Source organism: Anthonomus grandis, unplaced genomic scaffold, assembly GCF_022605725.1.
Source record: "Anthonomus grandis grandis unplaced genomic scaffold, icAntGran1.3 ctg00000121.1___fragment_1, whole genome shotgun sequence".
In the NCBI taxonomy this organism is placed as follows: Eukaryota; Metazoa; Arthropoda; class Insecta; order Coleoptera; family Curculionidae; genus Anthonomus; species Anthonomus grandis.
Window position 1 is genome coordinate 241,543 of NW_026088435.1, and position 72,089 is coordinate 313,631.

The 72,089-nt window shown below is 33.1% G+C and overlaps 4 protein-coding genes across 8 annotated transcripts; 2 read left to right on the plus strand and 2 right to left on the minus strand.

Annotated features, from left to right (window-relative positions):
* Nucleotides 1–4,820: 4,820 nt before the first annotated feature.
* LOC126749483 (mediator of RNA polymerase II transcription subunit 25-like) lies at nucleotides 4,821–15,510 on the minus strand. 2 transcript variants are annotated; one of them, XM_050459175.1, is made up of 16 exons: nucleotides 15,275–15,510; nucleotides 15,052–15,222; nucleotides 14,781–15,000; nucleotides 14,588–14,733; nucleotides 14,299–14,534; nucleotides 13,729–13,818; nucleotides 13,486–13,668; nucleotides 13,281–13,420; nucleotides 10,233–10,399; nucleotides 10,017–10,179; nucleotides 9,720–9,899; nucleotides 9,482–9,665; nucleotides 9,206–9,412; nucleotides 6,750–7,009; nucleotides 5,130–5,246; nucleotides 4,821–5,052 (listed from the first exon to the last, which is right to left on the minus strand). In XM_050459175.1, the coding sequence occupies exons 1-16, from the start codon at nucleotides 15,394–15,396 to the stop codon at nucleotides 4,897–4,899; spliced, it is 2,742 nt and encodes a 913-aa protein (XP_050315132.1). In that variant the 5' UTR covers nucleotides 15,397–15,510; the 3' UTR covers nucleotides 4,821–4,896. The 2 variants fall into 2 exon arrangements, with proteins under 2 accessions (XP_050315132.1, XP_050315131.1); XM_050459174.1 differs by having other exon boundaries at nucleotides 9,203–9,412.
* Nucleotides 15,511–15,651: 141 nt separating this feature from the next.
* LOC126749484 (uncharacterized) lies at nucleotides 15,652–24,661 on the plus strand. 2 transcript variants are annotated; one of them, XM_050459176.1, is made up of 7 exons: nucleotides 15,652–15,832; nucleotides 15,910–16,031; nucleotides 16,795–17,271; nucleotides 17,323–17,723; nucleotides 18,181–18,385; nucleotides 18,441–18,941; nucleotides 23,912–24,661. In XM_050459176.1, the coding sequence occupies exons 1-7, from the start codon at nucleotides 15,790–15,792 to the stop codon at nucleotides 24,035–24,037; spliced, it is 1,875 nt and encodes a 624-aa protein (XP_050315133.1). In that variant the 5' UTR covers nucleotides 15,652–15,789; the 3' UTR covers nucleotides 24,038–24,661. The 2 variants fall into 2 exon arrangements, with proteins under 2 accessions (XP_050315133.1, XP_050315134.1); XM_050459177.1 differs by lacking the exons at nucleotides 15,652–15,832; nucleotides 15,910–16,031 and adding an exon at nucleotides 16,280–16,423.
* A 5,346-nt stretch (nucleotides 24,662–30,007) lies between these two features.
* Nucleotides 30,008–34,889, minus strand: LOC126749491 (prostaglandin reductase 1-like). Its single transcript, XM_050459185.1, has 6 exons — nucleotides 34,723–34,889; nucleotides 34,566–34,668; nucleotides 34,336–34,518; nucleotides 30,909–31,027; nucleotides 30,586–30,846; nucleotides 30,008–30,256 (listed from the first exon to the last, which is right to left on the minus strand). Exons 1-6 carry the CDS (start codon nucleotides 34,826–34,828, stop codon nucleotides 30,027–30,029), a joined length of 1,002 nt encoding a protein of 333 aa, XP_050315142.1. The 5' UTR covers nucleotides 34,829–34,889; the 3' UTR covers nucleotides 30,008–30,026.
* A 5,568-nt stretch (nucleotides 34,890–40,457) lies between these two features.
* LOC126749504 (lipid storage droplets surface-binding protein 1-like) lies at nucleotides 40,458–50,979 on the plus strand. 3 transcript variants are annotated; one of them, XM_050459202.1, is made up of 6 exons: nucleotides 40,458–40,616; nucleotides 47,933–48,082; nucleotides 48,140–48,337; nucleotides 48,449–48,628; nucleotides 48,691–48,788; nucleotides 50,679–50,979. In XM_050459202.1, the coding sequence occupies exons 2-6, from the start codon at nucleotides 47,936–47,938 to the stop codon at nucleotides 50,683–50,685; spliced, it is 630 nt and encodes a 209-aa protein (XP_050315159.1). In that variant the 5' UTR covers nucleotides 40,458–40,616; nucleotides 47,933–47,935; the 3' UTR covers nucleotides 50,686–50,979. The 3 variants fall into 3 exon arrangements, with proteins under 3 accessions (XP_050315159.1, XP_050315157.1, XP_050315158.1); XM_050459200.1 differs by having other exon boundaries at nucleotides 48,691–48,784; XM_050459201.1 differs by having other exon boundaries at nucleotides 48,461–48,628; nucleotides 48,691–48,784.
* The last annotated feature ends 21,110 nt before the right edge of the window (nucleotides 50,980–72,089 follow it).

Genomic DNA, 72,089 nt, shown 5'->3' on the forward strand with positions numbered 1-72,089 from the left:
TTGGAATTAACCGAAATAATCTCTCTCCCTTGGCTGTGAATTATTTGTCCCTGTTTGTCTACTTTCTTAGGTGACATCTAAAAAAAAATTAGAAAGTAAAAAAATTAATATACACATGCACACTCTAGGCTGTACATATATACCTACAAGTTAAATACCTATTATTTTGTCACTTAAAATCAAAGTATATTTTAAATAATATAATTTTTAACAGTAATTAATTTTCATTTATTTTTTTAAATTATTAGACAATTGAATATTTTAAACCAATTTTACTTACCTTTTAGAATAAAAATCGGATAGTCTAACGAAAAAAACTATCGTCTATTTCACTATTATACTTAAAAAAAACAGATTTTAAATGCCTTATAACACGATTAACTCACTTCCCGTACGAGACGACACTGAGTAGGCCTTCAGGCTACGTCATAGGCTTTAAATCCCCGGCAGGTACAAAGAAACGAAGTACGGCGGCTGCTTTGTTCTTGCGGTTTCTTTAATAAGAAGCGAGAGAAAATATATTGCGGTCGTCTTTTCTCTCTGCCACCGGATTTTCTATCGATTTTGTGTTGAAAAATGGGTTTGTGCGCATATTGAGCAGCCGGTTCTTTATAAACTTTTCTACCTATAGAACCGTAATTTAAGACTGGCACACTCGTTAGTTGATGAATTATTAACTTTAATGCATCAATAAATAAATTTGAGGAATCGATAGTTTCTGGCAAAAACCACAATTTGTGTTATCTTGTTTGTCAATTGTTATGTTTCAAGTGATTTTCAAAAAACTTCATAATTTCTTAACATAAAATTCAAAGACTGTCACCGTCCCTTAAATAAATATAAATTTCATTTCAACTGCCTGGAATTGAAAAAAAAATCTTTTAATTGCTTGGAAATTGTATATCATAATTCCCAAGTACCAGCAGAAATTAAAAAAACGTATTCAACTACCTGAAAGAAACATGTTTGGCCTATAATACACACAAATTGATTTCAACTATTTGAAACTTCCACCTGGAAGAAATGTAACTTAAATTATCTGGAAGAATCACACTGGACTACGATATTGTGGAATAACCACGAATTAATCTCGACTCCCTGAAAGAAATAAAAAATGGCTGCAACTACCCGGAAGAAACATATTTGACTTATACACAAATTAATTTCAACTATTTGGAAGTTTCATCTGGACGAAATATAATTTGTATAATATAATAATAATAATAATAAAGCGCTTTTATTTAGCAAATACATAGTTTTGCCTTCGAAGGCGAAGATTAGCTAAAAGCTACTCTTAACCTTCTTAAATTACACAAAATAAACAAACATAAATCAGTAGAAAATAAAACAATATTCATTTAACAGAAATAAGAAAATCTTTTGATTTACCTAAATGATTCCTGTAGAAACAGGTTCTTGAAATGTTTTTTAAAAACATACAGGCCATAAAATCAGGCCTAAAGACGTTCACAAATTTGACTGCGTTGTAAGTGAATGATCGTTCAAAGAGAGCCATTGAGTGATGGGGCATAGTCAGAGTGTTATGCCTAATATTTCGAGCATGTACATGATTTCTAGGTATAAGTTTCTCAAATAAATATATCGGAGCTTTGGACTTATAAAGGCGATATACTAAGGTGCAGTACAAAAACTTATATAGATAAGCTATTTTTAACCACCCCAAATCATACATGCCTTGGGACACATGATCAAACTTTCCTAGGTCAAAGATAAGTCTACAGCAGGTATTTTGCACACGTTGTAACCGATATTGTGTCTGCTGGTCCAAGCACGGAAAGAAAACTATCAGACAATATTGGATAATTGACATAACAAAAGTTTCGGCAAGTTTTTTCCTAGTCTTGAAGTTTAATATTGACTTATTAGCATAAAGCATACGCAAACGCAAATAGCTCTTTTGAAGAATAGTACTAACATGCTCTCTGAATCTAAGAGAGGCATCTAACGTGAGACCTAAAACTTTTATACTCTCAGAAAAAGTAATTAATGTATTATTTAATTTAATTTTTATAGTTGAAGTTATAATTCTACGAGACTTTTTATTAGTAAATAGCAACATCTTCGTTTTATTAGGATTTATGATTAAGTTATGTTCCTTTGAGTAATTCGATATTAGGCCGAGTTCAGTGCTTATATTGTTGCCTATCTCTTCATATTCATTGGAATCAAAGTAGTGAATCAGCTGTGTGTCGTCAGCATATTGGTAAATTTCAGGTGTACTGACAATATTAGGCAAGTCTGACGTGTAAATTAAAAATAAACGTGGACCAAGTATTGACCCTTGCGGCACTGATACCACATGCTTAGGATCCGAAAAGCTATCCTGCAGTCGCACCTTTTGAGTTCGATTCCAGAGATAACTTTTCAAAAAAGATAAGACAATGTTATTACACCTTTGAAAAATTTAGCTTAGCAACAAATAAATCGTGATCTATAACATCAAAGCCTTTTGAGTAATCAAGGGCCACCATAACAGCTGAAAGTTTCTTGTCAAGAGCTCGTATTATATTGTCGGTGATGTTTAAAAGGGCGCTTGCTGTGCTATGGCTGGCTCTAAATCCGGATTGTTGAGAGGGAATGATATTATTATTAATGAAGTAATCAATAAGCTGTAAATAAACCACCCGTTCTAGAACCTTGGATATAACATTTAATAAGCTTATGGGGCGTAAGTCTTGCAAGCACTGAGGATTTAATATTTTAGGAAAAGGCAAAACAATTGATTCCCGCCAAGCTCTTGGAAAATAGCCTGTTAGCAAGCAACTATTTATAATATTGGTAATGTGACTTAAAATATTCGGTAAGCACAGCTGTAGCATTTGTTTAGTGACATTGTCTGAGCCCGCAGCATTGGATTTAATATTTTGTATTGTTTTAAAAACAGTGTCTTGATCTACCAGAGAAAACTGAAAAATGTTATTTGTATATTTTTGATTGGTATAAAAGCTAATTCTGTCAAGACAGTTATCAGACTTATTGAAAATGCTTATAAAGTAATCATTTATTAAATTGGGGTTATTTAAAATAGATGGTAGATCATTATTGTCTGTTGCAGTTTTAATGTTTAAGTTGTACAAACCACGCCAAATTTTTTTACCAGATTTTTCACTTTGTAAGCTATTTAGATATGCAGTCTTTTCTTTTCTAATAGAGGCAAGTGCAAAATTTCTGCACTCCTTATAACGATTCCAATTTTGTGGACTTTTGTGTTGTTTGTACTTAGTTAATGCATTGTTTTTTTCTTTTATAATTAACTTGAGATTATCAGTTAGCCAAGGTGCAGCCTTTTTACTGATTCTAACATATTTATAAGGTGCATGAATGTTAAATAAAATATTAATATTTTGTTCTTAAAAGTGTACTTTTGCATTTATATCATTTAAATGAAAAATATGGTCCCAATTTATTTGAGTTAAATCCGTTTTAAATTCATCTAAGTCAAAACTTTTTAAATCGCGTATTTTAATAACTTTTTGTTTAACTTTTTTAATGAGAATGTTTAATGTACAGAAAGGCATTTTATTGTGGCATTTAATATACAAAATGATTTCGATGCTTTAAAGTCAAACAAATTGATTTTAACTTTAGGTGTTTCTCTAAAGGAAATAAACAGTTACTTTACATTTGACTTCGATTCAACTCCTTGAAAGAAAGTAAGAAATGGCCTGGAATAAACGCAAATTGATTTTAATCGCTAGCTACTTATCCAAAGAAGAGCTTGATAAAGGTGTAAATCTGGAAAATTGTATAAAAATGACGACGTATGAAGATCTTACCTTAAATTGCACTAAAGCCGTTAAATTTGAAAGTTTTTTATTTAAATTGAAAAGAAATAAGCGAAATAGACGTTCCAGAAGTAAAACTTCTAGGTCAAGTCCGGGAAGTACCAACCCAGTATCAGGTTAATTTGTCTGTCTTAGAAAATGTACTTTGGTCGAATATCAAAGTTTCTATTTTTTCTAAGATTGAAAAACTAATGAGCTTTCAGTTGGGTAGTCAGTTGTCAAATAAAAGATAAATACGTGATTTAAAGACTCGCACATGTCCCAATCAATAAATCAGCTTTTATGCATCAATAAAAAAAATCTAAGGAATCAATAGTTTTTGAGAAAAATCTAGAATAGTGAAATAGAATTTAATTAGAATATTCAAAACATTTTATAATTTCTTTACTATAGAGGGGAGAGAGTTGATTCAAAGACTGACACGTGGTTCACTCAATACATTCACTTTTTTGCATCAATAAAAAAAATCTTAAAAAATCCTAAAAATATTACAATTGAAAAGCAATGAGGTAAAACCAAACAAATTCATCATATAAAAGTCTGAGATATTTATAAAAAAACGTGCCAATAGAACATCTATGAACTTATCAAAATAAATTATATTGTACGTAAAAGGTTTGATATTATATACTTGGAATACAATATTTTGGTCCTTATTAGTTAATTAACATAAGAATTATTGCTTATTAAACTGTTGAATTATCTGATTTTGCTTTAGATTTATTTATAAAAAAAATAATGAAAGAAAAATATATGTTCACATGCTTAATTTTTACTACAAAAAAGAAATAAGTGAAAAAAAGGATTTTTTAAAATTACATTCCTTCATGAAGAGGTAAAATAAAAACCAAATAATTATTATTATTACGGCTACACGGTTATTCCTTATTTTCTTGATATCCATGATAAACTCAATTTTGTTAAAAAGTGGATTTATCCGAGTTTCACTGATTGCTCCTTAATTTGTGTTTTTTTTGCCAATATTTGTTTCAAGTGATTTTCAAAAAACTCATCATTTCATTACTAATTTATTAAGACATATATAACAATACTCTTACCCTATACACGGAATATCATAAAATAAACAGCACTACATCATATTAAAATCGAAATTGGACACATCGTCGAATTGATTGGGCTGCCCCCCTTGGGAGTTCGGCATCGACTGTTGGCCCATTTGTCCTCTACCATTATTCCCCAATTGTTGTTGCATACTGTTTAGTATTTGTTGCCTATACTGCGGTTGCTAAAAACAATCAATCAAATCAAGAATTGCCTTAAGAAGCACCACCGGTAAGAAGAGGGTGTTTTAGGATTACTCACTTGTTGTAGAAGATGTCTTAGTCCGGGATTGTTGGTCATTACTGGTCTGATCATTCGTTGTTGTTGCGGATTGTTTGGTTGGGGCACTTGTGGGTTACCTTGGGCCGCCATTCGTTGCTGTGGGTAATTATAAATGTTAAATATGGTCCCACAGATTGTGTTTAAACGTTTTTTTTAACTTTTGCTCACACTTAAATAAATAAATAATAAAGACTTTATTTTTGACTAGGCGAATTTCAGCAATGCTACTTTTAACCGAGTACATAAATGATCAGTATACATAATAGATAATGTTTGGAATACAAAAATATAAAAGATTACCACTGTATCTAAATTCACAATCTTAATAATTATAAAGAAAAACAGAAAAAAAATATATAGGTAAATCCAAAATAATGAAATCATAAAAAATTAAATTATGAATTTAACGAACTAAACCATAAATTATTACAAATAACAATAATCCATGCATACAAAACAGTAATGGGCAAAAAATTCAATGTAATATCTATTTAAAAGACACAAGAAATAAGCAATAAGATGGAAAAAAAATGATGTAAAAAAAGCTTTGTTATTAATCTAATAAAGTGTCTGTACTTTTTTTTAAAAGCTTGTCTTTGCAAACCTATCAAGCTGGATGGTATTTTATTTAAAAATTTGCTGGCCCGGTAGCTAAAACAACCTCTGAAAAGGCCTGTTTGGTGTTTTGGTATTTCCAGTCGATTTCTGTACCGTGTATTTAAGTTGTGTACAGACGTTCTATATGATAGTTTGTCTATTAAATACTGAGGTGTTTGCGTTGTTATGAGATTATTTAGAAAGAAAGCAAAATGCAACTTTTGTCGTTTTTCGATATTAAGCCACTGTAGTTCTTTTATTTTGTGACTTATGTGATCCCTGATTCTTAAATTGAAAATTAATCGTGCACCATAATTCTGTATCTTTTGCAATTTAAACTTTGTCGCACAATCAATGAAAGGTCCGTAAACATAGTTGCCATAATTGGTATGAGAGAGCACCAGTGATTCACAAAGTATTTTTTTAAGTGCAAAATTGATAAAATGTTTTGCTTTTATAAAGATTTCTCAGCATAGTACGCTTTCTGGCATATTTTAGCAACATACGATTTAAATCTCAAATTGCTATGATGCCCAAGTTTTTGTACTCAGTAACCACCGGTACTCCCTCGCCCATCATTTTTACGTTTACGTTGGACAATACATAATCCCTCTTGTTACCAAAAAACATCACCACTGACTTCTTTGGATTCAATTTTAGACCATTTTTATTTAAATAAGCATGAATTTGATCTAAGCATTGGTTAAAGAAAACTGAATCAGACTATCATCAGCAAATTGCTTTAATTTACACTTGTTGGTTATACACCGGTGCATGTCCATCGTATAGATTACAAAGAGCAGCGGGCCCAATATGAACCTTGCGGCACCACACCACTTAAAACAGGCAGCACACTCGAAAACTTCCGGTTAATAATCACTCGCTGAGATCTTTGTGTTAAATAACCTCTTAAAAGTTTTATGGTTTGATCGTTAAATCCATAATACTGTAACTTGGCACACATAAGTTCTGGATCCAGCGTGTCAAAGGCCTTACACTTACCTCTAAAATCTTCGCATACTGCATTTCCGTATGCTGAGCGGCCTGTAACGCCTCTTGCAAGTGTGAGGTCTTCATATGACTGATCCTCTCCAGCTGGGTTTTGTATTGTTGCTCCTGCTGCTGGGCCGCCTCCAAAGTCTGCTTTAACTTGTTGATTTTTTCCAGGTTTTGCTGTCTTTCGACTTGCAGTTGATTTTCGAACGGAGCCCTCTGTACCGGCTGTCCCATCATTCCCGGTTGCATGTTCGGTTGATTTTGACCTAAAACAACCAGACAATTTGGGCAGAGGCCTTTTTTTTTTTGGTCGAATTTCCGGATCAAACTGGAACATCATCAGGACTAAAGATGGTAAAAAGGGCAAAAATATCTTAATTTGCAAGGGTGACTTTGTAGATCTAATAAAATGCGAGAAAAGATTTGTATAACGTGTATATAATTTCCATCAACTAATAGCAAAGTGCTTTCGGCTAATAAATAGCCCTCCTACCTAAAGGGTGTAAAGGATATAAGTAAACTTAAGAATTTCACTAAAATTATCCGACTTACAGGTCAAAATTTTACAGAAAATAAAACCCTCTCCCTAAAGGAGCCAAAACGTAATATATCATGACAAAACACACTATTTAAATAAAGATACGTCACAATTTAAAATTAGCAAAACTTATATAATTTAAAAGTTCAAACATAGACAACAATAACCATCAGTTAAAAAACTATATATACAGAGACAGAACGGTTAATAAAATTATGTGTTTAAAACGTAATAAAAGTGAGTCGTGTAACCATAACCAGAAATAATAAATATTTGAAATGGTAAAAATACTCCTTAGAAAGTAAGGACCAAATTAAGCTTTTTATCATATTGTGGAAACCACTGATTTTTAGTCGTTTTAACCTTGTCTGGGACACTAGATCTGTAAGATGTATTGACGGAACACCTTAATTTGTGTAAGTAATTTTAATACCTTTTGAAATTTAACAATTTAAATCTATATCTTATAAGTTTCCTTGGTTCTTTTATAGTATCCCTGATGATGTATAGTTATATGTCCGAAACATGTAGGATTAATATTTTAAATAAATTTAGTGGAGAATGACCGAAGTATCTTTAGTTACCCATTGATCTATTAACTCCATTGCAAGAATGGACTACTTCTTCAGCTTTTCGGTATTAGTTTTTTCGAGGTATTTTTTGATTTTCAGCCCTTTTTACAATTTTTTTAGGACTGATGACGTTCCGGCTTGGAGCGAAACTCGTGTAGTTGAATAAACTGATTCCTTGAGACCAAATAGATGAGGAATTTTTGTCGTGCAGGTCTTATAGAAGGTATATAAAATAATTGTTTGATATTATTCCAACTCTTACAAAAATCGCAATATTTTGAATACTCATTTAACGGTTTGGTTGATTTTAGTTTCGTATGAAAGCGAATGAGTTTTTTTATCGAGTTAACTTACCTTGTAAATAAAACAGTTGCCAAGTTATTGAGTAGTTTTTCAATGGATTAAGGAAATCTAGATATTGTCAAAGGCTTTACAAAACTCCAAATATCTTGAAAACACCCCATAAGGATTTGATTGTTTTTGGTATTACATGAAAGCCAATGAGTTGGTTGACAAAAAAGGTCCTTACGAGTTTTCTTGCAAATGCAAGTCTCGAAGTTAGTAAGTAGTTTTTTGAAAAATTGAAGAAATCTTGATGCCGTCAAAAGCTTAACAAAAATCTAAATATCCTAATAATCCCTATAACGATTTGATTGATTTTAGTTTGATATAAAAGCCAATGAGTTTCTTTACCAAAAAGGTCTTTAGAAGTTTCCTTGCAAATACAACAGTTTCCAAGTTATTGAGTAATTTTTCAATAGATTTAACAAATTTCGACACTTTCAAAGGCTTTGCAAAAATCTATCTATATTTTGCAAAACCCCTGTAACGATTTGATTGTTTGTTGAAGTTTTATATGAGAGCCAATGAGTTTCTTTACCAAAAAGGTCCTTAAAAATTTCCATGCAAATACAACAGTTTCCAGGTTATTGAGTAGTTTTTCAATTAATTGAAAAAATCTTGATATTGTTAAAGGTTTTACAAAAATCCAAATATCTTGAAAACCACTGTAACAATTTTATTGGTTTTAGTTTCATATGAAAGCCGATGAGTTTTTTTACCAAAAAGTTGCTTACAAGTTTCTTTGTAAATACAACAGTTTTCAAGTTATTGAGTAGTTTTTCAATAAATTGAAAAAATTCTTAATATTGTCAAAGGCTTTACAAAAATCTAAATATCTTGAAAACCCTTATAACAATTTAATTAATTCTTGTTTCATATAAAAACAGATAAGTTTGTTTACCAAAAACACCCTTACAAGCTTCCTTATAAATACAACCGTATTGGAGTTATTGGGTAGTTTGGATCAATTGGATTGAAAACAAATAAATTGCTACTCTTGGTACTACTACCTTGTTGTCCCACATTTTGCCCCATCATGCCGCCCGGTTGTCCGATGGGATTCCCCGGCTGCCCGATTTGTCCCATCGTATTACCCGGTTGACCTGGTTGCCCGATATTGCCACCCGGTTGATTAAGAGACTGACCGGACTGGTTGATGGTTTGTCCCGGTTGTCCCATGGCGGCACTCGGAGGGCCTAAACTGGAACCCGGTTGACCTGAAAAGCATTTTTAGGTTACGGTGTTGCACCAAGAAGACTATAGTCTCTTGTACGGAGCTTTTGTACCTTGGGGATTTAAATTTTGCGTGATCTGTCCGCCCCCCATTGACATCGTATTGGTTTGCGATATCATCATGCCTTGCTGGGCGTTTTGCTGTGACGTCACCGGATTATTCCCGGCGGTGCCCATCGTTCCCATGGGCAGTTGTGATCCCGGTTGACCGGGGTTCATCGGTTGACCATTTCCGCCCTGAAAATTCGAGTTAAATACCTTGAAAATGACTTAAAGTGATTTGTTACTCGCCTGTCTCATTTGGGTGGATTTTTGTTGCTGGATCACTTTACGTAGACGATCGACGAACGCCCCTTGATCGTTCGGTATGAAGCCCAAATACGCTTTTTTGTCGTTGGTGTAAAGCAGGATTAAGACTTTTATGTCGCAGGCTGCTGGGTTTGGGTTACTAGTGAAATGGACACAACCAGCCTATGAATCAAAAGCAATTGGGAAATTTTGAATCGATTCTAATGAAATCTTGACTGCAAAAATCATGTTCTAGTAATTGCAATGCGTCCTTATTAAATAAGTCTAGTGAGGACTTACAAATCCGGAGTTCATGACCCTCGTCAACGATTCCAAGGCTTCACACTGCGAGGGATGAAACAGCACCGATTTCGAATTTTTTAAGTAAGAACCGCCAATGTTGCCGATCAGCTGTTTGGGCATCAGTTGCATTATCAGTTTCTGTGGCCAACCGTCTGCTTTCCTAATAAATCAAAGAATAAAAACCCGCCTTTAACCTTACAATTTTTAACATACATCTCAGGTTCACCATCTTTACAAGTAGAAGAAACCTGACAGGGTACGTGTTTGGTGACTTTCTGCTGATCAGTGGGGTTTTTCGGCTTTTCGATCCATTCCAACACTCCGTGCCATATGGTGTGTCTCTCTCGCGCTCCCATTTGTTGCGAGGGCGGCTGCGTACTCTGTAAATCATATAAAAAAAAAATATATATATATATATAAATTTCCCAGGCTTTTTGGAGAGTTTTTATCAAGTGCTTGAGTTTACAGTATACAAAACATTTTGTAAAGAATGTTCTTCTGAATACCATGCCTTTTGTTTAATGAGAATATGACCACTAGTTTTTGAGATATTGGAGTTTTGGATAATGAAGAATCATTTTTTTCGGTACTGTCACCAAAAAGTGCCGATTTCTCGGACTAATTATATCATGAGGAACATTTGCAAAGAATATTCTTCTAAATATTATGCTTTTTGTTTCATGAGAATATTCAAACTAGTTTGTGAGATATTGGATCTTGTCACTGTAGGGGTCACCTTAAAGATCAAACCTAGTTTATACCATAAAGAACATTTGCAAGGATTGAGTTGTGATAAATTTATTGCGTAATTTTTTAAGCAACTGACCTTAGTACATCTAATCTCAACTGCCTAGAAGAAATAAACCATGATTTTGTTCTCCCAAGCGATCAACAGCTCATGTAACATCTTCCAGTGTTCATCGTTTTTTTCCAGGAAAAGAATTAACTTAATTTAAATGCTTTGTGCTCTCAATAGTTGACGAATCATTGACACATCACGACACAAGGCCATTCCATAATCTTTGATACCATCTATTGTACATAATATTATTATCAAAGTGTACATGTTGATTTAACTAATATTGTGATACATGTTTTGATCTATTGCATTGCCTATAAACTGGTATAACTTTTCTCACTATAACATCGATCTGTCATGAGTAATTACTGACATACCAATTCGTGAGCTGTATTTTTGGAAAATGTCTAATAAGTGCTACAAATGTACTTTTAAAAAAGATAAGGCAGGTCAAATGTTGTTTAGGTCGAGTATATCCTAGTTGGACCAGAAGAATGATGCATGTGTGCCCAGAATGCATATTTGACATTAGGAACACTCCATTTTTCTTATGGAGATGAAGATACTAAGGGAGACCACCATAGCTTAATTGAAAACGCAGATATCAAATATCATCAACAATTCTGATCATGCAGACAAAATAATTGACGTGAAAAAAGAGCTAAAAGATCTACAGCAAAAACAACATTTAAAACCCAAAAATTCAGGTGCAGTGGTTAAAGCAATCAAAGACACTAATAAGGAACTTATCCACTCAAGTGCAATTTTTAGTGTCAAAATCTCAAAGGTTAAAAAAGTACTGTTATGGAAAAACACTTTAACAATGACTCCGCAAGAAAGTACTTCCTCTGCTGGTGGAATATAAGCAGGCGTAAAAAACCAACTTTAAAAATTTCCAACAAAAATATTAGAGAATCTATGTTGGATATACATGTCAAATTTGTATGTTAACACTAAACCTAAAGACGTAGTGGGAGTATTAGGTCTAAAGCATGCGGATATCTACCAATGTTAAAAAATTGCTTCAAAGTTTAAGAAGCTTCACAGAGCAGCATTTAGGTTAGGAATTCCAGAAGATCAAATGGAGAAAAAACAATTATTTTAGGGCCTCAATAGAAATTCTACTAGAATTCCTCAACAAGATGCGAGGCAATAATTCCTGAAAGTCAAATTACGTAAAACCAACTAAAAAGCTCTTTAAAGATCACACATATCAACCCCTGGTCGATCTGCAACATTCTGCTGTTCTCATCTGTACAGGCGATTGATTTTTTAAAGCCCAACTATTTAGAGTGTTTATTTTTTTGTAACATTTTCTTGAGCCTATTAATAATAATCATACCCTTATAGATGATATATTGGTAAATAGTAAACAAGTGTTATTAGATTTTAGTACGGTTTTTCCGTGAACACCGATTGATATTGTCCATGAAGCAATTTCTTGCACAATTAAGTGTGGTACGCCTAAGCTGCCTGAAGCCATCAATCATGAATAGAAGTTTTATTAAACAACTTTAATTAATTTACTGGCATTCTTTGTATGTATGTGGAGAGTTGAACTCTAAGATGGACATTTTTCATGATAATATAATATGTTTATATGATCGGTTAGTTATTTTAAAAGAACCAGAGTATACTTGGTTAACATATAAAAAACAATGACTTCATTAAAACATAAGGCATTTCACAGGTTTAAGACTCTCAAAATCCCAAGAGAATCCTACTAAACTAACTGTCTCTTTTGCTATTAAATTAGAAAAGAAATACAATTTTTCTATGCAAATTAATGATTGCAAAGGACCCAGTAAAAGTAAATACTTGCGACATTTTTTGCGGGAAAATAGTTAATAAAAATATAAATTCAATAGCATTCAATTTCCAATAAAATAAATAATCATTTAATTGACAATATACCTATACTTGATATTACAGGGTTGTTACATCATTTTCTTAGCCAAAACTGGTCGCTGAAGGTATTAAAAGCAATACCCTGAGAGTTGATGGAATATCTTGCCTTAATGTTTCAAGGCATTAGTCAATATTAAAAATGTTTCCTTGGAAACTAGCATTGTTCCACATATGCCGCATCAAAGATGTCGAAAAAAGTAGTTAGGCGCCAAATGACAGGCTTTCTATAGGACAAAAATGTAATTCCCGTCCAAACCACAATTATTTACTCACGTTCTAATATTGATTTTTCTACTTTACACATTTGATGACATCAAAGTGGAATGCTCTTATGAAGAATGTTGATTTGATCTATTTTTGGTTTGACCTATTGTCAAACATATTTAATGAAATCTTGAATAATTTTAAAAGGTTTAAACGTGTACATGTTTACAAAAATTACTTTCATTTCATTTATCATTGTAGTTAAAAAAAATTTGTCACTTTTTACCTTTATAGACAAGATTTGTACCGTTTATAATAAGAGATAATAAACTTTATTTTACTTGACTCACCTGAGCTTGGGAAGTAATCACCGGATTGTTCTGGGACACTTGGGGCATCGAGGTGGGCAACTGGCCCGGGTTTTGGGCCATCGAGGGCTGAATGTTCTGTTGCGGATTTAAAATTTTATTGATCGGCGAGTTTGCGTTTACTAAAACAACAAATACAAACATTTCTTTTAAAATATATCGCAAATTTTCCAGTGCTTCCTCTTACTTTGCCCAAATTGATTGACATTGACCCCACCGGTAGATATGGAGGGTGGCTGATTCAGTTGCGCTATAAGGGCACTACCCCCGCTTGTTGTGTTCACTTGGGGTTGATTGGGATTCACTTGAGGCATGTAGGGTCGCGGCTGTTGGGTTGGGGGCGGCATTTGCCAACCGGGTCTTACACCAGCTAAATTATTCATATTTTTTTTTATTTTTATAAATTTTAAGAATATATTCTTTGTCTTACCTGTAGCGGCATGGTAACCGGGTGGAGCAGGCATTGGGAGACCCATGGGGCCCATAGGACCCATCTGGTTTGGCTGCATGATTCTTCCCACTAATTTAAAATGTGATAATTCAAAAACTAGTACATTTTTATGATAGTTTACGTTAAAAATTAAAGCAGTTCATAAGGAATTATTTGATGTATTAAGGATTCTTGTAGGTCAAGAACTTAATACATCAAACTAACATACATCAAGTTTAACTCAAGTTAGACTTAAGGTTATGAGGTTGAACCCAAGTTAGGATAAAATTTGACTAATTTAGATACTTTCGAGAAATTTTTGTGCATATTGTTTTAGTAGATTCCCTAAAGACCAACTTTATAAATAAAACATCATTTTATGTGAAAGATTGACTTACTTTGATTAGCACTTAATTTCACAAAAATTGAACTTCATCTAATTCCAAAACCCCTAGAGGAATTTCCAGGATATTTTCACTAAAACCTGAACCACTTCTTGATGAACAATTTCATATATTAAGAATTCTTGTATCTCAATAACTTCCCGAGTTTTTCAAAAGTTTTTCTTACCTTGTGGATGATTTGGTGACCTGTAAGCGGGACTCTGACCCATGCCACTGGAAACTGTAGGAGAGTTATTTCCGATCATATTCGGATTCTGTGGTGTTCCTAGTTGGGTATTAGCATGTATGGGACTGTCATTGCCTGGCAGTGGACTGGGCATTGATGCCACAGGCATACAGGACACCGGCTGTGCCTGATTATTAACACTTCCCGGAGGTGGGCTCACTGGTCTTTCTTTTAGACTTTTAGGTGTAAATTGAGTATATAGATATGTAAACATTGATTATTCACTCACCTGTAACCTTTCAATAATACTAAATGTCTTGGGTCTTTCGCATAGTTTTTAGTTTGTGAAGATGACAAATCCCCACCGGCTTTCTCAAATAGTTTGTATAAAGGAGGGATTTTTCTTGGTGATATCACTGTCAGATTAATACCTTTCTAAAATAGATGTTTAAACCCTGGAAATAACCTGCTATGCCACTTACCTCCAATAAAACCGAAGCCAACTGCTCACAATTCTTGCCAGAGTAAGTCTGGCATTCCAATACAGGCATCATATAGGGAGGAGAGTTGCAAATTAAAATCAAATGTTTTTGTACCACAATATTTGGGTCCCTTTTTGGCTGCAGCTCCTCAAAGCAGCACAAAGCTGTCGCTAATCCTTCCGCTATGTTACCATGAGACTCACCTTTGCCACCAATAAGCCTAAAAAACCTATTTACAACACCCTTGAAAAGATATACACATTAGATTTACTCTAATCTGTCAATCGATGCTAAAACTTTAGATGGGCTAGTAAATGGTCCAAAAGTGTCTGTAGCCAAATTGGGTAAACAGTCAGCGGCTTGATAAGTAACAATGCCATAAAAAGAGCTCGAGTTCTCTGAGGCTAGAACTGTGTCATCTATGCTACCTTGGTTAAAATACCTAGGACATTAAACAGTTTTTAAGATATAATGGTACTTATAATGGTTCTTACTCTAAGGAAGGAATAATATAGTTTGTTTTTATGTCGGAAATGTAGGCCCCATTTACTGCGGTGGCTTCGATAAGGAAGACCACGTCGGCTTGCAGGCAATGCTCCGGAGGACACACGACCATTTTAAACGTTTATAAAGAAGAAATACGCTATTAATTATAGTTCTTAGTAGTTTAATTAGATGATGAAATGGACATTTTATTGTTTTTGTTTCTTTTTTCAAGTTTGTTTTTTTAGGTTAGTTTTTTTACTGTCAGAGTTGACGGATGACAGCAAGTGTCAAAACGTTGAGTGACCGGTTGCATAGTCGAACGCTCCCCATGACTGTCAACCAGACAGATGTTTGTTGCGCAACAACGGACCATGGACGTCACAAATTTTTTAACGGTCGGTTGAAAAATACGCGGTTTTTGCACCAATTTTTTAGTTAGTTGTTACTTTTTAAGTTTTATTAATTTAAACAAAAAAAAACTTTGTTAATTGTGTTATTTTAATTGTTTACTGTTTTATAAAATATGTCCTTTAGCAAAGCGAAGATTATAAGATTTAACGACACACGTAAGTATTACCCGTCAGGGTTCCTTTGTTGTCTACTTCTAGGATCTGAATTTTTATTAATTTTTCTAATTATGCAGCCAACAGCGGTCTTACTAAAAGCAAACCGTTGGAAAAGGTCAGGAAACCTGAAAATCGTAGCTGCAGCCCCACAAACTCTGAGAATGGCTCAGTTAAAAGTGTCCCAAGCAACTTTAAGACTGTAAGTGGGTTTCAGAATAATTTGATAAGTAGTATGGCTTAATTTATACTTAGCTATATAAATAAGTTAATTTATACGGTTCTCTCCTTAAATCTCCTTTAAAAACCCTATTTTCTAGTCCTAACAGAGTGTTATAGTACTACCACTTGTCGAAGAAACATAACCTCATTTGTAGCAAAACCTTTTATGATTGTTTTTTTTTTTCTTAGTTTATTCTATATTTTATACATAAGATTTAACCTTCAATTTGTAAACAAGATGTATTCTATACTAATAAATAAATTTGAATTTGAATTCATATTCTTGATTATATTCAAGTTGTTACAAGTGATAATTGCTAAATTTTGGTATAAAATGGCTCAGTGAAAAGTGTCTCAAGCAACTTTAAGACTGTAAGTGGGTTTCAGAATAATTTGATAAGTAGTATGGCTTAATTTATACTTAGCTATATAAATAAGTTAATTTATACGGTTCTCTCCTTAAATCTCCTTTAAAAACCTTATTTTCTAGTCCTAACAGAGTGTTATAGTACTACCCCTTGTCGATGAAACATAACCTCATTTCTAACAACAACCTTTATGTTTAACTTTTCCTTTGTTTATTCTATATTTCCTTATAAACTTTACAAGTTTAATATTGTTGTTTAATGTACTTAGCGCAGTTTATGAGGTTATGTTTTTTCAAACGGTAATACTGGTAGCAATTTCCCAAATATCACATACCAGAAAACGATATGCCAATAATGCTTTCCACCCCATTTTAGCCAACTTTACCAAAGAAAACCAAAACGGCCACATCAGCCACAAAAACTATAACCCCAAAAGACTTATTCAATAACGATCTCAAAGCTTTAAAAGAAAAAACTGCGGAATGTGAAAACAAGACTGTATACATTCATAAACTGTCCGAGGAGCTGGACCAGTTGAAACTTGAAATTGACAGTTTAAAAAAGGACAAGGAGACACTGGCCAGGGAGCATCAAAACGAGATGCAAAACTTAGAGTGTGAAATGCTAGAGTTAATGTCCAAATTGCAAAAACTCTCCGAAGAGTCTATAATAAAGGAAAAAGAAGCTGAGGAGATATTGCGGAAGGAAGTGGAAGGTCTAAAGAAGTCTCACGAGTATAAAGTTGGCCAGGTGGTGTTGGACTATGAAATTAAGCTGAAGGACTTGAAAGAAGCCAATGAGGGGGACGTAAAAGAGAAATTGGAAAAACTCGAACAACATTGGAAAGAAAAAGTTAGTATTTTTGCAATATTTATTAAACATATTAATTTATTATTGTTGCAGCTGGAGAATAAGGAAGCAGAATCAGCGGCCATCCTAAAAGAATGCCAAGAGATCAGCGAATACAGCATAATCCAATGTGAACTGGAAAAAAAAGAAATTCAAAAGTTATTAGACAAAGAAAAAATGTCCGGTGAGGCCTTAAAAATAAAATATGATAAATTATTGGAGAGTAAACAGGAGCTGGAGGCCAGTTGGGAGACCAAGGAACAAGAGCTGAACAGTAAAATTGACAAACTGACCGGTATCATTAAGGAAAAGGACGAAGTATTGGCAAAACTGCAGGTGGAAGTGAAAGCCTATCAAGTGACCATCAGTAGTTCGCAAGTCACTATTGAAGTGCTGAAAAGGAGGTTGATTGATTCTGATAGGGATGTGGAGCAATTGAAACTGGAACTTTCTAAGTAAGTGTGAAGAGTATCTTTATAATGTATATTTAATTTAGTGTATTGCATCTGTGGCAATCTGCCAGAAAAACAAGGAATGACTTAGAAAGGCATAAAAGTGCCTGGAAGATTAATCCAAAGGCCTAAAAACTTTAATTCCCTTGAAGAGACTTTAATTATTCATTTATTAATTTGAAGGCAAATTGACTCCAAGTTTAAGACTTTTGAAGACATTTTGACCCCAAAATCCTGGAAGGTTAATTTAATTTCTTTGAGTATTTGGAAATGCCATAAAATGTCTGGTAGAAGCTTGAAATGCTCTGGATGCCTGTAATGAAATTCAATTTTACTCCAGAAACTTGGAACATATTAAAAATAACTATAAATTCGTGGTAGAAGGTTAAAATGGCTTCAAATAAATGCCCGGACAAAATCAAGTAGTGCCTGGAATAAAAATGCATTTTTTCCCTTCTAGGTGTGAAACTAAACTTTTAGACTACGAGAGTAAACACTTCCACTTAACCGAGCAGCTAAAAGAGTCCCAACAATGCATCGAAGACCTGGAACTCCAATATAATTCCAGTTGTGTCCTAAACCAGGGCTCTATCAACAAAATTAAAGAAAAATTCACTGACCAAGTGGATCATCTTAAGGAGCAAGTGAGAGACTATTCTAAAAAGGTCTTTATTGATTTTTTTTTTTAGTTAATTTCATTATGATAAAAACAAATTACAGATTGACGCCGAGGCGTGCCTAAAGAACGACATAATGCAGCAACTGAACGACAATATAGAAACGATGAAGAAAATCAACAGTGAACTGCAGAAAGCGGAAGAAACCCTGGATATCTTGAGCGAGGAGAACGACTTGTTAAAAGAAGAAGTGGAGGCCAAAGAAAAAATCATCGGGGAACTAAAACAAACGATAACGGAAAGGGAGGAAGTCAACAAGGAATTAAACGATAAATTTCTGTTTTACAAAGACGTTTTGGAGGAGTACGAACAAGAAGCTTCGGAAAGTTCACAAACCCGGAAGAAGTACATAGAAATCAGTGGCAAGTATGACTCTTTGCTGCAGGATTTCGAAACGGTGGAAATGGAAAATAGACGGTACAAGAGCGAGATGGAGAGCCTGACGAAGAAGCTGGAGCATCTGCTGACTGTCCAGGACCAATTCGAGAAGGTTAAGAAGGACAAAGATATTTTGGAGAGTGAGAATTTATTTTATAAAACGAAGGTAAATATTAACGCAGGTCAATATAGCTTTTCATTTTATGAGGTGTTTTTAGATGTTGTTTCGCTTTTTACTTATTGCTTTCTAGTACTTCTAGCCGTGTTTTAATTATATATATAGCTAGCTATAATTATATTATAGCTCGCTTGTAATGGTATCTTTTAATTCATTTATTAACTCTTTGTAATTCACATTCTTAGTTCTCTCTGCTGTTGTAAGTTTCTGTATATGTTTTTTCATGATTGAAGTTTACCCTCTATGGTTGGCATCTTTGTGGGTGCTGAATCCACAATTTTCTTAAGTTCCTGAAAGTTATTAGTAAGAATAGCGTTTGTACATCAAAGCAGAGATACCAAAGTACTGTAAAAGAACTCGTACCTATATGCATTTAGGTTTTGCATTAAATCTGCATTTCTTTGATTGCATTAGAAAAAAGGGACATTTGTTGACTACTTGATGTTCACAATAATGATTATGGTTCAACTATAACTCGAAAAATTTAGTTCATATTCCAGGCACTCGGGCTCCACAATGTTCCCTAGACAAATATTGTTTTTATTCCAGGCAGTTGATCCGAATCATGCTTCAAATAATTTGAATTCTCCGCCAAAATTTCGAGACATAAATTTAAACTTCCCGCCGAATCGCGATCAAGCAACGCCACCTTTTCAAACTTTCAAAGGCGATTCATCAGTTTGGGGCTTTTGCAGTGAGGGGGGCAAGGACGGGTATTGAGATAATTATAGGAGGGATTTTTCGAAAAACTACACCACAGGATAAAATTCAAATTTCGCTGCTTTTGTCTGATTTAAATCTCCCGCCATCACTACTCAATGCCGTTAAGCGTCATTTTTTTCAAAATTCAAATTTTCCGCGAAATCGATCACTTGACATTGCCGGCACTATTCCCATAAAAATCAATATAGTGCCACGTTCACACAGCACGTTTTTTACCTTTAAAAGAAACTCCTTTTATATTGATTGAGTGGTAAAAAGATAGAGGTAATGATTAAAGGGCGAATTTATTGAAAAACTATGCCAGAGAAAATTGTTATTATACGTGGTAACTCAATTTGTTAATTAATTTCCAATAATGCTTAATTTAGTAGAATAAAATTCAAATTTCCCACGTTGAAATTGACATTTTGAGTTGATTGTTTGTTAAAATTATTTTTATTTTCAACTAAGCGCTTCCTTATTTCATTAGACACTTTTTCTATTAACTTAATTTAAATTTACCGCAAAATCATCAAACTGAAATTCAAATTGCCCGCCAATTCGCGCAATCGACAGTTACGGTAAACGACAAAATAAAGGTACGTTCACACGCTGTTTTACGCTTGATGCAAAAATGCAAACAAGAAGACTCGCCACTTTCGCGTCATCCTTCACCCAGTCAACACGTGGCCGTTCATTTTCCTTTCCTATCCTTCAGATTCCTTTCCTAAACCCTTTCCTACCCACCCCTTGCCGGTTTCTATAACGTGCATTTAAGTATTAAATTTTTTGTGAAAGTTATCGATTCGGGAAACATGGTACATACCCGACGGTTTTCGTGCTGGCAGATTGCCTAGTAGCAGAGCCAATAACCTAGCAAGCAAGCAAGGAGACTCGGCGACTCGCCACTGTAGGGCCTTAACAATAAGTAGCATAAGGATGGGTACATGTTGTAAACGATTGAGAATCTTATGAGAAGCCGGCGTTTTTCTATTTTTCAATGTACTTACGAAAAATTCTTATTATAGTAGAATAAAATTCAAATTTGGCGCCATTTGAGACATTTAAATCTCCCGCCACTACTACGCATTTCCGTTTTTCATACAGCCTGTAATTATTGCTGCTAACGAAATGTTTAAATCTCGTTGCGCCTATTAGTATCGTTGTTAAACACAGTTGTTTGCTACAGCCACTACGTTAAGCTACGTTTACATCATAAACCTTACATTTTGAGATTAATATCTATAACTAAAAATATAAGTAGGGTCAGTGTAAACGGAACGTCTCCTTTTGTTGTATATTGAAATAAATGCGAGGGGAATAATTAGCAAAGGTATAAATTGCCATTTAGCTAGTGCCTTATATTGACAAATTTCAATAGTTTATATTTAGACGATATAATTATAAGCAATTAATTTCGAATTTCCCGCCCAAAGGGACAAATCGCACTTTAGTTCCCGCCAAGCAGGTTAGCACCTTAAGGCTGAACCACACTAAGATTAAGTGAGCACCCTAACGTCACTATACTTTTTGTCACTTAATTATGTTAAATAAAGGACTTTTTCGATGTTTTATACTTTTCTAAATGAATATTGAAATTCGGGATGCTGAAATAGGTGTTCAATGAATTTATTTGAAGAATCTGTGTGCCAGTTTTCAAGTCTCCAGGTTACTCAGGTTCAGAGCGTTTGTCCCTGGGCATAAATTTCTTCCTCAGAAAATATCTTGCAACTTTCAATGCTGATTTCTCAGTTATTTTTAATTTTTGGAAAAAACGCTGAAATAGGTAGTAAAAATAGATAAATCTTCCAATATCTCATGATATACTGCAAGAATATCAATGATTTCTTCAATTATAGTTAAGGAAACATTCAAGGAATCCCACGATTTAAAAATCGTACCACTTTGATCATCAGATGCTTAGATATTGGCTGCTATAGGTGCTTGGCACAATAGATCAATGATTTTATTGAGTGCAAGCACTCTTATGATAAACCTCCCAATATTTCTTCATCTCATGCAAAAATTTCAACGATTTCTTCAATTATAATTAAGGAATCTTGAAAAGGATGACACAATTTTGATGATCAGGTATATTGATTTACAAAAGATAAATCATTTTATATTCAGTACAGGCACTCTTGTGATTTGGACATTTCTTATATATACTCAACACAATCAAACGTGTCTGGCAAATCCGTCAATATCTTGATACCTGAAGACCAAAATCAGGTTATATATTCTTAAATCTTGAGATCCATTTGATGTATGCTTCAACTAGATCGAAAGAATCATTGCAGTAGAACTTACAATATTGGAAGTTTTATTATAGGAGCTCCTGTACTTAACACAATCAATCATCTTTGGCAAATTTGCTTAAGTAAACTCAACTGCCTGGAAGAACTATAGGAACTTTCGTCCAGGCAGTTGAGTTAAATCTGATACTCTGTAAAACTTCTTCAAATATACTCAACAACTAGGAATAAATAAAGATTTACTTCCAGGCAGTTGAGCTGGATCTTCTTGATCAAGAATCACCCCATTTTGATCATCAAGTGCTTGGATAAAGGCTGATTTACAACAGATGAATGATTTTATGGAGTACAAGCACTCCTGTGATAAATCTTTCAATATCTCATGATATACTGCAAGAATATCAATGATTTCTTCAGTTATAGTTAGGGAAACATTCAAGGAATCCCATGATTCAAAAATCATACCTCTTTGATCATCAGATGCTTCACAATAGATCAATGATTTTATTGAGTGCAAGCACTCTTATGATAAACCTTCCAATATTTCTTCATCTAATTCAAGAATTTCAACGATTTCTTCAATTCTAATTGAAGAATCTTGAAAAGGATGACACAATTTTGATGATCAGGTATATTAATTTACAAGAGATAAATCATTTTATATTCAGTACAGGCACTCTTGCGATTTGGACATTTCTTATATATACTCAACACAATCAAACGTGTCTGGCAAATCCGTCAATATCTTGATACCTGAAGACCAAAATCAGGTTATATATTCTTAAATCTTGAGGTCCATTTGATGTATGCTTCAACTATGATCGAAGGAATTATTGCAGTAGAATTTACAATCTTGGAAGTTTTATTATAGGAGCTCCTGTACTTAACACAATCAATCATCTTTGGCAAATTTGCTTAAGGAAACTCAACTGCCTGGAAGAACTATAGGAACTTTCGTCCAGGCAGTTGAGTTAGTGCTGATACTCTGTTTATCCTATAAAACCTCTTCAAATATACTCAAGTACTTGGAATAAATAAAGATTTATTTCCAGGCAGTTGAGCTGGATCTTCTTGATCAAGAATCACACCATTTTGATCATCAAGTGCTTAGATAAAGGCTGATTTACAAGAGATGAATGATTTTATCAAGTACAAGTACTCCCGTGATAAATCTTCCAATATCTCATGATATACTGCAAGAATATCAATGATTTCTTCAATTATAGTTAAGGAAACATTCAAGGAATCCTACGATACAAAAATCGTACCACTTTGATCATCAGATGCTTCGATATTGGCTGCTTTACAAAAGATCTATGATTTTATTGAGTGCAAGCACTCTTATGATAAACCTCCCAATATCCTCATCTAATGCAAGAATTTCAACGATTTCTTCAATTATAATTGAAGAATCTTGAAAAGGATGACACCATTTTGATTATCAGGTACCTATATATTGATTTACAAGGGAAATTCGGTACAGGTACTCTTGTGATTTGAACATTTCTTACTTATACTCAACACAATCAAACATGTCTGGCAAATCTGTCAATATCTTGATACCTGAAGACCAAAATCAGGTTATATATTCTTAAATCTTGAGATCCATTTGATGTATGCTTCAACTATGATCGAAGGAATCATTGCAGTAGAACTTACAATATTGGAATCTAATCAATTTAATTGAAGAATCTGTGTGCCAATTTTCAAGTCTCCAGGTCACTTAGATCCAGAGATATGATCATTTTGTCCCTGGGAATAAATTTTTTTTTTTCAGAAAATATCTTCAACTTCCGAGACTGATTTCTTTATAATGGCTACACAAATGAATCAAATAATAGAACTTTTTTAGAATGAAAATAGCCGAAACGTTGCAACACTGCTCCTCTGCAACGTTGCTAAATTACAATTCAATCAGTAGTATATACCTTGAAAAACTTCCTTTGTTAAATAGTGTAATCTAGGATTGTAACAAGACCCTTATTAAATTAATTTTTTCAGTTGGAAGAACAAAAACTGAAGAAACACTACAAACTGGCGGCGAAAGACAAGGAAAACATCGGCAGTCCGAACCGTTCTGTTGTAGAGAGCCCTAATAGAGGCTCCCCATTCCGTGAGCGAAACTAACCCCACTTTTTATATTTTCACTTTAATTAGTACTAATATTTAAGCTGCGGTAAGTATAGGAAAGAAAATTAACCTCAAAAGGCCCAAAGACGGTCTCGATTTATATTTTGTGTTTGTACCAAAAGGCTGAGTAGTTTGTGTTCAGTACCAATATAGTTTTATCAATGTTTATTAAATATTTAAAAAAAAATTGAGTTTTGTTTGTACTTAATAATGACTTTAATTTGTTAGGGAACATCCTATATATATATATGGTGAAAATAAGGAATAAAATGTATCACTATTTAAATAAGAGTTATTAAAAGGTCATATGTTATTATCCCTATTTTGTCATAAATAATTTGTAAAACCAGCGTATTTCCTTATAAGGAGTGAGTGAGTGAGAGTTTTTTTACTTATATGCCAAATTTAATTTATTGTTACCAAACATTCCATTTAGTCGTTATTTATTTAACTTATTTTAATTTGTATGTGTTTTTTCATATTTCAAGTAGCGCTGATTGCCTTAGGGTTTTAGTTGTTTATTGTTAGAACATTATTTGCTAGTCTGGCACTGTATCAATCACCGATCATTTTTTTTAGATAAGTGCTTTTTTTTATTAACGTAATCACTAATAAAACATTGAAATACATACCGAGTGTTTTTATTCTTCCTATGGTTTCATCATAAGTGAGGATGACCCGATAAGTGATCGAGACGTTGGTATGAACGTGAAATGGGAATCTTTATAAGGTCGTATCCCTGCGAAAAGTCACTAAGTAACATTTTACAGAAAAATTAACTAACTGCGTCCCATATTATATTTTTATTATATCTTTAATTTTATAAAGTCACTAACTGTATAAATTTACTAATAAGTTATTTTTTTATGTGTTAAAAATCACCAAAAGAATAAAAGTAAAAATCCCTTATGCGAAAAACCATTAGGTAACTTAATGACTTTTCGTATAAAAGATTTATGCGCGTTCAAATATCGCGGCATTTCAAAATATCATCAACAGCAGTTAGTGATCTCTGGCCTAACTGGCGCCAGTGTTTACGTGTACTTCAATCGATACGCACCTGATTATTTTTTGCCGTAAGATAGATATATTTGCTTGATGTAAAGACTTAAAATCTTAATATAAGAGTACGACTTAGTATTAAGTGAACCACATTGACAACGATGAGTTCTCGAAGCTTAAAGCTTCTAAAACTAGCTTTGAATAAGGTAAGTAAAAAAACTTAACCTTAAAAATGAAAACATTTAGCTTCACGTTTGCTTAAAACCTAAAAATATTATAACATTTGAGATGTTTAAGACTAAAAAAACGTACTTACGGTTTAATGTTTTTAGCTTTTTCATTTATATTTTAAATGGCTTCTTTTAAATAAAATTGGCAGTTAATTATTTTTCGCATAATGTTAAATTTGATTTTTGTAAAATTAGGTATTTTTTATTTGCTTGTAATAAAATTAAAATGATAGAAATTTTAGTAGTGTGCACTTAAATAAATTAATTTAGGACTACATTATACATATAGTTTCGTTTAAATTTTAGGAAAAAAACGATCAAATCCCTATACATGTCACGGCAGATAATGAGAATAGTGAAAGTGTATGTTCAGCCCCCGCCCCCAGTAACGTTGAAGTAAAGTGTTCTGTAAGCAAAATAATGATAATAATAATAATAATAATAATATTGAGATTAAGATTAGGAATATTTTTCAATAATTGCAGAATCCATTCATTGTTGAGGAAATAGCTTCCTGCAGCAGCACAATTAGGCCTTTAGGGGATTCAAATAGAGAACGTAGAAGCCCACTGCCAATTGCTGTATTTGACGATTTTGAAGTCTGTTTAAATAAAACTGCAACATTTTATGATTAAAACATCCTTCTATTGCAGGATGAATCAGACGATGACTCTGTAGCAGACAAGAATTGGGTACCAAGTTAGCCAAGTTACCCAAGCCAGTTAACTGCGACACTTGTAAATATAAGTGCAGCACTATTTTTAGTGAAGAAGACAGGCTTAACATTTGCAAATACTTTTGGAGTCTCTCCAGTTATACGAGGCAAAAGGATTTTATTTTAAAATTTATAAAACGGAAAAAACCAGAGAGACCTGGAACAAATGTGCCACTAGCCAAAAAACGCAAATGTAGTAGAGCATGCTATTTTATGAAAAATGAAACAGAGCACAGGGTATGTCAAACATTTTTCCAAAAAACATTAAGCATAAGTAATGGCCCAATAAATAAAGCCTTTGAAGGTTGTAACGATGGGGTTTTTGCACCGGATGATAGGCGGGGCAAGAAACCGCCTTATAATAAAACAAAAGACGAAGATGTTGCCTTTGTAAAACAGCACATTAATATGTTTCCTGTAATGGAGTCACACTATTGCAGAAAAACTACAAAAAGACTTTATTTGGACTCAAAGTTATCCATCAGCAAAATGTTTTTTTTATACAAACAGTTTTGCGTGGAAAATAATTGAACACCCGTGACTCACTCAGTGTACAGAAAAATCTTTTGCACGTGATTTAATCTGTCATTTTTTGTCCCGAAAAAAGACCAGTGTTCCTTGTGTAATAAATTTTCAGAGGCCAAAAAGACAACAACACTTACTGAGCAACTTGAGTCTGATTACAATAATCATATTGTTCAAAAAAATGAAGCTAATTTAGCTAAAGAACAAGACAAGGTGCTGTCAATTGAAGATGCTACATTCCTTTCTGCTACATTCGACTTACAGAGTGTTCTTCAAATACCGTCGGGTGAGGAATCGCTGTTATACTACTGAAGGAAACTCTGTATCTACAACTTGTGTATTTACGAATCCAGACTACCTAATGAGGCGTACTGCATTGTCTGGTCTGAAGTAAATGGAAAGAGAGGAAGTAATGAAATCGGGACTGCCCTGATGCAGTGGATTTTAAAACTTTCTGAGAATATTAAAGAAATCTCATTATTTTCGGATACGTGCGGAGGCCAAAATAGGAATCAGCACATACTGCATTACTACTCTTCCTTACACAGACCACTCACATAGATGTCATTGATCAAAAATTTTTGGAGTCCGGACACTCTTTTATGGAAGTGGACAGTATGCATAGTGCGATCGAAAGGTAAAAGGTTAGTGTGAATTCTGTATTGGAGTGGATGATCATAATGCAAAAGGCCAGATCGAATAGGAATAGAAAAACAGCCAATCCCTATCATGTAAGTCAATTAAAATTTTCTGATATTCTTGACCTCAAAGACCTTAGTAAGCGCATGATTAAAAATCGCCTTAAAGATGATGATGGCAACATAGTCAAATGTCTTCAAATCAAATGTCTACGCTACGAAAAACAAAGCCCAGGGATAATAAAGTTTCGTTATAGCCATAATGGATCCTACAGTAGGACTTTAAATGTTTTTAAGCGAGGTCGTCAAAATAAAATTGCAGATATTAAAAAAGCTTATAAAGAAATTCTTCCCATTAGTGTTCCTAAAAAGCAAGATCTATTAAAACTGTGTCAGAAAAATATTATACCAGAAGAATTTCACCCGTGGTATCAGTCACTACCAACTACCATCTGCGACCAACGTAAAAGACCACACTGTGGAACCTGAGCAAAATGAGGATGAAAGTGAAGAAGAAGGTTAGAAGTAGGAAAAAGTGGCTAAATTGTCGACTAAGCCTCGATAAGCCTGATTTACAATTAGGCATTACACTTGCATTGATTGCATGTGATTTTCATTTATTTATGTGATTTTGTATCTTTTTTACTGGTCCAATAAAGTAACTAATTACTGGTTCACTTTAGTTTTTTTATTGCTAAAAGTCACTAATTGGGTTTTTCTTTGGTTTTTATTATACTTTCTGGAAAAAAAGTAGCATTTTGAGAGTTAAATTCAAATGTACATTTAAATAGGAAAACGTTGAAACACAGCTTGCCTTAAAATAAATTAAGACTGATGTAATAAATAGGAATAAAACTTTAAATTGATTTATCTTAAAACTTAATAAATGCGTGTTAGTGACTTTTCGCAGGGATATGACGATATGGGATATCAATATTACAGGTACAACATGGTTATACATGGCTATACATGGCTCATTCACCATTTTATCAGAATGCGATCCAAAATTTAAGATCCATTATAAAAATCTTGAAATAAAAGTTAACATTTTAATTTTTCAAGAGAAAAATACTAAAATAATTATTAAAAAAAAAAATAACAAATTTAAGGCACAGTTCCCTCATTTTTGAACAAAAAGTCGAAATTGTGTATTTTTTAAAAGTTTCAGGAAAAGGATCTTAAAAATCAAACCGAAATTTGAGAATCATGAGATATAAATCAACATTTACCTTTTTTTATTGCCAAGGCAAATAAATGAATAAAAAAAAAGTGAAAGTTCAAAACAAATAATTTTTTTAAATTATTTATGGCGCAATTTCCAAAAATTTCAGCTGAAAGTGAAAGTGAATTTCTAATAAAAGTATCTAAAATTTCAGGCTCGATTTTCAAAATCTTGAACGAAAAGTCGAAATTTGGATTTTTCAATACTTTCAGGACAAATTATTAGCCAATGATTCCAAGAGTCAAAAAATCAAGACCTAATTTCAAAATTTTCAGATAATAGTCCTAATTAATTATTTTTTTTAATTTGCAGGACAAATATATAAAAAAAAATACAAAGTTCAGGTCTCGATTTCACAAATCTTGAAAAATCGAAATTTGTATTTTTTTGAACATTTTAAGAACAAATAAGGAAAGGATCTAAAAAAAATTAAAGCCTAAACGTCAAGTCTTGTACTAAGAGCCAAAATTTAAGGTAAATGTGAAAATTAGCACAATTTCAAAAATTTTGAGCAAAAAGTAATGATCTTTTAAATTTTCAAGATAAATAACCGAAAATTCAAGTTTTAATTACAAAATCCTGGTGCAAAAAAACAAAATTTTGATCTTAAAGTCAAAATATATGTATATAGTTTTTTTTTTTAATTTCAGGGCAAATAACTGAAATAAAATTAAAGGCCTAATTTCCAAAATTTTTAATTAAAAATCAACATTTGTATTTTTTGAACATTTTCTGATAAATAAATATAATTTTTTTTTAAAAATTGAAAATTGAAAATATTCAGGCAAATAAATGAGGAATCCAAAAAATATTAAAAATTCAAGATTTAATCAAAATTGGGCGATATTGGTCGGAATTTGTGTATTTTAGGGAGGATCCAAAAAAAAGCAGAAATTCAAGAGTAATTTTCAAATTGCTGTTTAACTAAACGATTCAATAAATTGAATTGAAATTGTGCTAATGTGCAAATATGTTTATTTTTTTAATTTTCAGAACAAATAATTAGAAAAAAAATTGGAAATTCAAGGATCAATTTCCAGAATTTTGGGCTAAAGGTGAAAATTTAATTTTTTGCAGATTTCCAGGATAAGTAGATAAAGAAACTTAAAAAATTTAAATATCAAGTCTCAATTTTTAGAAAGTTGATGAAGATCAAAACTTGAACTTTCCTAAAAATTTTCATGACGAATAAGTCAAGAATTCAAAAATTCAAGACTAAGCTTCAAAATCTTCGACTAAAACTATTTTTTTAAATTTTTAAGATAATAAAAAAAATCGAAAAAGCCGCAATCCAAGGTCAATTTCATAATTTATACTTGAAAAAAAAATCAGAAAAACTGAAAAAAAGAAAATGTATGATTAAAATTCAAAATTAAAAGCTTAAGGTCAAAATTAAGAAAAAAACACCCAATACTGGATAAAAAGTCGACATTTCGATTATCAAGCTCCAAAAAAATCCAAAATTCAAGACGAAATCAAAAAAATACTTCCTCTTTTGAATAAGTCCAAGACTCTTAAATAAATAAAATGTAATTCTAAGGACTAAAAAATAAAATAAATATATAAGTACATCTGAAAAAAAAATAACCACAAAAAATATCTAAGGGGGCAATTTCCAGGAATCAGATACATAAACACAAAAAAAAAACATATATTAAACCTTCACGACAGCCTTGCCAGTGTTCACCCCCTTTAACATATCGGTGAACCCGTTAAACATATTGTTAAACCCATTGGTGACCGTCTCTTGGTATTTCAGTTTCCCTTGCCTGATCCATTCCAGGTTCTGCGTTATCCCTTCCATCCAACGGTGGCTCCAACGTTGAACCATAAAACCTTCCATTTTCAGTTGGTTGACAATTATCGCGTTCTGGATAGCTGGAGCTAAAACAACAAATTTAATTTACGGTATTTATATCATAGACGACCGGGCTAATAAGCAACAGTGCATCGTAATGCGTAAGAGAGAAAGAGAAGGGGTCAAACACTATTGGCTTGAGGAGCGGAATTGGGTGGAGTCTTATAGTCCAAGCATATGTATACTGGAAAAGTGAATGTTGAATTTTTGGGAATGGTTTAATACGAAGGCTTTTTTTTACATTGTTTGTTCCAATAATTTAAAAGTGCAAAAACAAAGTGAGGTTTTTACTCCATTCTCGATAACCCTGGTATAATACTCCCTAAATCTATTTCTTGCAGCAGTTTTTCCTTACCTTTAGGTACACCTTCGTCATTATATCCAGAAATGGCACCGCACACGGATATTCTGCCATACCTATTCATCTGATTAAGCACAATGCTAGTAATATCACCCCCAACGTTATCAAAGTAACAATCGACCCCATCAGGGGCCTGTCTCAATAGTTCCTCTTTGACATTCTGCGTTTTATAGTTGATAAAACTGTCAAAACCCAGGCCCTTGGTGAGCCACTTGCCCTTCTTGTCCGTGCCGGCGATCCCTATCACTTTACAACCTGCAAAAACGCTTAGTATAACCACCCGTTTCGTTCCTAATATGGACCATCATCAGACAGACCTTTGATCTTGGCTATTTGGCCCACGTGGCTTCCTACAGCACCCGCTGCTCCACTTACCACGACGGTTTCGCCCGGTTTTGGGTCGCATAGTTCCAAAAAGCCAAAGTAAGCGGTGTTCCTGTGGAAAAGGGTTTAATTTTACTTATTTGTTATATATATATCAACAGCTATGAAGCCAATTACAGATACCATAAAATGTACTTACGAGATAAATAATAAAAAAAAAATACAAAAGAAAATAGACATTAATTAATACCTTAACAGATTACTGGTCAGTTCAGTTCTGTTTCAGTTTATTAATTAGTATTGTCTTGAACTAATTCAAACTAGTTGAATCAATATCAATATGGGAAGCGTACATAATAAAAGATTGACAAGGTTTATAAATGGGAGAACACTTTTAAATGGCGAGAGTCATTCTGGTTAAAACAAAAGGTAACTGACTAAGAATTTCGTGACAATCAATTTTTTTTTCAGTATCTTAAAAAGTGTGCACCTAAAACATGTTTATTGCTTTTTTACTCAGAGACAGTCTATAAGAAATTCATCAGTAGACAGGAATATATATAAAATTTCCTAAAATTCGTGCACTTCAAAACCCCCCCTTTGAACCCTTTCAATGTACCGGATTACAAGATTGGCAAAACCAAAGTGTCAAGAAGATGAAGGTTCACTTCAACATTTGTAAACCAAACTGGTGGTCTAAGATTGGAGCCCTGTGGAACACCAGAGGTATTTTTAAAGACACATGACTTGGAACTGTTAATTTCGATGTACTGGAACCTACGACTGAGATATATATGACTGGAGCACTTGAAGTACAGACTTATGCACAATTTTTCAAAACTTTGTAAAAATTGAAGAATTATTTTATCCTAAATTAACCCTAAATACCAAATTTCAAGCAAATCGGACCAATAGGGAAAAGATTTGATTATCACGTGACCTTAAAACAAAAAAAAAGTAAAAAAAAAATAAATACATTAAATCCCGATTACATTGTTTTTTTATCATTAGGACCCACTGTATTATAATTTTTTTCTAGCAAAATGCCTTGTATAGACCACTGTGACGCATGCATATTATAATAATACAGGGTAAATTCTAAAACGTCAAAACTTTGCCGAATTATCACGGTTAAAAGAACACGATTTGGTAAAAGATATGCATATATTTGGATTATCCAGAGTCTTTTGAATATTTCCATATCAATTCCTCAAAGTTTTGAGCTATTTTAAGCAATTTATCAATGAAATTAGGAAGCAAGTCCGAGCCGATTCATCCAGTTTGACGCCATGTTGTTAAAACCGCCGTAAAAGACGCCAATAAAATTGCACGTAGACGTCAAAATCGACCGTTTTCAGACGATGTTTTAGGGTACAAAAAAAGGTTGTTACCTTATGATTTGTACATGAAAAAATAGTAGGAAGCTTTAGGAACAGATTAACATCAATTCTGGCTCGATTTCATTCTGTTTTAGTAGTTAAATTTCGATTATAAAAGGGCGAAAATTGCCGTTTTCGTTGCCATGGAGACGCGGCCATAGGCTTGTTGACACAGACCTTTTCCCTATACTTTTACATTGGATGCTGGACCACTAACTTATTGAAGTAAATCCGTCAACCCGTGGTGTCGAGGGTATGACTGGATGATTGTAGGGGGGTTTTTCATACAAAATGGCGTTTTTCTGAAAAACGGTAATATTTGAATAATAAAGACTTTTAGTGGATTATAGCCAGATAGATGCCGAATGTCAGAGAAGAAAACGGTTATCGTATGTGGCATAGCCATGGCGGTATTAAGCGTCAAAGTCAAAAAATAGTGTAGACCAAAAACTGCTCTACGTAGATGATTGTAGAGTGTGTCAAAAAATTGGTTTTAAAAGGTTCTTTAAATGCTCCAAGTGAATCAAACCTCTAAATGCCGCCACTAAAAAGTTATTAAAACTTGAAGAAAAAAACTGTAAAAAGGGTATTTTCAAATGAACCCTGCTCACCCTGTATAAATGATAGCATTAAACTTAATACACCGTTTTATTCGGAAAGGATGCAGGTTTAATTAATCCGAATGAAACTTTCTTAAATTTTGTACCATAAAAATTTTATACAGAAAAAACTAAAAAAAATATATTTTATTAAGTTCATAACATTCAAAGAACCGCTGCTGTATCAAATTCCCTTGACCAAAATCGAAGACATTTTTTTTTGACTTTAAAGGCGTCCTAGTTCTAAACAAAAAAACAACTAAAAATGTCTATATAATCGGGTTGTAGCCTCATATTTCTAGATTATAAAAAGGTAAACATCGTTTCTTTAACCCAAATACAACCAAAGTTATAAGGACTTTTGTCCGACCGGTCCAAATTTTATGCGAAAACTCCCCTGCGGGGGAGCTCCTTCATTATAGAGCTTCGCTCTAATAATAATATAGTTTTTTCAAGTAAAAAGTATACTTATATCTAAACATAAAGACATTATAGCCAATTATATAGATTTTTTGGAGAAAATAATTGTTGATTGAAAAGAAGACATTTGGTTTATTTACAAGCCTATATATGTTGTTGCGTTTAATGAACATCTATTTATTTATCCAAATTAACTTCTCTAAAAATCTGAAGTAACTACTTGGCCCTGAAATAAGCCATTTCTTGCAACTAATTTTTATAAACGAAGGAACGATAGGAAATATGTAAATATGTTGAATATCCTAACAAAAGTTCGAATAAATAAAAAAATTGGCAACTCAATATTTTATATAAGATATTTGCTAAAAAATATTTTTATATTCACAATTTAACTTAAATTTTATTTCATTTTTCATGGCTGAAAAATTTCGCTATATCTAATTTTTATTTAGTAAGAAAAGTAGTTTATTTAGTAAAGAAGTGCCTGTTTTAATTTTCAAAACAGATTGAATTCTAGTCAAATAAAACCGTGTTTTTTGCTACTTTCTGATTAAATAGGTTTTTATGTATATTTGAATTTTATAGGAAAAATATTGGTTTCTCATGTACATTTTCTTAATAATAAAACGTTTTTTTAACTGTTTGACCAAAATTGTTGGTTGTCATACATTTTTAGCTGTCTTAACAAGAATTATTGGTTAAGTACAATAAAAGTTAGTTTTGAAAACTAAGACACTGAAAAAGAACTACGGTTTGTATAACCACTTATTTTGCTTTGTGCCAGGTAACCCTAATTGTCATCAATAAAACTAAAGTGATTAGTTAAGAAAGTTAAAATGTTAGTTGCATGATACCAACAAACCTAAAATTTTTAAAAAGGCTACCATTAACTTTAGAAACGAATCTTTTGACCTGTCCTCAATGCTAGATCCATATTCTTGGGCTATTATTACACATTTTTTATTTCTATATATATTTTTAATTTGAAAAAACCTTTTTGTCTATATACCCAAAGTACTTACCCAGGCATTCCAAGCATCCCTAGACTCAAAGACACCGGCAGATCCCCTAAATCTGGTAGGAGTACCACAGGAATTCCGCTATGCTCGGTCACGTCATCCCGCAGGATTGTATGGGTTCGCCAGCCGAAGTTTCCCACTACATATTTCCCCCGAGGGTATTTAGGGCTTCTGCTCTCTGTAATTCTGAGGATTTTATGAAGAAAAAGTGGTTCACAAGGGATGTTTCTTACTTCGCTACTTGCCCCCCCAGCATGACGGTGTTTAAGGGTATTTTGGGCATGTAGGCCCTCATGTACGGATCCACGCTCAAGTAAACGGCTTCAGCCAAGTATTCTTGTAAAAAACTCAATTAATTATGAGCTTAATTATAGCTAATATTGGGCTTACCATGCTCCTGAAGCGGTGGCAATTCTTCGCGCTCCAGTTTGAAATCGGTGGGTTTGGGGAAGCCTCGGCTTCTCTTTTGGAGAATGTACTTTTGGGCCCTAACCATGATGATCGCGCCCTCTTTCTAAGTAATGTAATCAATAATGATGTAATCAATAATGTGAGTTTGGTAATAAATTATTGTGATAAGGGATCTTATCTATGAGGACTTCACAAGTAGGACAATGTGATTATAGTGACAACTGAATAGTTTTATCTGATAATAAATACACTTTAGGTATTCGTGTACAATTGTGATTTTTTAAATGATTAGCGTTTTTTTTTTTAAATTATTGTCTCAGTTTAAAGGTCCACTTGTTCTCGTCCATTCGCCAAGAAAGTAGGAATATGCTATCAAGAATCTTAGAGCATCTAATAGGTGCAGTTATATTGAACTGTAGACATGAATTATTATTGATTGAATCAAAATTAACTCGTTTGTGTTTTGAGGTTTTCCGCTATTATTTTGGACAGTAAAATCAATTATTTATTTATTTTTTTTTGATGGTAAACACAAGCACAAGAGGAAAGTCCTATGTCACTCTTGGAGTGGTGCTTGGAGTGGTGCTCTGTATAGAATCCAGCAGGTTTAAACTATGCTTGGGTGCAGAGCTTGAAAATGTCACTTGTCGTCTTGACCTTGGAAATGTCAAGAGCGACTGAGCGGGACTCGCCGTGCTTCTCCATGGCCTCCGTCCACAAGTGTGTGACGTAACCCAGAAGAGCGCCGCTGGATCTAAGCTTTCGGAAGACGTATTGATGATCGCTGATTAGTCCAGATGATTCCAGATATCTTAACAGTTGTTAGTTGACTGCTTTCTCCATAATCTTCGATATTATTGGAACTAGTGCAATCGGGCGGTAATGCTTTGCATTCTTTTAATGCTTGCACTCGAGCAGTTTTCCAGCTTGTTGGAAATTGGCCCCGCTTATACGATGCCGTGAACAGTCTACATAAGGGAGGAGTCAATTCGTCTGCACAACGTTTTAGTATTAGGGCTGGAATTCCATCGGGTCCAGAAGCTTTGTTGGATTGTTGGTGTCTACGCTTTTAAGAATTTTATTTATAATTCGTTGGGGAAACGAAATTTCTCCCATCGATGAATTCACCCTTGGCAAATATGGCGGTGTTTTGCCTTGCGAGTGCAGAGTAGAATTGGACGCGAAGAATTTACCCAGTAAGTTGGCTTTTTCCCTTGCTGTTACCGCGATAGAACCATCATCTGCTGTTAGGGGTGGCAAGGCCGACTTAGCAAATCCTTGACTAACGGATTTCGATACCGACCAGAAAGATCTTGTTCCATTTGGGCAGTTTAGCAGTTTGTTTTTGATCCTGTTGTTGTGACTCTCTTTGCATTCATCAATAATTCGCTTGTAGCTATTTCTGGAGGCTAAAAAGTTCCTCCGATTTTCGATGGAAGGATGTTGACGCCATTTGCGATATGCTGCGTTTTTAGTGTTTACTGCCTTTTTGCAATTCAGGCAATTCAATGCAATTCAATTATTATCTCCAGGTGCAAATTTTCTTTTCGCGAGAACTCATTTCTTGCAACCTCTAATAGGTTTTTCAAAAATCCCTTAAGTAGGAATCGAATGGAATTAATTGGGCCGCCTCTGTACACATTTTCAAAAGCCAAACTGCCTTGGCTTATAGCTAATTAGGATTTTGTGGATTTTTAAAGAAAAAATGACCCATTAACTTTGAGGTAAATTTTTGAATTATGGTGGGTCAAAGTTTCTGGAAAAAGAATTGTACTAAGATTAGAAAAATGACTCAATCAATTGCCTGAAATCAGTAAATATCATTATATATTTCTTCCAGTAAGTTGACATAGAGAAAGAGAAAAAGGGAAGTGAGTTTAAAAGCATAAAATACTTTTCATGATATTTCAGACAGGAGTAGAATAATGACTCGATCAACTGCCTGGAATTAGTTAATAATTATATAGGTATCTCACAGGCAGCTGAAAGAAAGAGAGAGAACGTTTAAAGGCATAAAACAGTTTTGACTTTCTATTTTCCCTGGAAATTTAAGAGAGGATATACAACAATAACTAAATCAACTGCCTGGAATTAGACAATCAATTTTTATTGCTTACAGGCAGTTTAAATACGTTCCTCTCAATTAAGTTAAGTTCCTGCCCAAATAACACATCTTATATTATTATCGTTAAATATATATTTATTCAACGGTTTTGTTAGTAAATTTTTGGTTTTGGTATATTTATCAACCGTATATGGTCAAAGTATGTTTATTAAATTATATTATGTATTTAATCTATACACAAAAAAGAGAAAATTTCGGCATTTAAAAAAATTGACACAGGATTTACATATCTAGTTTTTAAACTCGATTACTACACCTCAAATAGTTGATTAAACACTGTTATTAATTAAATATTAAATATATATTTTCTGCAAAAGCATTGTTTTTCATCAACACAACCCTTGTCCCCCCACCCACCCCATTAATTTGCCCAGTTAGAAATACTTTTGAAAAACCACCATTTTTCGTTTATAATATTCAATACAGTAGCGCTGTTTTTGTATTAAATATTTATTAATTTAAATATATATAATTATATAAAATTTAAATAAACAAACTGTGTTATTAGATTAAATATTAACGACGAAATCAGCTGTTATTCATGCGTATTATTTTGGAAAACAATGATTTTTTAAAATAATTTCTTACTGGTAAGATGTGTGGGGTGGGTGGGGGGACAAGGGTAGAGTTAATGATAAACATTTTTTTTGCATAAAATAATGACCTGAAAAAAAAATGCTTTTTAAGAAAAATATAGGTGATAAAAAAATCTATAGTTTTTCCACATAACCTTAAGATTTTCGAGTAAAACGTAAAAAAACTGTAATATTTATTAAACTGTAAAATATACATATTTCATATACGATTCTGTTTACAAAAAGGAGAAAATTTCGGCATTTAAAAAAATTTACATCGTTAGTCTTTACACTCGATCACTACATCTCAAATATGTGATAAAATGACCCCGATATCACATATATGCCACTGTGTAGGATACGATATACTTTTCGTATACGTATATATCTTGTAGTGTGATAATGAAATATAAACCAAAATGAATGGAGAAGATGAATGATAGTCGAACTAACTATACCAGCGGATTAAGAAAATGAGAGCACTTTGAATATTCGGAAATTGTTACTTTTTGACCTCGTTTTTGAGGCCAAAAATGGGCATCAAAAATGTTATATCTCGGCTATCATAGAAGCTACGACCTTGCAGATGGTCTCGTTGGATTCAGAAGGACGAAACTAAGACAAAACCGTTGGAGTAAAAAAGTTATTAAGTGTTCCCTTTTTTCTGTGTCACCCGGTATAGGAAATAACACCAATTTGGCAATATTGGTTCGATTTTTTAAAAATCTAAAACCACCATAAAAAAAAAACCGTTTACTACTGACAGGCCAACTAATTTATTCGCATGCATATAAACATAGTAGTAGATAGTAGTAGAGTAGGGAGATAAAAACGAAACTCTATCGTAATTTTAAATATTTTAATAAAAATGATTTTTATAAGGACCTGAATAAAATTGTGTGGGATAATGTGTACTATATCAATCAATTTAGATGAAAAAATTCAGTATCTTACTAGTAATATTTGCTCATTATTTGATAGACTTTACGACGTCAAAAATTTCTAAGCCTTATACCCCGTGGATAACTGCAAATGTGCAGCTTTTTATAAAAGAAAAAAATAAGGCATTGTCAAGTTTTAAAAAATCTAAAAATTTGACTGATTGGGCATATTATAGACAGATGCGTAATCTTGTGATGGGAATGATTAGGCGAGAAAAAAGAAATTATCTGCAATTTCATCAGAACATCAGAGATAGTAAACAGTTATGGAGAGCTATTAATAATCTAACTCTAAAAAATGTCAACTAATTTCAGCGACCTTAGACCTATTTCAATTATCCCGGTCATCGCTAAAGTTTTGGAAAAGTTTATACAGCCGCAAATTTATGACTTTCTCACCTCCAATAATATTATTCCGCATAAGCAATCTGGGTTTAGAAAACAACATAGCACGATATCTGTATTACTAAACGTTACCCAAGAGATAATTTCTGCAATGGATAAAGGTGACTCCACAGCACTTATAATGCTTGATTTTTCCAAAGCATTTGACACCTTGGATCATCATTTGCTTTTGGCAAAATTGGCTTATTATGGCTTTGATAATGTTTCCCAAATGTTTTTTAAATCCTACTTATCCAACAGAAGGCAAATGGTGGTCTTGGAAGATCAGACTTTTTCAAATATCAAATATATAACGTCTGCAGTACCTCAGGGATCTGTTTTGGGACCTCTCTTATTTCCAATGTATGTTTCGGATTTGTTTAAAGTTGTAAAATACTGCCAGATCCAGGGGTTCGCGGATGATATGCAAATTTATCATTCTTTTAAAGCTGTATTGGAGGCATCAAATAAAATAAACGACGATCTTTCTAGAATTTCCTTCTTTTCCTCTCAAAATAATTTAAAACTCAATCCTTCAAAGTATTGTGTTATGTGCTTTACTTCTAAGAACAAAAAAAGAATAGCATTGGACGGTTTAAAGCTTTTTGTGGGAGGTAATCAGCTAAATATGGTTAAATGTGCAAAAAATCTTGGATTGCTTCTGGATGATGAATTGCGCTTTAAGTTACACGTTTCTAATGTTATTAAAAAGTTATACTATTCTTTAAAGCCATTGTATGCAAACAGAAATATAATTAATTTTAAGGTAAAGAAAAAACTGTGTGAGTCTTTAGTATTACCTATTATGAATTACTGCAATATTGTTTATTTTCCATGTTTAGACAAAATCACTGCGTACCGTTTGCAAAAGCTGCAAAATCAATGCTGCAGATTTATTTATGGACTGAGAAAGTATGATAGAGTCTCTGCAAGGCTATGTGAACTTAGTTGGCTGCGCGTGGAAAATCTGTTCTCTTTGCAATTGGCGGTTTTTGTGCATAGACTGCTAGCGTCGTCTACTCCTCCCTACCTCCGCAAAAAACTTACTTTTCGGAAAAATTTACATGAAGCAAATCTGAGATTTATAAATAAGTTGTCAATTCCTAGATATCGAACAGCCTTCGTTCGTCGTAGTTTTCTGTATAATGCTGTGGCAATTTACAATGACCTTGTTCCGAAGAAAAAACTAAAGCTGCATTTTTTAACAAAACAGAATAGCTAAATTGTCAGTAGGTATTTCTTATTTAGTAATTTTTTGATTTTTATGGACCAATGGGTGTATATCTGTTTATTTTTATATTAATATTAGTGTTACCATTACAAATGTTAATTTTTTTCTTTCTGTTGTGCTATCTAAAATAATTTTGCTTACTTTTTTTAAATAGGTTAGGTAGATTAGCCTTTGGCTAGACTTTGCCTATGTACACTATTGAAAAGTACATATAAAGCCATTATTTATTTATTTAAACATCGAATGGAGTTTCATAATACAACGACCGTTCAACCATAGAACCGGGCATGGGATTCTTATAAATCACATCCTTATTAAAAGCAGTTTCACAATAATTTATGACGAAAGTCCCATATGAGCGATGAGTAAACAATTAATTAATTTTAAAAAATTATCGTACGATACTCGGATCATCCGAAAATAAGTGAACGCGCGCACTTTGTACTCAGATAGTCACGTTTCCCAGTTAAAATCGAATTAAATATCTCGAACGAGTGCGCGTTAGGCGCATTTTAGAATTTACTTGTGAACGTGATACTTATAATACTGTTTGTGCTCCGTACCTTTTTATTATTTCTAGCAGTACTGCAGCCCTCCGAGAGTAACTTAAATATACAGTGAGTACTCTTATAAATTTAATAATTCTAGCATACGATTAGTTAATGAAATAAGGATATTTTAATTAATTTCATTCATTGTGCCTAGTAGAAAATGCCGGTACGGAATGCGGCGAAGGCATGCGGGACAAGAGTTCAAAAATGGCCGCATACTCTTTGTTCTGCGATGGGTTTATTGTTCGCTGCATTAGAGCGTTCTTTATTTAATTGAATTTCTTCCGTTTAAAAGAATTATGCATTTTGTTAAAATAACGATAATGATCAGCAGCGAGGAAGCAAAACGATCTTCTCCTTTGATTTTGTCCACTCATAACTTCTTCCTTAATCAGTACTTCAGACATATTACATGATAGGTTCTTATCAAAAAAAAATCAACTTTTACAAATCTTACCTGTATATATCTACCTGGCAATGTGCCGATAGAGCTATTAATGGATTTTTTTTTTAAAGCAGTCAATTTACAAAATGAATATCATCATTCAAACATAGTTTTCTTTACATCCAATCACGCATACATGAAAAAACTTCTAAACAATGGTTCATTACCATTGGATCTGAAGTTACTTTTGATTTTACATGAGGCTACTATAGTTATAAATTCACTCATTAGAGGTCTGTTTAAGTTTTTAAACAAATTTATGTAAAGACAGTGCCTGTCTTATTTGAGCAGACCTTCATCAATAACGTTTCTTAGGGCAACATTTGTTCTAACACTTAGGACCATGGAGAGAAGGAGAGGGAAGAATTCCCATTACAAAACAAAGAAATTCAAATACAAAATAATATTTTAGCCAATTTAACACTCCATAACGAAAATAATACTTACAGTCAATATGCTATGTTGCTACATTCCATTAAGTAATATAAAGTATTAAAACAATAACAAATAACAATCCTATATTAGCCCTATATTTGAATAAAATTCACAATAAATAAAAATATATCAAATCATTTACTATCAATTAAGATCCAACATTAATCAATGGCAATTCACTAATCCACATTATAACAACCAGGTTAGGGAAATAACAAAAAAAAAATAGTAATAATATTACCCGATGACACTAATAGATCTTTCAACACTGCAATTAAATTAAACTTTTAATTTGCCTCTTAAAACTAGGTAAAGTAATGCTCAATATTTCAACTTCATTAGAATTAATAAATTTAAGTGTCACAGTAAACATAATTAGTGCTATGAAATGGTAGTGAAAATAATTTATTAAGCCTAAAATTCCTAGATGGTATATTGAAAGATATTGTACCAAGGAGTCCAGGACAGGACTCCTTTAACTAACCATTCACCAATTTATACAAGACCACAAAATCAGCAAAAACTCTCCTTTGCCTTGTGATCGTTGGGAATCCTCATACCAAGCTTATATAAACAAAATCAAATAAATTTATTTTGAACCCTTCTTAGGTCAGTACAACAATTTGTGTAAAAAGGAGACCATATCATTGATGCATATTCCAAGTGTGACATATGAAAGACATTTAGAGTTACATGAAATAATAATATAAAATGTATTTCCTACTATTTTCTAGATTTCTTTGTGTATGGTATTCCGTATATGTGATATTGGAGTCATTTTATCACATATTTAAGGTTTAGTGATTGAGTGTAAAGACTAGCTATGTAAATGCCTTGTCAATTTTTTTAAATGCCAAAATTTTTTCCTTTTTGTAAACAAAATAGTATATGATACCTATATGTATATTCTATAGTTAATAAATATTGGTACCTTGACCATATATGGTTGATAAATATACCAAAACCAAAAATTTACTAAAAATTCATCAAATAAATCTATATTTAATGATTTGTTGCTTGGAAATAAAAGACAAATTATTTTGTTTCTTACAGGCACTCCTGGACTAGGTATTCTATTATCTTGACGTTTTGTGAATGGATGTTGCAATTTTTTTAAGAAAGACTTTAGACTACTCTAGTTTTTTTTTAATTTTTAATATAGGGTGTCAAAATGCTTGTATAGGCTTATTTTAGGGAGATTACCTACCAATTAAAACTAAAAATTTTCAGTCAAAATTACATTAAAATTTATAGTACGAAACAGATATATCCTGTATACTTCTCTGGTCCATGCATATCATGTTGAAAAACAGGGATTTTGCAGAAGAATTTTTTACTGGTAAGCTGTTTGGGGTGGGTGGGGGAGTAAGGGTTGTGTTGGTGAAAAACAATGTTTTTACAGAAAATATATATTCAATATTTAATTTAGTGACATTGTTTATTTAAATTTGTTATAATTTTATATATAAATAGGTATTTAGTATAAAAACAGCGTAATTAGATTGGATTATATGGACAAACAACAATGATTTTTCAGAGGAATTTAATCAAATATTTGAGGCATAGTTATCGAGCTTAAAAACTAGATATGTAAATCCCATGTATTTAGTAAACACTATTTAGTAGAATGTTGTTACTTCTTAAACTGTATACATGTACCTCACATTTGAATAATACACTATAATATAATTTGACTTTGTAGCTTATTAATTATTTTAAAAATTAGTTTTGCCTGTTCTAATTTAGGAATTTATTCAGTAGCATTATTTTTAGTAATGTGTATAGGCAAATAATTTTAAGTACCTTGCTTACGGTACTTGTAACTATTTGAAGATTTTATTTACAACAGGTATCCTACACTGGTATGAGATATCTACAGATTGAAAGGATATACGCGATATATAGTTTATATTTAGCTGCATTATTTAGGGAAACGTTTACATACAAAAAGTCCAGTGAAACGTATTATTTTATTTTTCGTATGTTCTATAGAGCTTCTCGAGTAAAGATTCTCATTCAACTTTACGTGTAAAATATACACCTGTGTGCGTTAGTTATCATTTATAAGTGTTAATAATAAATAAACAGACCAATTTAATGTAATGAATAATCTTAAATATTAAAATACCTAATCTATTAACACTTAACAATTTGTGAAAAAGGACTATGTTAAAGTCCAGTGCAACTATATATTAGAATGGTCACCCGTCAAAACACCAGCATTTTACTTCTCAAACAATGTAAATAGAAGGTGGATGACATTGTATAGTTTTTACATTTATTCCTAACTTTTTTGTATTTTTTTATTGCCTGTAACTCAGATGGTAAAATATAGTAAATTTTTGGTGTAAGATAAACTAAAAATTCTAGATTAATACTTTGGAAATTAATTAGTATGCCTCTATTATTTAACTTATTTGGTTTTTAATAATATGATTGTGAAGGTGTGAACAAATTGATGTTAGGTATATATTCAAATTCAAATTTCAAATTCAAATAGTTTATTGTCCAACAGGAAAATTCCCAATTACAAGACAATCGAAATAATTAAAATTAAAACAGTACAACTTATAAGCACCTTAAATAAGTAGTACAAAAAAAATTATATAAGATCCAATATAGAGTGATACCAAAATTTAAAACAATAGCATAATTGTAAGAATATAAGACACACTAACCAAATGATAACAATCACAGAAAAATAATCAGGTATCATTCAAATTAAGAGAGGAACACATCCTTTTTTTAAAAACATATTCAGTGCTGCCAAAGATGTCGACATCTATAGCATTCATCTGATTATACCATGTATAAGCACGGCACAGTGGAGCTTTGCTGGACAGATTTGTTAAGTTAAGAGAGGGATAAAATATATGGTGCCTCCTTGTATTGGCAGGAGGAACAAATAGAGGTAGCCTCTCTAAGAGCTCAGAACAATCAATTTTATTATTGCAAAGTTTATATAAAAGTATCTGACTAGAGGGAATAGTATTTTGCTTTAGTGACAAATAGTTGAATCTATTTAGCAGGTACTCCTGTTCCACACCTCTTACTGGATATACTCCATCCAACTTAACAGAAAATAACTTTAAGAATCTGCGCTGTACATACTCCAGTCTGTTAACATGAACATCATAGATGGGGAACCACAACATAGAGCCATACATTAATTTAGACTTTACTAATGAATTGTACAATACAGTCAAGCTGGATATATTCTTAAATTGAGAAGTGGACCTTACTATAAACCCAAGGGATTTTAAGGCTGAACCAGTGACCTGTGCTACATGCTGGTTGAATGTGAGCCTCTTATCTACTTCAATGCCCAAATCCTTCACTGAAGAACAGTCTAGCAACTGGTTCTCAGTTATACTCAATATATATGGGTATAAAATCTCTTCATGAAGAATGGAAATTGTCATTTTTTTACATTTGTCACAGTTTAGGGGTAGTTTATTTCTTTCACACCATTCAAAGACCCTATTCATGTCCTCTTGCAGCTTCAGGCAGTCCAGCATAGTACGAATGATACGAAACAACTTCAGATCATCAGCGAATAAAAGACAGAAACTTTCCATACAATCAACTAAATCATTAATAAATAGATCGAACAGCATTGGGGCGAGGTTACTGCCTTGGGGCGCACCACTCGAAGCCACGTAATACTCGGACCCAAAACCATTAAATTCAACATACTGAAGCCTGCCAGTCAGATATGAGATGAACAACTCCACCAGACAAGGATGAAATCCAGCCAAAGCCAGCTTCCGTGCCAGCAAACCGTGATCCAGCCGATCAAAATCCTTCGAGAAGTCTGTGTACAGCACATTCAACTGGCTTTTCTGATTTATAGCTAGATATGCTGTTTCCAAGAAACAAGCCATATTAGTGACAGTAGATCTTTTCTGAAAGAAACCATGCTGCTTTTCTGTAATTATGTGCTTAATTTGAGGGGACAATTTATCGTGCACACATATCTCAAAGGCCTTCGAAAAATTAGAGAGAATTGACACCGGTCTGTAGTTCTCTATTCTGCCATGGTCGCCACTCTTAAACACTGGACATATTTTAGCCTTTTTCCACTCTTCCGGAAATGTATTGGTCTTGAGTGATAAGTTGAAGATTTTTATATATAAAGTTCTTATGTTGGTGATTTATTTTCTTGTTTAAAAATAATATACTACTTACTTAGTTTCGTCCAAATTGATTGTATTTTTGTAAATGAGATTTCAAAGTTACAAAAAAGCTTCACAGTTTAAGCTTTAGCTTCCTAGGTTTGACTGCCTTGTTCCGTGCACTATTATGGCATACTCAAACGGACATATATAAATCACTATTAATATACAATTACACACCTTAAAGTTTCTTAAGGGATGATGATCTTGATGTTTTTGACAATTTCAAAGGGACAGTGCTCAGATTCTTCCTCTAATTGAGGATGAATTGGCATTTGAGGAGGAAAGGTTTGTGTTTTATGCTGCTATTGAGGCAGAATCTTTCATCGAAATTAATTGTTTATTTGACAAAAGACAACTTTTATGGGAATCATGTATATAGACGAAAGCCTAAAGTAAACAAACACTTTTCTTCAAAATGCCGATAGCTGGGACTATTCTATATAAGATTTGGAAGCATTGATAAATATATAATAATAATAATAATAATATCCTTTATTTGCCAACAAAATCGTATACAGGACGACAAAGCAACGTCATACAAAGGATGATCAAGCTCCCATAGGATACATTAACTTTGCTTATCTAGAATTCTTAGACGCAATAGCCTTATATAAACAAAATAAAAAAATTCAAAATAAGTATTCCAAATATCTAACTATATCTAAAAGTGAAATTATAAAAACATTTAATCTGCAACCAGTGGTAAACAGCTTTTTTAAATTGGACTGTAGATTCAATGCTTCTAATATTAGCATTCTATAAGCCCTGATGGCCATATAATGAGAACCCCTTTCATAGTAAGCTCAATTATGCAATGGAATGCGGAGATCGCTTCTATGTCCTGTAATCATAGTTACATCCTCAGCGTACATTGCCCTATTCTCAACAAACAAATGATTGTGTTTTTTCACAAATAACACCAAGGAAGAAAAGTATAAGGAGGGAAGGGAGAGTATTTTTATAAATTAAATACATTGAGGAAATCCCTATATGGATTATCAATAATTAAAAAGTGTTAAAAGAATGCAAATTTTTATTAATAGTGATTTTCGTACTGCATTTCATGCGTCTAATACATCCTGGATTAATTAAAAATAGCATAAGGAATTTATCCAACTACATAGAAGGAGCATCATTTAATTTCTCGCCTATGGCCTGAATCATTTTGAAATTGCGTTTTTCTTACGCACTTTGTCCGATTACATACGAGAAACATTATAGGAATTTGAAATACATGGAAACTCACTTCAACTGCCTTAATTTGAAAAATTGCACAACTACTGTAAAAATTATTCCAGAAGTCGTTATTTATCCATCCAATAAACCAAAAAATTGTGTGTCTTCCCCTTTGTTTTGCATTTCGATTATCTAACAGACATTTGGCGCTTAAATGGCCTCAATGATCTTCAAATTACATTTCTTTTACATAGTTAAACCCACCCTCCAGGTAGTAATGAACCATTTGAGCCGGAAAATATTCTTTTCGCTCTTTGACTATAATTTTAATTAATTAGCCAAACCAATTACTATATTTATTTAAAAACCCAATCGTTTTACTGTAATCAATCAGCGATTTTAATTAATTTTTTAAGGTTAAATTAAAAAAAAAAGCATAAAAATGAATGTCGAAACGACTATTATTGCGTATATCGGCAATTTCTACGCTGCTTATTATAATAATATCGATGAACACGTAAATGTATATTTAAAGTTTCTATTTTCGTCTTTAGGTCACCAGTTATCAACTTCACATGCCCAAATTATACTTTCATTTCAATTATTAATAGTGTTTTAAATATTTTCAACTTTATGGTATTTTTCTCGTTATATCGTCGTGAGTATTACTGCTTGGACTTTGCACTTGTTTACACTTTACCTTATACGATAAAAAGCCATTTAAAATACATTGGGAACCAGACGACAATCGTACGCACTTTAATCGCTATGAGATAATTAATTTTTTTTTCTATTATGACCTGTTCTGCGGGCACAGGGTCGGTTTTCGACCTTTGAATTAAATTAAACATAATTTATTGGATGTTTCTAAAAATAACATTATTGACTGCACGAGGGTCGATTAACAAAAATATGTATGTAATATAATACAACAAACATTCCAAGGAAAAAATGTTCATACTATCTGAGGTGTCCCAAATCTGTTTGAATAGTACAACTTTTTAATATAGTACACGAACGTTTGCTCGAAGTCAATCCATGTTTCCAACTTTACCGATTTATCAGAGACTTCAAGTTCAATAAAATGATTTTTTTAAACTAAGACAAAACTTGGCAACAATGCAACTTCTAGACTTAACATTTTCTAGAACATGTCTACATCGGCTGATAACACAAACCAAGCAACCAGCGTAGCCGTAGCTCCCGCTACCTGCATGGAGTCTGTGAACCGGGTTGCCAAACTGCCCGTGGTCGAATCCACTCTCCAGACCGCGCATAACCTTTATGAAAAAGTCAAAGTAGATACAATAATTGCTCTATTAATTTCATCTATATAATTATAATTATTTTACAAGGAATACAATAATGTGACCCACTGGACCCTACAAACCGCCGAGGATACCGCTTTCAAAGCGGTTGATATCGCCAAACCCTATGCCACCCCAGTTATCAAAAACCTGGAAGGGCCGATAAAAAAGGTGGATGGGGTGCTGTGCTCTGGATTGGATTACGTAGAGAGCAAAGTGCCCGCCGTTAAACTACCACCTAAAGAAGTGAGTTATTATTATTATAATTATTAGTGTATTCATCGTTTCTCATTACTCTGATCACCACAATAAGCGTTTCATCACCATCGTCACCTTAAACCGACCCTCCTTATTTAGATTCTTCTACAGATCTACGAAAACACCAAAGAGTACGTGACCCCCGCGATGGAAACCGCTAAATCTTACGTAGAGCCGGCGGTTAAAACCGCCAAAGATGTCTTGGAGCCGGCGTTCGAGAAGACCCGCAGCGTTGTAGAGCCTATCGTGGAGCCTATTGTAGAAAACGTTAGGCATAAGGTATCTATTTCAGTAGAGTAGGTATTTTATTAAGTTCTAATTGTAGTTTTGTTGGATTTTAGGTTGACGAGTACTTGCATAGAAACCAAGAAGCTTCAACAGCAGCCGAAGCAGAACAGACTGAAGAGGCTTCGCCTAAGCAAGAAACTTCACCTGGCAAGTATGAGCACGTTATGGATTTTCTTTAGTTGACTGAAGAGAGCGTGCAGACAGCATATTTTGTTCGATTCTTGGTCATGTTATGTCATATTATTTTTTCCTTGAACTCGACCACTAAATCATTGGAACTGAGATGGTGTATTAAAAAAAGTTTTAGAAGTTGTGTGAAGTTTAGAAGATGTGCTGTCTCCAAGCCGTCTAAAACCATAAATTTTTCCTCTTAATAACTTGACAACGTCGATAGTTAATTAAATAGTCAACGCGAGCGTCAAGATGTTGCCAACATTACAGTTTTAGATGAATTGCATTTTCTTACCTGTTTGTGATATTATTAAGCTTAAACCCCGATGTTTCGTCTCTTATTAGACTTTATTTTTCATATACGCCTGGAATTTTTATTTGGTTACTTTCTACTATAAAAAAAAAATAAAGCGAGCTGTATACTGTGGTACAATATGCTGTCTACACGCCATCCAAGGCTCAGCGTCCTAGAATATTCGACAGGACCGAAAGGCGAGCAGTTACGCGGCGTTACCGATACTCCTAGAATTTGAAAACCGCTTTTCATTATGATTTAATTTAAGAGAACTTTAATTAAATTCGCGTTTATTTTGCCTACTAAGGTATGATTAGATATGAAATTCGACGTTTCTGCTCTGCACAACTATCATCAATAATTGAGGAGTTTGGGTGAAAAACCGGATATATCCACTTTTCACCGAAAAACCTTTCTATAGGTTCATATATTTGTTTGGAAGCAAAACCGAATAAATCCCATTTAAAACGTTGAGTAAACTTAACGTTTTTATCCAAATTTTGATAACAAAAGCGGATATATTCAAATAAACAAGTTGTGCGTATTCCATTGCACTTCTTATTATCTATTCTAGTAGTTGTTGTTTGGACGTTGAGTTGTGATGCCACGCGCTTTTAACTCCTGTAAGACCAGTCAAATAAAAGTGTTCTTTTAGTGTTTTAAGTTCATAAGACGTCCAGTCGTTACAACAAAAGAAAAATACGTTGAAATATATTCGAAAGTGGGTTTGGTAAAAACACTGGGCCTTGACTGGCAAATGTATAATATTAAAGAACTGGAAAAGGTATATAAAAAAATAAAGGGAATTTCAGTAAGCAAAAGAATTCACTTAAAGAAAATTGAGAATGAACATAACAAAACCACTGTTAAAATTAAGATGTCTCAATTTTATTGGCTTACATCATTGGGTGACACAGTTCGGGAATCACTTCTTAAGGAGGGAAAATCACAGCTTAGCACGCTATCTCTAAGTAATTCCATACTAGAAAAAAGTTTAAATCATTTGATGGAGCATTTTGGGGATGATTGGGGAAACAGGGAAGATTTTTTGTGGTACAAAAACCTATTATATTTATTACTTTTGTCAAATTAATTAACTTGATCCAGTTTGTTTAAAGAGAAATAAATACATATTTTTGCTTACTAGGTATGTCTCATTTGTGTGCAAAAACGGATATAATATAGACAAAGTTTTATTGCTAATAATGACGAATTGTCTAATGAATTGAGTCAATCATGAATAAATTGAGTCAACCCCGCTTAATTAAAACTATTTTATTATTACTATTTTTAAATATAAATACACAGGGTGTTTTTCGTGTTTCATGAAAGTGGATATATCCGGTTATGCACGCGAACTCCTCAATTGTTATCGTATAAAAGCCTGGAATTCTAGTTTCATTACCTTTAGGTCTATTGAATAAAATAAAGTATGATCAAAATGTCAATATATGCATAAGAACCAAAAAAACATAAAGAAAAATTGAGTTTTTCATAAAGCTGCTCTGTCTGGTATATTATTCCCTCTTAAGTTCGTCTTTGTCAAAATTCTAATCTTAATTTTTTCCTTTTTAGACACTAGTGTTGGCAGTCTGAATAGTTCCACTGGTCCAGATACATCTTCTTAATGTTGTGTTTATTATTAAATAATTATTTGTTTTATTGTTATAGTATTTTTCAAGCACATTATTTAAGTCTTTGATTGTAAAAAAAACGTTTGTATTTTTATATGGCTCAAAAAGGTTACACTTAAGACTGTTTAAAAATAGGTAAATACTCCTCATACATTTATTAGACTAAGTTACATTTATAGGTTCATATTGTATTCTATTTTATGTGTTTTGTTTTTAATTGAAAATAAATTATTATATTTGAATATTGTATTTTTTTTTGGGGTTTTTATATACAGGCCAATTTCGAGCATAAACGCCTGGACTAATGTCTACGATAAATCTGCGATGGCCGTAAATAAAGAGAAATTAATTAGCAGTGTGTTTGCCAGAGAAGCTATTTGGAATCAAAAAAATAAAAGTCATCACAATAGTGTCATTTTAACGAAATGCTGGAAAGAAGTGGCAGATGAATGTGAAACAACAGGTAAGGGATTTAAAACTGTTGACTTTATTAAGCTGAAATTTGTATAAAGACTAGAAACACTGATTTCATGAAATAAACATATTGCTATTTAGTCAAACTTGTTAAGTAAATCGCCTCTTGCCAACTTAATACAGAAATTAACTAAATTTTACTACAGTTGCAGAACAAAATAGGAATTTTTCACTCGAAATATATTTTTAATAAATAGAATGATTGCAAAAATAAGTTTTAAAATTATCTCTTACATATTTTGCTTCGTTATTAAGCCTTCCTGCAGGTCCAGGTACATATATGTTTTGATTTTGGTGAGCCAATTGAATCTCTCGTAGGTTATGTCCCATTCCTTCTTTGTCGATTATTGCGTTATGTAAAACACAGATTGCTTTAACGATTTTATCTGCCAGTTCTACTCTGGTTAGTACTGGTTAATCGAGAATTTGCCATTTTGCTCTAAGAATGCCAAAAGCACATTCTACGATCCGTCTTGCCCGAGATAATCGTTTATTGAAACATTCACGCTCTGCATTCAAATCTTGCCTACTATAAGTGTTAAAAGTTAATTTTAACAATTTATTTTATTTTATGATTTTATGGAATCGAAGTTTATGGTTGTCAAACGAATAATACCTTTTTTCTCAAGTAAATAATTTTTGCCTGAACTTTCTCCCAAATCCCAACATGTGTTTTTACCTACTTTTTAAGAAATGCCTTTGTTACCAGTTTAGCTTAAGTGCACTTAAAAATCCATTTTTCTCCTTAAGTTCACTTAAGTGTTGGCCCCATGACACACGTGCATCCCACATTTTTTACCCAACATTTCACCCCGAGTCCCACGAGAAAAAATCAGTATTCACTCCGTCGCCGCAAAAAGAAGTACCTACTCTCGCGCCCCCGAAACACAAGGTTTCTTTCACCAGTGAAGGAATTCACAAAGCTTAAAGTACCGAGAAAATAAGTTAGTCAAGAGCAAGTTGGCGCAAGCAATTCCTCTCTCTCTCACTCTCTTCCGTTTAAGTATTTGTCTAAAGTTCATATATGTATACCTAATTGTTACGATAAAGTAGTTTAAGTTATGTAAAAAGGTCTATAGTGAATAAGTGTGCGTAAAGGTGGAAAACTGAACTGAAAGTGAGTGCAACGTTGTGAGTGCAACAGTGGTTGTCAATAGCTGCACAAACCAAGGTGACGTTAGTGCTAATGCCGTTCCTGGTTCCTGCTAAGTTCCTGCTATTGGTCTTGTGATTCTGGAAGGCTGGTAACGTCAACTAATATTGTAAACCCTGTTAAATAACTAACTTCAACATTGTAAATCGTTCATTAGTCTATACCTGTAAATTATTACTAACCAAAAGGTACAATAAACCCTTATGTAATCGTAAATCACAACTGTGTAATTTATTGAACTGGACCTATGTCATCGAAGGGCTCGTCAATGCAGTAGCCGTTGCTCGAGCAGGTATAGGTAGGTTTTTAAGAAACCCTAATCTATATTCATGGTCCTTCGAGCCGGATCTTCCCAAGTTGTGATTTTACGATTCATCTAAGCAAAAACAAAACATACTTCTTGTGTAAAAAGTATATAATTGGTTCCGACATATGTGTCGGTGGTCCTTCGAGTAAACAGTATTTTAGTTAATTACTTACTAACAAACCTTTTAGTTATTTGTCCCTTGTTATTTTGTTATTTTTACTTGTTATAATTGTTATTTGGAAATAAGTAGCAACTCACTTTTTACTTTTTCTTTTAAATTGTTTCTTGGTAATTAGTTTATTTTCTCTTAACAATTATTGTTTAAATTTAAAGAAAATCTATTCCCAAAAAATAAGCATCTGGTTGTCTCGTCATTTTTTGTGTTTATTCTGTAAGCCTAAAACAAAAAAATTAAATGGCTGAAGGAATAGAAATATCAGTAGAAGCGTTGGTTAAAAATCGCGGATATTTAAAGGCTAAAGTAACACGAATTGTTAATTGGTTTTTAGAAAATAATGATAGTATACATGACTTTTTAGAAATTCAGGTACGTGAAAGTATGTTAACCCACGCTTTTAAAGATTTTGAAGAGGTAGAAAAACAAATTGTAGTTTTAGATATAAGTAAAGTAGACAAGGATGATGTAGAAGACAAATACTTAACGTGTGTTGCTAAAATGCAACGTAAAATTTTAGAACTTTCCCCGCAAGCGCCAACTCAAGTAAGACATATAGTTCCCCAACACTCTCATTCCCCAAATGTTAGTTTGCCCCAAATTAGCATACCTCCATTTAACGGAGACATCACTAAATGGAATGCCTTTTTTCAACTTTTCTCTACCCTTATTCTAGATAATCAATCTCTCTCTGATATTCAAAGATTAATTTATTTAAAATCTTATTTAAGAGATGAACCCCTAAATTTGGTCGATAATTTACAATTGACCACTGACAACCTCCAAATTGCCCTAAATACCCTTAGACAAAGATATGATAATCAATTATCAATTATTTTTGCCCATATTAAAAATTTAGTTGACATTCCTATCCTAAATAAGGTATCCTCACACACACTTAGGGAATTTATAGTTTGCATAAAACAGAACTTTGATTCACTGAAAAATCAAAACATTCCAGTAGACCACTGGGATTTAATTTTAATTTATATTTTTTCTCAAAAATTAGACTTTGGCACAAGAAAGGCATATATATCCGAGAGAGGTTCTCAAATGCGCTCTTCCTCACATGTGGTCCCTAAGCTTGAAGAATTTCTAAGCTTTTTAGAAAAGCGTTGTTCGGTGTTAGAAGATCTCTCTGAAAGCCCTTCAACTAGAAATTATTCCCATGGACGTTCTTCTCAACACAACACTCCCTTTGTTAAAAAAATTTCACACTATGCTCATGGTGGGCAACGCCAAGGCAACCAAGTCATACCTCAAAACTCTCCTCAAAACTCTCGCTCACATTTTGTTGCAGGACAAAAGTGTCCTTTTTGTGAGCACCCTGATCACAAAATTTATACTTGTCTTAAATTTAAAGATCTTAGTTTAAAACAGAAACAGGATTTTGTTAATCATAATAATCTATGTTTTAATTGTCTCGGTTCAAGGCATCAAGTAAAAAACTGTACATCTCAGAGGTGCCAGATTTGTCATATGAAACACCATTCTCTTTTGCATCCAATGGATGATGCAGCACAGCCCTTGCAAAGCAGAAATTCACATTGGAGGCCAAATCCTCAAACCCAAAATGAACGATCTCAAAATTTTAACAGAAATTCGCTTCTCATAAATAGCTCCCATTCTCGGAATCAAGGTTCAAGCCAAAGCTCCTCTCAGACTCAAGAACCACAAATCCCAAGCACAAGCAATGAAATGAACTCGAATCGCCCTCACGCTAATAAACCTGTGACTTTGTCAGTTTTCGCCACTGAAGATAATGAAGTTTTATTAGGTACTTCATTGATTCAAATACCCGACAAGAATGGTCATTTTATTATTGCAAAGGCAATATTAGATCCCGGGAGTACTATATCAATAGTAACCCAATCGCTGGTTCAAAGACTTGATCTCTCTCCTAAGACGCAGCCAATACAAATCTCTGGTATTGGCGGCAAAATTAAGCACTCTAATCACGCAATTTCCCTGAGAATTCATTCCTGTCACAATCACGATTACTTCCTGAATGTTAACTGCTGTGTATTAGACAAAATCACAGAAAAATCCCCTCACTTTAAAGTCAACAAATTTATGTTGAACCTTCCCAATAATACACCGCTTGCAGACCCCTACTTTGATACGCCTTCTACAATAGATTTATTGTTGGGAGCAGATGTATACTACCACATTCTTTCAGGCGAATACACCAAGGTTAACAAGGACTCTTTAACGTTGGTAGGTACTTACTTTGGCCACATTCTTTCAGGATTAATCCCCTTCCAAGCTCTCGTTCACAAAACCCCTTTGGCAAATTCTAAGAATTGCTTTTTAGTGCAATCATTAAATTCAGATTGCTCACTGGACTCATTAATTGAGAAATTTTGGTTACTAGAAGATGTCTCGCCCACTCACGAAAAACCCCTATCCCCTGAAGATTCTATGGTTGAACAGAATTTTCAAAATACCACGGTATTTAAAGATGGTCATTTTCAAGTCGACTTACCCCTTAAAAGGCCCCAAGAGTCACATCCGCTAGGAGAGTCATATTCATTAGCCAAGAAAAGGTTTCACCACTTAGAAAAGCGTTTTCAAAAATCTCCTGACCTTTTTCTTGAATACAAAAAATTTATCGGTGAATATATTTCACTCAATCATGCACGAATTATTCCCCTTTCCCTTAAAACTGAAAATAACAAAAATCGATACTTTCTGCCTCACCACTGTGTAATTCGTGAGGACAGTACAAGCACTAAACTTCGTGTAGTGTTTGACGGATCTATGAAAACGTCTTCTGGGCTATCACTCAATGACGTAATGCATAAAGGATATACAGTTCAACCTGAACTGTTTGATATTTTACTTAGGTTTCGAAGTTTTAAATTCGCTCTCACTTCTGATATCGAAAAAATGTATAGACAGGTGCGCGTTAACCCAAATCAAACTTACCTGCAAAATATTTTATGGCGCGACCATCCCTCTCAGCCAATGCAATGCATTGAATTACTCACCGTCACTTATGGCACGAACTGTGCCCCCTATTTGGCTACACGCACCCTGAATGAACTTGCCATTATTCATAAAGACGATTATCCTCTTGCGTCTCAAGCTATTTTATCTCAATGTTACGTGGACGATGTTCTCTGTGGGCAAGATACCTATGAAAATTTGGTAGAATTACATAGGCAGCTATTGGAACTTTGCAAGATTGGAAATTTTCACTTACATAAATGGTGTTCAAATAGCAATTTATTTTTGTCTAAAACTTGTGATAATGGGTCCCAAGAAAGTTTCACCATAGAAACCGAGGGAATTTCAAATAAAGTCCTTGGTGTAGGCTGGAATCCCGACTCAGATGAGTTTTTTATCTCTTTACCTGACACTAGGTCCGAAAGCATAATTACTAAACGTATAGTTTTATCTAAAATTGCGCAAATGTACGACCCCTTAGGATTCATAGCTCCCATTGTTGTAAATGCTAAATTAATTATGCAAAACATTTGGAAAGAAAAAATTAATTGGGATGAACCCCTGAAAGAACCCATTTTAACCCAATGGACCACCTTTATTAAAGATCTTCCCCAACTAATGTGTTTAAAAATTCCACGTTTTTTCCTAGCTAATAATAATCCCAGTTCACTTCAAATTCATGGATTTTCAGATGCCAGCAGGAAGGCATATGGTGCGTGTGTGTATATAAGAGCCCTTTATCCTAACAAAAATGTCTCTTGTCAACTTATTACTGCCAAAAGTAGAGTAGCCCCGATAAGAGAAATTACAATTCCCCGCATGGAACTCTGTGGAGCACTTTTACTTTCCAATTTAGTCACTCGTGTGTGTTCCATATTAAAAGAAAGATTTTCAGTTGACAACATTAATCTTTGGACTGACTCTGAGATTGTACTTGCTTGGTTAAATGCCCACCCTTCTCGTTTCAATGTGTTTGTAGCAAACCGCATTTCTCAAATTCAGGTTTTATCCCAAGACTGCAAATGGCGTCATATTCCAACTGCGGATAATCCAGCTGATCATCTTTCTCGCGGATTTACCGCAGACCAGATTCTCACCTCTACGCTTTGGTGGAACGGCCCAAAGTTCTTACTGGACCCGAATTTAAATTTAAAAATGTATGAAAAGGGACCTTGCTCCACTGAAGAAGAAGCAAGAAAAGCAAAAACGGTCTTGCTTGTTAACTCCGAAGATTTCTGGATAACACTTTTTAATCGGTTTTCTAACTTCTCGCGATTGCAACGAACTATTGCATTTATACATAGATTTGTAAATAATTGTAAAGGTAATGGTAAAAAATTTTATGGTGCTTTAGCTGTAACTGAATTAAAGGCTGCAGAAATTTTTATAGTAAAGCAAGTTCAACACCAAACGTTTTCAAAGGAAATCAGTGAACTAAAGTCAGAAGAAAGAAAAATTTCAAACAAGCAAGTCCTTAGGTTAAACCCCTTTATCGATACCTCCAATCTCATAAGGGTTGGAGGCAGATTATCCCAAGCACCCATATCATTTGATCAAAAATTTCCAATTTTATTGCCCTCAAAAAACCATGTTGTTGGACTCTTGCTAAAAAAAGAACACATTAGGTTAGGACATGCTGGTCCTCAAACGATATTGTCAAATATTCGTCTTAAATACTGGCCGCTAAATGGATTAAGAGAAATAAAAAAGATCTCTATAAACTGTTTACAATGCTATAAATTTAAGCTTAAAACAGGAGAACAAATTATGGCAGATCTCCCTAAATCCAGAGTTGTCCCTTCTAGACCGTTTTTAACAACAGGTGTCGATTTTGGAGGACCATTTATTATTAAATCGTCATCTCTTCGACGCGCCAAAATTGAAAAGGCGTATATCGCTTTATTTGTATGCATGGTCACTAAAGCTGTTCATTTGGAGCTAGTATCAAGTCTCTCTTCACAAGCATTTTTAGCATGCTTTAAACGTTTTATTTCAAGACGTGGATGCCCGGCAACAATTTTTAGTGACAATGGTACAAATTTCTCTGGTGCCAGCAATCAAATTAAAGAAGTTTATGACACGCTTAAGTCACAACAGACACAAGAGCAATTGACTGCATTTTTCTCATGCCATGAAATACAGTGGCAATTTATACCTCCTTTCTCTCCTCACTGGGGTGGTCTTTGGGAGGCAGCTATAAAAAGTACTAAACATCACTTACGAAGATTAATTGGAAACCAGAATTTAACCTTTGAAGATTTTTCCACTATTTTAGCACAAATTGAGGCTATTTTAAACTCCAGGCCACTTCTTCCCCTATCAGCTGATCCACTGGACTTAACTTGTCTTACCCCTGGACATTTTTTAGTTGGAAGTCCTCTCGTTTCGTACCCTGAGCCCAATGTCTTGTCAATTCCTGAAAACCGCTTAGATCGTTGGCAAAGGTTAAGTCAGATTCAACAATTCTTTTGGACTAGATGGACCAAAGAGTATCTCAACAATCTTCAGAATAGGCCTAAATGGATGTCCCCAGTCCCCAATATTGAAACAAATGACCTTGTTCTTCTTAAAGATGAGAACACCAAACCTCTTGATTGGCCGTTGGCCAGAGTAGTAGACACTTTACCTAATAAAGATGGTAAAATACGCTTGGTAAAAATTAGGACTAAAAATGGAATATTTACTAGAAATATAACCAAATTATGCCCGTTGCCCAAATCTGATAGTAACTTAGTTTAACCATAGTATTTCTTGATAAGTTTTGTCTATAAGTTATAATGTATAATGTTTGTTGAAGGCAAAGCCTTCAAAAGGGGGGAGTATGTTAAAAGTTAATTTTAACAATTTATTTTATTTTATGATTTTATGGAATCGAAGTTTATGGTTGTCAAACGAATAATACCTTTTTTCTCAAGTAAATAATTTTTGCCTGAACTTTCTCCCAAATCCCAACATGTGTTTTTACCTACTTTTTAAGAAATGCCTTTGTTACCAGTTTAGCTTAAGTGCACTTAAAAATCCATTTTTCTCCTTAAGTTCACTTAAGTGTTGGCCCCATGACACACGTGCATCCCACATTTTTTACCCAACATTTCACCCCGAGTCCCACGAGAAAAAATCAGTATTCACTCCGTCGCCGCAAAAAGAAGTACCTACTCTCGCGCCCCCGAAACACAAGGTTTCTTTCACCAGTGAAGGAATTCACAAAGCTTAAAGTACCGAGAAAATAAGTTAGTCAAGAGCAAGTTGGCGCAAGCAATTCCTCTCTCTCTCACTCTCTTCCGTTTAAGTATTTGTCTAAAGTTCATATATGTATACCTAATTGTTACGATAAAGTAGTTTAAGTTATGTAAAAAGGTCTATAGTGAATAAGTGTGCGTAAAGGTGGAAAACTGAACTGAAAGTGAGTGCAACGTTGTGAGTGCAACAGTGGTTGTCAATAGCTGCACAAACCAAGGTGACGTTAGTGCTAATGCCGTTCCTGGTTCCTGCTAAGTTCCTGCTATTGGTCTTGTGATTCTGGAAGGCTGGTAACGTCAACTAATATTGTAAACCCTGTTAAATAACTAACTTCAACATTGTAAATCGTTCATTAGTCTATACCTGTAAATTATTACTAACCAAAAGGTACAATAAACCCTTATGTAATCGTAAATCACAACTGTGTAATTTATTGAACTGGACCTATGTCATCGAAGGGCTCGTCAATGCAGTAGCCGTTGCTCGAGCAGGTATAGGTAGGTTTTTAAGAAACCCTAATCTATATTCAATAAGGTTTCATTATATTTCTCATCAATGGGTAGGCTTCGTCTGCTATTATTACGTATGGCATAATTAAATTTGAACCGGGAAGAGTGTCTTCAGGCAAGTTTAGTCTTCTACTGGCCAATGCGTTAAATGTACCGCCGTCGCTTTGCTTACAGTAACCTTCGACTTCAATGGTTATAAATTTGTAATTTGCATCGACAAGAGCTTGAAGCACAATTGAAAAATAACCTTTATAGTTGAAGAATATGGAGCCGGAATTGCTTGGACAACGGATACGAATATGTTTCCCATCTAGCGCTCCTACGCAATTAGGAAAATTCCAAATTTCATAGAAATCTTTTGCAATTTGTTTAAAGTCGCTTTGAGATGGCACGGGCATATGAATTTCATATAAAGTATCCCAAATATATCCTGAAATTTCTGAGATAATGTTGCTTACTGTAGTTTTACCCATACGAAATGAGAAGGCTAAACTTCTGAAGGACATTCCGGTGAAAAAGTACCTGTAAGATGATGATTATAAATCGGATTGGGTATATTTTGATTCACTTATGTTTTCGAAAAATCAGTGCACGCCTAGAACAAGTACAGGGAATTTTCCAATAGAAGAAATTCAAGCCTTTGTCACCCGAAGAACATTATGATGAGGGTGTTGTAGTAGTATCTAATATAGATGAAGTTCAAAGTGGGATTCATTCACAAACTACAGTATGTAATCCCAAGTAACAATTTAGGTTCTAAAAAGGTTATAAATAACTCCTTAGAACCTGTTTAAGAAAAATTATTGATTATGCCATTAGGCACAAACAACGTTATTTATTAGCCCGCATAACCTCCTGTAGTAAAAAAAGGCCCAGCCTTGCCAATAGGCCCTGGCCAATTTGAAACCAGATCGCATATCACAGAACCTATATAGCTAATAGAAATAACCTTTAGCGAACCCGAAGATGCCTAAAAGTAACCTGTGTAGAACCTGAAAGCTTTTACGCCTACCTGTTTACAACCCTTTACCAAAGTCCTTTTAGACTTTTAGGTGGTTATATAGCTTGGCCTGTTCGCCGGCTTTTGGCATTTCAGATACATATTGAAGTATTAAAATTTTGCCATTTAGTTTTAAATATGGTATTTCAGAGATACCAAAGTATAAAAATCTGACCTTTTAGTTTTAAATATGATACAGCCAGGGTAAAAATAAGACAACGCCAAAATAAAAAGCAATGGCGACATTTTCAGTAAGTATGACTTTATTTTAGAAAAAAATTTATTATACTGGAATAGATGACCGATTTTCATTGCGCACACCAGTTTCTTGAAAAACTTGGGTGTAATTTAACTGTAAAACACGCGCGCCTTTGATATCTTACAAATTAAACATTATTCAGTGCCAATAAAAAAATAAAAAATTAATATATTTTTATTTCTGAGATGCTTTAGTGATAATATGTACTTAAATGCTCCAGTGTCTTTATATATTATCTGTCGTAGGACAAAAGGCTTAAAAAATTGCCAGTGGGTTTTAAAAAAAGCTAAAACAGGGCTAACTAGCATCTTCCAGGACTTATAGGCCACTTTTAATAACCAATTAGCTGGCAAAGTCTGGGCGAATTTCAATAAATGGCTTTTAGGCATTTAGTAGGATCTATTGGCATTATTTATATTGTCAATATTTTATTTGTCATATTTACCTGACCAGTTGTAATTCGTTGGAAATTTCGCTTCACTTTCTTTTAGTCGCGACCGTCCGCAAACTGTGTTTTATTGTGAATAGTTGGTTAAACCTTATCCCATAAAGTTATCTTATTATCCATATGATTTTTAGCAAGTCCTTTAGGTGTTAAAAAATGCTATATTTTCCGGAATAGGCCGTATAAAGTGCCAAATAGTTAGGCAATTGATTCAAGACCATATGGTTCTGAATAGGTAATTTTAATGCTAAAATCGTTCTATATTGGAATTTTGATTGCCAAATTAATGCTGAAATATAACCTCTCCAAAACCTTATTATCTCAAAACCATCAAGGGCATCAAGCCCTCGTTTATGGCCATAACAACGTTATTGTTGACACTTGACTAGAACTAATTAGATTTTTAATTTACCTAAGGTTCCTATTAGCACAAAATTTATCCTAAATAGTTCCATCAAGCAAGCCAATGACTATTGCAGAAGCTTGGTGCGGCAACTTTAAAAACCAACTGCTTGAGAAAATGTTACTTGGGATGATAGTTCACCTTCATCTACTCCTAAACATACTACATCCGTACCCGTCCCATTACCAAAAAAAGCAAAGAAGTAAAATAGTAAGCAAAAAAATGACCAACTAGCAAAGGCTTTATTAAAGACAGAAAAAGAAAAAATTGATTATTTGAAAAGAAAAGAAGAGTACAGAACTAAGAAAGAAGAAAGAGAAATCGGCGAAGATGAAGCATTTATTTACTTTTATTGCATGTTGAACGACTTCACCCAAAGCAGAAGATGAAGTTTAGAATAAAAGTAATGCAACTTTTAGAGGCCGAAATGTCTATTGCCCCGGATAGTCTACCCGAAGTGTTCCAGAACAGTTCACAGCTAAGACCCATTTATCATAAGAGTCAACAACAAGATGTACCACAAGTTAATAGTGAATTTCAATCCACTAGTACTTCAGTGATGCAACCTGTATACTTCCAGAACAGTACACAGTTAAGACGTATTAATTATGATAGTTCCTTTCAAAGGACTAGTGGCTCTCATCCCAATCAACATGACCAATAGTCAAGACATTCGGTCCGCTAATACGTCACCCAGAGATGTCTCCAAAATTCCATTTATCAGCAGAGTGCAAGCAGTCCAAGCTCCCAAAATAATTCAGACATTTCTAGAGTGCCAATAATGCAAGATATTTCGTTCAGCATTCATTACCGAAATATGCAAACATCTGATGATAATATTAATACTTCTTAACGATTTTGTATTAGCATTTATATTTTTTAGTAATAAATAAAATTTTCTACTTACCGTAGCGTTACCATAAGTATTTCTTCAGCTGTTATGGGTTGGGAATGGCAGTCCTTCCATGTTTTATCTATACGGCCTTCAATTTTCTTTAAAACATCATTAAAAGTATCTATTTCCATGCTCATATATTCAAAAAAGCGCTTAGAATCTTTTCTAAGATCCTCATAAAGGTGGTGAAACTCCCCGTAGTTTTTTCCCTTTTTATTGAGCGGATGAACCGCTAGTTTTAACTGTTGTCTATTACACCGCCCAACAGCATGTATGTTGCATGGAATATTTTTATGATTCTAGGCTTATTTTTAATGCTGATATTAAATAATATCATCAGTTTATATGTGTCAGCTCTAGTTTTTGAGTTAAAAGGAGGGAGTATTTTTTGGGAATTAAAAATACACTCAACGTACAAATATTTTTAATTACAAGAACTATACACTCGGGAATTTTCTTTTATATGATTTTCTACTAGTTTTGAATGAACTGCTACTCTGAATACTCCAGCAAAAATCGGCCAACATATGTGCATCCCAGCGACCCTGAAATCGTTCCTCCGTGGTTCGAAGATCTTGGTGAAATCGTTCACCCTGTTCTTCACTCATGTCACCGAGATTTTCAGGAAAATGGTGTAAATGGCTGTGTAGGAAGTGCACTTTGATGCTCATGTTACATCCAAGTCGCTGAAAGTGTGACAACATCTCTTCGACGTGCGCAATGTAATCATCACCCTTCCTATTACCTAAGAAATTTTGGATAACCCAAACAAAGGAATCCCATGCATTCTTCTCAATTTCTGACATTGAGCTGGTGAAATTAGGATCGTTTACCAACTTGCGAATTTGTGGACCATCAAATATACCTGCCTTGAGTTTTTCTGAACTTAGACTTGGAAATTTCCTTGAAATATATTTGAAACATTCACCATCTTTATTTAATGCCTTAACATATTGCTTCATTAAACCTAGTTTAATGTGCAGGGGTGGCAATATGATACGATCTCGTGGCATTAGAGGTTCATTTATAACATTAAGACTACCTGGAAGTAGTGCTTCCCTAGAGGGCCATTCTTTTTTTGACCAATGTTCTGATTTTGCTCTACTATCCCATAAACATGACCAGTGCTATTGTGGGGTATTCTTCCTTAACTTTAGTTGCATGTGCTATTGGTATGGAGCCTAGTTTATTTCCGTTGTGCAATAGTACACACTTCAAACTCCGTTTTGACGAGTCAATAAATAAACGCCAATCGATTGGTTCATATTTCTGCAAGCCCATGGCAGTCATTAAACCAGAAATATTAGTATAAAATACAAAATTATCCTCCTCAGCGAAAAAGGGAAGTAAGTCTTTTTCTCGAGTGCGGTAATAAGAAACTTTAGTTTCTTTAGTTCAAAGATTTCTCTCTTTTAATCTGGAGGCCAATAATTCAGACGAAGTTTTGGATAGTCCAAGGTCTCTAATTAAATCATCAAGTGCACTTTGATCGAATGGTTTTGGTTCAAAGAGATTTTCTGGAACAAACTCGTCATCGCAAAACAACGCAAAAATAGCATTCATCGTGATGATTTAAAGGTTCACGCCAAATCATTGGGGATTGGAATTTAAAAGAGAGTCTCTTCTTAGTGGCCCATAAACGTAATTCTTCAACACAAATTTTGCACACAATATTGGGCACCCAGCACTTGTTATCTGTTTCCAAAGGAAAACCAAAACACTCTAAATACGCTCGTTTCACAAAGTCTGACATATTCAATCGAAATTTTTGAAAAACATATTCACCACAAATATAACAAAAACAATTCGGATCGTTAATGCAGACCCTTCTTAGCGAAGTCATGATGAAAATTACAATAATTTATCTAAAACGCGACTATAATAGATAAAAAACCAAAAATAAAGATAAATGAGAAGAACGTAGCTATATCTAAACAACTCGAGCTGTTAGAGTAAAACTGACGACAGATTCGAAATCAGATGCCTCGAATTAGTAAACAACAATAAAAATATTTCAGTCAACATAAAATAACCTTCGATTTGTTGTGCAGTGTTATACATATACCACTTTGTTAAAATTGAATTTAAAATAATATATTCTTCATCAGAGGAAGATGACGAAGTAAATGCCATGTTTTCCAGTCGAAATTTTAGAAGCAAATTGTGTGGTCGAGGCAAGATGTGGTGCGCCAGTGAGGCTACTACTGTGCGAAGCAAATGCCAACCTAGTGCGGTGCGCCATTGTGGACGTACCCTCACTCTTACGCACGGTTGCTTAGTAGTTGTCTTTGTCTAAAGACGTCTTAGTCCAAGTGCCCTTTTAACAAATAAATACCACTACAGTTTGGAACCATCTGCCTGAATAGATGGTAGTAATACCAACCTTTCAATGGTTATATCAATTATATAAGTAAAGAGTGGAGCAATAGGCACAAGTTTTTTATTTAATTACTAGATAACTTGGTTATTCTGCAAATGTGCTTCTCAATAGTTCATGTTAGATCCATGGAAAGATTTCTGGACCCAAAGATGTTCCTTACTTTTGGGCAATTTTAACGACAAATATTGGTTCAAACAAAGCATTGTGAGTGAATCGACGATTCTTGGGAAAATCAAGTCTACTAATGAATACTTTAAATATCGTTTATTGTTACATCAAAATTTATGTAGAATTACAACTTTATTTAATATATAACTAAATACTTTATAATTGAGAAAAAAACAGTCTTATAATAACCATCCTAAATTCTAGTATAATATTAATTCATTGTATATTACTATAATAATAAGGAAAAAGCTGTTTTATAATTATTATTTTATGCACCAGTAAATCTAATAAGATTTTTTTTATAATAAACTTCCCTTTAGAATTTACTGATAAAAGCCAAATTTAATACTGATTTTTTGGCACTGAGGACCAAAATTTCCTAATAAGTAATAAAAAAAAATCTTCTTGTGAGATCAAATAAATAATACACTGAATATCTAACCTAATGCCTATGGTACTGAGTAAAGCTTAAAAGTTATTATAAATATTAAAAAAAAACATATTATACCAAAAATACACACATTTCCTTAATTATGTACCCTTAGGCTTGTTCAGAGGCTCGATTTTGAGTATTATATACAACTGTTTACCTTATATATAACTTATATTAACTAAGAGAGCAGAAATAAGATCAATATATATATATACATAAGAATGAATATTTAATTATTAAAAGAGTATATAATAAATATCACTTAGCGGGCGTTTTAGTTCACTTTAGTGTTACATTAAGCAAATATAAGTGAAAGATATGTGGTCCTATATGCCCTGTGTTATACGAAACAGGGTGATAATTAAAATCACCCTATATAGCAGTCAAATAGCAGCAAAAATGCCAATGAAAAACCCCCTTGACCTAACCTAACTGATGAAGTTTCAATGTGATCAAGTGAAGGACGAGTCTCCGTATTGGGGGTTTTAAGTAGTTAAAAAGAATATTTCTTGGTTAATTTTAAGGCGAAAAGTTCCAAATATGGTTTCATATTTGAGGCTACGAGTGCAATAAGGAAGTATCCCACAAAAGTACATAATTTAATTTGTTTTAGAATATTATATGTTTTCGGGCAAAGTAGACTTTTTTCTTCTCGTTGCTAGACAGCAGCCCTAAACTTGTTTGTTTATCTTAGATTGAAGTTTAGAGGAGGAAAATGTTGCCAACTCGGTGTACTGTGTGCTCTGTGTATTTTCTGGGATATTTTCGAAATTACTTGAGATTTATTAACAAGTTTTCAGCCAAAGGCGAATCCCGTCAAGGTGAATATTTTGAGGCATTAACGATCTTCGTACCTCAAAAACTTTTATAATTTAAGACATTTTTGTAAACCACCGGATTATTAAGGAAAAATTTCATCAAAATTGAAAATTTTACAATTTTGAATAAATTTCTTGGTATATTTCTGTAATTATCCGAGATATTTGTTTAAAAATTGTTGGGTACAATCAAATGCAATGTCTGATAATAGATCGAACATTCGACACTAGAAATCAAAAAAACTCACTTAGTTAAAGTGATCTTGGTGGTTTCCAGTTTTTTTTTTGTTATTTTCTACATTTTTTGGGATATTTTCATAATTACTTGAGATTCCTTAACAAGTTTCCAGTCAAAGGTGCACCCTCTAAGGACGAACATTTTAAGGTATTAACGATTTTTGTACGTAAGAAACTTTTGCAATTAAAGGTATTTTTATAAGCCAACGCATTCGAAGTTTTAAGAAAAAAACATCAAATTTGTACAATTTTCAAGGCATCTCTTTATATTTCTGTAATTATTCAAGATATTGTTTTAAAAATTGTTGGGTACAATCAAAGGCAATGTATGATAATAGATTTAACATTCGAAACCAGAAATCAAAAAGAAAAGTCACTTAGTTAAAGTAATCTTGGTGCTTTCCAGTTTTTTTTTGTAATTTCCTAAATTTTTTGGGATATTTTCATAATTACTTCAGATTCCTTAACAAGTTTCCAGTCAAGGGTGTGTCCTCTCGGGTTGAACATTTTAAGGTATTAACGATTTTTGTGCCTAAGAAACTTTTACAATTAGAGGCATTTTTGTAGATTAACGGATGTTAAGTTTTAAGGAAAAACATGAAAATTTTATAATTGCGAACGTATTTCTCGGTATATTACTGTAACTATTCGAGACATTTTTAAAAAAATCATTGGGTATAATGAAAAGTAATGTCTGATGATCCAGTTTTTTTTTTGTAACATTTCACATGTTTTGGGATATTTTCGAAATTACTTGAGTATTATTAACAAGTATAGTCGCTTCGCTCCTATACTTTTGGTCCGTGGGGACCAGTTTGGAACCTCTAAGTCCTGTCAGTGATGGGCCTTAGAGGATTTCTTAAAAAAATCGCAAATTATCAGGTGTACTTAGGTGAGTCGGGGAGGCTAACGTTTATCTGCCAAGGAAAGAGAGGACCAGTTTTTGGGGTATCATGCTTCAAAGAACCATAATTTATTATATAGTCGCGTTGTGTGTCAAAATACTCTCTTATATTTCAAATATCTGTTAAAATATGTTAATTGTATCCTAAATAAAGCCTGAATACCAAATTACAACAGAATCGGACCAATAGCAAAAAAGTTACGGTAGTCACGTGACCTGGGCTCAAACTCAAATGTCAGTTATCTGTCATAATTTATTAGTTGTATCCTAAATAAACCATAAATACCAAATTTAGAGAGCAGTTCCCATAAGGGTCTATTTATTGAAGTAGAACAAACGGGATTTTACGTCGATTTGTTTTAATTTTTCATTTTATTTTGAAATGTAATAGTAATAAAATATCAAAAAAATTGAGAGGAGGAGAATAAGAAATAAAAGAAACCATCAATGAATTGAATCGAAGCTATAGATGCCGAGATATTAGTAAAAATGTGGGAAAAAACAAAAGAAAACTGGTTTTTTCCCACGGTATCATTTTTTTTTCTTAAAATAATTATTGACAAATTATAATGTAAGCCCTAAGTTGGCAGATTCCAGTAAAAAAAACCCAAAAAAAAAAAATTTTTTTTTGGTCGAAAATCGAAAGGGGTATAGCCATGAAAAATTGCGAAAAAATGGTTTTTATTTTTTTCTAAATTAACTGGAACTCTGACAACTTTTTGTTTCAAATAAAAGTTCTCAGGAATATTACGATGTATTCGCATGTCAAAATGAATCGGATCTAGCTATTATAGAATCGGAGAAAATTGGAAAAAACTATTAAACATAAATATTGAATTATCAAGAGCCCTATGGAAAAATTTCAATTTTTTATTTTTCTATCCTGTACTACTTCAGAGTATCTTTAAAAAAGATTATTACCAATTTGACTCTAAAATGAACGGAAAACCTATTTCTTTGCATTTTTCGATTTTGAAGCAAAATCCGGGCTCAGAATGAGCATTTTTTCAAAATATGCTTGGATTTCAAATTTTCTTTTTTCTGGTTAAAAACCATTCAAAAACTAATAAAAAAGCTTTATGACAAAATTTTCCACGATTTATACGAGTGCCATAATATAAAGGGAAAAATTAGGTCCCATAAGAGTCTATGTATAGGGACTCGTTTTTTCCCACGGTAGCATTTTTTTTCTTAAAATGATAACTGACAAATTATAATGTAAGCCCTAAGTTGGCAATTTCCAGTAAAAAAACCCCAAAAAAAATATTTTTTTTTTTGCTCCAAAATTGAAAGGGGTATAGCCATGAAAAATTGTGAAAAAATGGTTTTTATTTTTTTCTAAATAAACTATAACTCTGACAACTTTTTGTCCTAAACAAAAGTTCTAGGGAATATTACGAGGTATTTAAATGTTAAAACTAATTGATTATAGCTATCACAGATTCGGAGAAAATTGTAAAAAACTATTAATCATAAATATCGAATTATCAAGAGCCCTATGGAAAAATTTCAACTTTTTATTTTTCTATCTTGTACTACTTCAGGATACCTTTCAAAAAGGTTATTATCGATTTGACTCTAAAATGAACAGAAAACCTATTTCCTTGCATTTTTCGATTTTCGAACAAAATCCGGCCCAAAAAGAAAATTTTTTCAAAACATGCTCCAAATTCAAAATTTCTTTTTTCTGGCTAAAGACCATTTAAAAAGTAATGAAAAAGCTTAATGACAAAATTTTTCAAAATATATAATAATGCTACAATATTATGAAAGAAGATAAGTTCCCTTTAAAGCCTATGTATTCGAACAGATGATTTTTTAATTTTTTTTTTGAATGGCAAATTTAAGAAATAATTTAACTAATTAAGATAAAAGGAATAGGGTAATACAAAATATTATCTACAAATATATACATATCATCTAATAGCAAATTTTAATCAAATAGGAAATTTTGATAGTCACGTGACCCTAGAACTTAATATTTTAAAATTTTGTAAGAAATCAATAATTGCATCCTAAATAAACCCCAAATTCCAAATTTGAACCCAATCGGACCCATAGCAAAAAAGTTATGGAAGTCACGTGACTTTAAAATTCAATATGTCAAATTTCTGGCAAAATTTATTACTTGCATCCTAAATAAAGCCCAAATACTAAATTTCAACCCAATCGGATCAATAGCAAAAGAATTATGAAAGTCACGTGACTTTAAAATATAATTTGTCAATTATCTGTCAAAATTTATTAATTGTATCCTAAATAAAGCATAAATATCAAATTTGAACCCAATCGGACTCATAGCAAAAAAGTTACAATAGTCACGTGACCCGGAAGTTAAATGTCAAATATCTGTCAAAAATTAATAATTGCATCCTAAATAAAGCCCAAATACCAAATTTGAACCCAATCAGACCAATAGTAAAAAAGGTACAATAGTCACGTGATCTGGAAGTCAAATGTCAAATATCTGTGAAAAATTAATAATTGCATCCTAAATAAACCCCAAATACCAAATTTCAATCAAATCGGACAAATAGGAAGAAAGTTAAGGTAGTCACGTGACCTTAAAATATAGTCATGTCAAATATCTGTAAAAATTTATTAATCTTATCCGAAATAGGTACTAGCTACCAAATTTCAACCAAATCGCACCAATACCAAAAAAGTTATGATACTCGACTAACCTTAAAAATCAATAATTTCAAAAATTTTTTATTTATATCCCAAAAGCAATGTTTAAGAATTATTAACATATATTAATAATAAACTAAATAGTAAAAACTCACCTAATATCTAAATTTTTATTTTAAATTAAATAGATCATTACGACTGACCCGTGTATATATTCGAATAATTTTAATAAAATAATAGGGCAAATTTCATTTCGTCTCACCCCGGTATAAAACCACTGACTTTTCAAAAAAACGGCATTTTTCGAAGACGTCAAAATGTTTGCCGAATTTTCCTGGCCGCAATACACAATTTCCCCAATTGATATGCACAGATTCGGAAAGCCCATTCATTTTCTGATTCGGTGCTTCCTTTCCCTGATCGTTTCCGGTTCATTTTCATTCATAATTTTACAAAAAACCCAACCAAGTCCCGGCCACCTGTTACGAGCAAAAAATTTGTAACCACAATGCGTCAAAGTATTGTTCCCACTAGCCATTTCATCAGAGTTTAGGTTGACACCTCCAATTACCTGCAAAAACGCAAAAAAATGGACTTTTTTCATAAAATCGCATTTTTCGGGTACTTGTACTATCGCTGGAACCCTGAAATTTTAGTATGTGTTGTAAAACAAAATTTCGGATCCTTTAGATGTTGTTTCATCTTTTCACCATGTACAGGGACGCGGCAAATGAATTAAACGCGAAAATTCGAATTGCTCAGAACCTATTAAAGTTGGAAGATTGTAATTTTACACAAATAATGGGGTTATTAAAGTATTTAATGCCTGAGAATATAAATTGTCCAGGTGCAACCACTAAAAAGTTATTAAATAAAATGTGATTTTCGGGTCGGACCTTCATGGGTAAAGTTCATTATTGCTCGCCCTGTATGGTTCCCAAAAATTTCGGTTATATGGCATATGAAATGTAAAGGATGAAGTTATTTTTTGAAAAAAAAAATTTTCCCAAAATAAGTATCGTTTGGCGGAAAATCCCAAAAAACTGAAAATGCCAGAACTCGTAAAATAAATTTTTTACAAAAAAAAGCTCCAAGTATGTCAAATCTCTTATAAAATAAAGTCTTTTCGCCGAAACACTTTTTTTATAAAAATTTTTTTTTAGCCTCTGGAGAAGTTTGAATTTTTTTTTTAGTCACTTTTGTTCGCTTATAACAACTCACCCTGTACACCGATCGGGCCCAAAAAGTATACAGACATGAATTACTATAAAGTCTTTTATGCCTAAAAATTTCAATTTTTTTGACAGCGTTAAAATTGAGATCTCGTGCAAAAATGAATTTTGACCCGTTTTTTTACGAATTTTTGACTTTGAGACAGTACCGCTCCGTTTGGTGGTACCCGAAAAAAAAATCGTTTACGGATCCATCATTCCCAATGTATTGAGAGACTCTATGCCAAATTTCATCGTTTCGCTAGCCATACAGCCAAAGATATGAATTTTTATTTCCAAAAAAACACGATTTTTCGGGCCCGACGTGGCGTGCATAATATAGTCTGCGACTATATAACAAGTTTCCAGTCAAAGGTGTGCTCTCTCAGGGCCAACATTATAAGGTATTAACCATTTTTCTACCTAAGAAACTTTAAAAATTAGAGGCCTTTAACTTTTTAGGAAACACGTTAAATTACTTACACGTTTCTTACCATATCTCCATAACCCTTAGAGATATTCTTAAAAATCTTTCGTTCTATCCAAAAGAAAGGTCTGATGATGGATCTAATGTACGAAATCAGCTGAATATGAAATCAGAAAATTGCTCAGGTGATAAATGAATAATTGTCAACTACTTAAAAGATAAAAAAATTAAATTTTGTCAAGCACTAAATATTCTTAAATCTTTTGCTTGAATCAATATCTGATGATAAATTTGACATAAAAAACGTTGCAATAAGTAAGCAAAATGAAATCAC

Excerpts from the sequence above, each read along its gene's own strand:
- LOC126749483 (XM_050459174.1), bottom strand. The coding sequence starts at position 15,396 with ATGGTCGTGTGTCCTCCGGAGCATTGCCTGCAAGCCGACGTGGTCTTC. Across the intron at positions 14,734-14,780 it reads TGGCTTCGGTTTTATTGGAG|AAAGGTATTAATCTGACAGT; the intron begins GTAAGTGGCATA and ends CATCTATTTTAG. Across the intron at positions 5,053-5,129 it reads TAAGACATCTTCTACAACAA|CAACCGCAGTATAGGCAACA; the intron begins GTGAGTAATCCT and ends GATTGTTTTTAG.
- LOC126749484 (XM_050459176.1), top strand. The coding sequence starts at position 15,790 with ATGTCCTTTAGCAAAGCGAAGATTATAAGATTTAACGACACAC. Across the intron at positions 15,833-15,909 it reads TATAAGATTTAACGACACAC|CCAACAGCGGTCTTACTAAA; the intron begins GTAAGTATTACC and ends CTAATTATGCAG. Across the intron at positions 18,942-23,911 it reads ATTTATTTTATAAAACGAAG|TTGGAAGAACAAAAACTGAA; the intron begins GTAAATATTAAC and ends TAATTTTTTCAG.
- LOC126749491 (XM_050459185.1), bottom strand. The coding sequence starts at position 34,828 with ATGGTTAGGGCCCAAAAGTACATTCTCCAAAAGAGAAGCCGAGGCTTC. Across the intron at positions 30,847-30,908 it reads CCAAATAGCCAAGATCAAAG|GTTGTAAAGTGATAGGGATC; the intron begins GTCTGTCTGATG and ends GCGTTTTTGCAG. Across the intron at positions 30,257-30,585 it reads TGACGAAGGTGTACCTAAAG|CTCCAGCTATCCAGAACGCG; the intron begins GTAAGGAAAAAC and ends TTGTTGTTTTAG.
- LOC126749504 (XM_050459200.1), top strand. The coding sequence starts at position 47,936 with ATGTCTACATCGGCTGATAACACAAACCAAGCAACCAGCGTAGCCGTA. Across the intron at positions 48,629-48,690 it reads TAGAAAACGTTAGGCATAAG|GTTGACGAGTACTTGCATAG; the intron begins GTATCTATTTCA and ends GTTGGATTTTAG. Across the intron at positions 48,785-50,678 it reads TAAGCAAGAAACTTCACCTG|ACACTAGTGTTGGCAGTCTG; the intron begins GCAAGTATGAGC and ends TTTCCTTTTTAG.